Source organism: Dermacentor variabilis, chromosome 9, assembly GCF_050947875.1.
Source record: "Dermacentor variabilis isolate Ectoservices chromosome 9, ASM5094787v1, whole genome shotgun sequence".
Classification (NCBI taxonomy): domain Eukaryota; kingdom Metazoa; phylum Arthropoda; class Arachnida; order Ixodida; family Ixodidae; genus Dermacentor; species Dermacentor variabilis.
Genome location: NC_134576.1, coordinates 66974854 through 67046942, shown reverse-complemented (window position 1 = coordinate 67046942; position 72089 = coordinate 66974854). Strand labels below are relative to the sequence as shown.

The window sequence follows — 72089 nt, the reverse complement described above, 5'->3', positions numbered from 1 at the left end:
TAGCGTCAGTGTGAAGAATCGTAGGGCCGTCTTCATCATAGTGTGCGAGCACGGGAGGCGTCTGCAGCCGTTGCCATAGATCGTGAAATACCTGTTGCTGGTCTTCACCCCACACGAAGGGGACACCTTCTCTGGTGAGATTTATTAAAGGGACACTAAAGTTAATATTAAGTCAACGTGGACTGTCGAAATACCATTCCAGAAACCTCGAAACGCTTGTTTCATGCGAAGAAGAGACTTATTTTAAGAGAAAATTCGTTCTGAAGCGTCCGCGTACCTCGAGCGCAGTTCAAATCGCCCGCCCTCCGATAGAGGATTGGTGAAGTCATGGTCTCATAGTGACGTTGCGCCGTGGGTGAGTAAAGCGACGCCCGCAGACGGCGCTACGGCTTTTCTGCGCAAAAAGCAAACGCGCGTCTAGTAACTGAGCCAAGACAGAGCCGACAGCAGCGCGAAAGCGGAACTGTGGTGGCTAGTGGAAGGGAAAGCACGCGACTGTAAGCTGGTTCTTTATTTTATGACGCCAACTTCGACGCTCATTGCAATGGACGACCCTGAAGACAGGTTGGCTTGCGATGCTGGGCTCGACTTCAGCGATTTAAGCACTGATGAACGTGACCTGCCGCTAAAGGCTCGCGCTGCCGGCGTCGTTGCGTAATACAACGACTGCAACTGTATGTCATGGCTGTACATATTCGCACATTTTAGTTTTTCCTTCGTGAAAACCAAATGCCGCACTCACCGCCTCGTCTTCGACCTGCATTTGTTTTTGCGCTTCGGAGAATGCAGGCAAGACCGACGGAACAGCGGTATGGGAAAGCGTTGCCTTGAAAGGCACTCCACACAACTTCAGTAAGTCAGCATTGAACACGTAATCCCCTGAGAAGAAAGTGCAGCGAGCACACTGTGCTCTTTTCCAACGCGCTGCGGCATATGTACGGCACTTAAGCACTTCGAACGGAGAGGCTCACTCGTTGGCACCCAGTGATAAGTAACGTTGGATTCGCCTCTGCAACTGCCCTTGGCCAAGTTCCGCCGACCGTTCGCGCATCCCACGACGTCACATGGACGTGGCATTCTCGCTGCTTCTTCCAAATGCAAGTTTCGGGAGCCAGCAGAACTAGCGCAGCACGACGCGATAACGAAACAACTGAAACTCCAAAGCGCGGGCGGCGCAGAGTCGAGCGCGCAGAGTTGAGCGAAAACGAAACCTTTCGACCACCCATACTACTCAAGGGGAACGTCAAAATGTTATTTTTTCTTACAATCCAATAGAAGTGGACAAGTAGCTTTTTCTTCCGTCTTATAATCTAATGAAATGATCTTTTTAATACTAGTAGTTGAGTACTAGTGACAAATTATTATGAGGATTGCCTTCGTCATCGGGGTAGTACCGGGATGTCGCGGGGGGGTCTCAAATCTTTTCATGCATTTACCTCAAGTTCTCGGTTACTAAAGCTCTGTTTGCGATTATATTGACGCCTTGGACGTTCTAGAACATTGCTTTATCATTTTAACTTGACTTCATAGTAAGCTTTAGTGTCCCTTTAATGGCCATGCGATTCGCGAAAATTCCGCAATGAACCGTCGTTAGTAGGCGCAAAGGCCCAGAAAACGTCGCACGGTATTTTATTTGATGGCGTTGGGAAATTAGCAACGGCAGAGATTTCTTCAGGGTCAGGTCGGACACCTTCACGACTAACAACGTGACCGAGAAATTGAAGTTCTTGAAAACTAAAATGGCAGTTTTCAGGTTTCAGAGTTACACCAGCTGAGCGTATTACTTCAAAGACCGTCTTTAGTCTCCGTAAGTGCTCCTCGAACGTGACAGAGAAAACAATCACGTCGGCGAGGTACACCAGACATGTTTGCCATTTGAGGCCTGAGAGTACCGTGTTCATTAGTCGTTGAAACGTTGCTGGCGCAGAACACAAACAAAAGAGAAGCTCCTGAAATTCATAAAATCCGTCGGGCGTCACAAAAGCGGTCTTCTCACGGTCTCTCTCATCGACTGCTATTTGCCAGTAACCGCTTTTCAAGTCCATCGACGAAAAGTAACGTTCGTTTCGTACCATGTCCAGTGAATTGTCGATACGCGGTTGCGGATAAACGTCTTTCTTTGTGATCTGGTTGATTTTCGATAGTCGACGCAGAAGCGCAGGCTACCGCCCTTCTTTTCCACCAATACGACAGGCGATACCCAAGGCCTCTAGGCCGAATAACCCCTCTTCAAGCATCGTCTTCACTTGCGTTTCTATTGCCTCGCGGTCTTTCGGCGCTACATGATAAGGATTCCTCCGAATTGGTCTAGCATCGGCTTCGGTGGCAATACGGTGCTTAGTGAACGGCGTCTGGCTAACTCGTGACGTGGATGAGAAAGAGCTCTTAAACTACTGATCGATGAGCTCAAGGCTGTTGCGTTCGACGGGTGATAAGGCTGGACTGATATCGACCACAGGGGCAGGCATAGCCACGGTGGACAACGCGTGCTCCACTGAGAAGCAGTCCTGTAGTGAGGTAAATTCGTCGAAGTAAACAACAGCCGTGCCTTCAACAATGTGTCGATGTTCACTGATAAAATTCGTCAGCAGGAGTTCAGCACGTCCATCGCGTACGTTGATTACGGCCTTGGCGATGGAAACGCCTTGACTCAGTACCAGTGCGTCGATGTGTTCAGCGACGCCAGTCCCAGTCTTCAAGTTGTTGCGGATTACAGGCGCGAGGGAACAGCTTCGCGGCGGAAGCGTGACGTCGTTGTCGGCGATACGGAAGCGGGGTCGCTGGTGTTCCGTGGGGCTGACGTCGTCTGAGCTCGTAGAAAATGTGACGACGAGGGTACGGGCATTAATCACTGCACCGTACTCTCTCAAGAAATCCACCCCTAATAAAACACACTTACAACACTCAAAGAGAATGACGAGGGAGGCGACGAAGGTTGCACCGGCGATTGCTATTGTGGCTGTGCATTTTCCAATCGGCGTCATCAACTGGCCGCCGACAGTTCTGATGTTGGGTCCGGTCCACGGTGTCTTCACTTTTCTCAGCCTGTCGACCAGTATCGACGAGAGCGGCCACTTGGTGGCCGTCAATGCAAACGACAAAATCGGCGCTGACGGCTTCGGTTACAGGGGGTGTGGTTGGAGTCGTCGGAGCTTTAGAGTAGTCGGTCGTCGGTGATGGGGGCTCTTGGAAAGCTACACGGTTTGCAACCTCACCCCCGGAGGTTGCTGCCTCCAGTTTCCCCGGCGCGGGCTAGGAGACCTTGCCCTAGAGGCGTCAGAAAAATTGCGACAAGTTGGTGGGGTGCAACGAGCCGGAGAGGGGGAACTCGATGGAGGCGTCGCTGAACATTCAGGGCGAAAGTTTGTAGAATTTTCGTCGCAGGTACGGGCAACATCAAACACAGGGTAATTGAAGTTGGGAAATCCTGGATACGCGGCTGCGCGGTAGCGGCACGCGCAATAAACATGTCCTGCTTCGCCGCAATGAAAGCATAGCGGCCGGCGGTCAGCGGTGCGCCACAAGTCGGTCTTTCGAAGCGGGTAGCGGGCAGAGGATTCACCGTAAGACCGAGGCGCAGCGATCGGCTGGCGGCGATACGGCATAGCTGACTGCGACTGTGACTGTCGAAAATAGGGCGTTGGGGTTGGCGGTGATGAGTGGTGCGCGCCGGCGCGCACCACTCACGGACCTTGGCGGTAGACGTGGAAGGTACTTTCTGCCGCAGGCGTCACGAGAACGTGATCTTTTTGGGTGAAGGCAACTGGTCAATGAACTCACACATGCTACCTGAAGGCATCAATGTTGCCGGATTCGATACCCTCGTTATGTAATGAACGAGAAGAAAGGGGGCGGTTACCCGAGGGGCCCTAATTTTTTAGTCATTTTATAAGAAGCAAACAACACTGACACTAAGGACAACATAGGGGAAATCACTTCTGCTTTATAAATGAAATGAAGTAACGACAAATAATTGGAAATGAAAGTAGATGAAAAAACAAATTGCCAAGGTTCTACTAGGAAACAAATACCCAAGAAAGTGCGTGGGGCTCTATTGGTAGAGCATCGCACGCGAAATGCGAAGGTTGTGAGATCATTCCCCACCTGCGGCAAGTTGTTTTTCCCCGCACTATCTCTGGTGCGGCCATAATTTGAGGATAATGTCTAGAAACATGATGCTCAGTACGGATGAAAATATGGTCTTCCAGTTCAATGGATATGACACGATGTGCCTATAAGAAAGGGCAACAAGGCTTGTTATGGGAAGCTTACCTACATTTCAATAATAACAGAAAAGTTCACTGCGGCCTGCATATTAGCTTACTAAGAAGCATGATATTATTTTCATTTATGAGGTGCGCAACGGAGTTCATTTTTGACGGACTGGACTAAGGCTGCAGCTTGAAATCTTGCATTTTACATTCTTGAAGGCCTGTAAAAGTTGCAGTTACACCGCAGTTATTACTTTATTAGACCAGCTCTTTCTTGTGCACGACAGACGACTGGTAAGACGGAATTAAAATGACGTTTTATTTTTATACTTTATTTCTACATTAAAAATTATAAAGCGATAAACACACTTTGATCTGCCATGGAGTAGCAAGAACCGCACGTTAGTCTTGTAACCCCCAGAGGAAGGGTGATTTAGCGGTTCATATGACATAACTCGGAAATGCCAACTCATATTAACAAATGCACAGGCATGTCGAGAACAATAAGCGTATGCAAAGCGCCTCTGCACTTGTAATTCCACACAGCAGCCGTTATATTCGACGCCGATACTCGCTGCTTGAAAATTCATCGAGTTCGTAGGCATAAGCACCCTTCCAGATTCGCACCGTGCTCTAAAACCGCGCCAGGAGACATATCAGACATACAATCACACCATTTCAATACATGAGCGAACACAGTTCAGTCTTGGGGCTAAACCACATTAGAGCGAATTGGCGCTTGATGGCGACGAGCAACGGCTTCGAGCGACAAAACGGGCCGTCGCTTGAACAGATCGCTCACTTCTAGAAATCTAGAATTCATCGCTCGTCTCCCGGAAGCTTTATGAGTGACTAGCCAATAGCGCGATGCCGCAACTGGATGTACATCGCTCAACTACTACCTATTGTCGCGCGGAAGGAGCAAACTATGAAATTTTTATACGTGCAAGAATAAGGACCTTAGATTATTTAGAATTGGCTTTAGAACGTATGCGGGAGAAAATGATGTAGAGGAATTATGGAGGTATATTACAGAGGTGGTGACCAGTTCATTATCTCTGTTTGTCCCAAAAAGAGCTAAGCGTTTACATAAAGCAATCCGTGGGTTTCTCGTGAGTTAATACATTTAAAACGTCAGCTACGTCGTGCGAGGAAGCGAAAACCGAAAAATCAAGAGAGAATATCGGCCCTTAGCACTCAAGTTCACCAGAAATTAAAAGCATCTAAAACGTCTTCTTTCACTACAACAATGACCTTAAAACATCACCTCAAAAATTTTGGTGATAGGTTGCCCGATCAAGGCCTTCAATTAATGGAATAGTTGTAAATGATACCATTTGCAACAATCCCCAAATTATTGCCCAAGAATTCAACACTTCTTTTGGTTCCGTATTCAGCCGAAGAGATGAGAGTGCTGCAATAGATTTAGAATGCGAGGACCACACTAATGACAGCATTTTTATCTCTAAAGACGGTACAGAAGACGTGTTGGTAAAATTGGATGTAAAAAAGTCTCCTGGTCCTGACAATACTGAATGAGTATTTAAAGCGATACTGTGAGTGGATTGCATGCTTTTTGGTTAAAATCTTTTCTCTGTTGTGATTAATAGATGGTGCATTACCAAGTCAATGGTTATCTGCCATAATTGTGACTGTTTATAAGGCTGGAGACAGGCTAGACATTGGGAACTACCGTCCGATTTCCATAACTTGTACGGCTTGCAAAATCTTAGAGCATATAATTAGTAAACACTTAGTAGAACATATTGTAAACAATAATATTTTTTACAACAAACAACATGGTTTTGGAAGGTGTCTGAACTGTCACGCAATTATTTGGAACAATACACAGTTTTGCAGAAGCCCTTAATTGTCGTGAACAAGTTGATGTCATCGCTCTGGATTTATCAAAGGCATTTGATAGGGTTAGCCATAGCAAGCTATTTGAAAAACTTTATGGGTATAATGTCAATTCAAACATTATTAAGTAGATTCAGGCTTACTTACATAACAGACAACAGTTTGTTGAAATAGATGGCGAGTGTGCCTCTTTCCGTCCTGTATTATCAGGTGTACCTTTGGGGTCGGTTTTGGGTCCAATTTTGTTCCTGCTGTATATTAATATCGCAACTGATGTACGTCGTATGATTGAAGTGTGGTTGTTTGCCGATGACTGCTTCTTGGTTTGCATCCGTTAAGAGTGTTTCTGATCAACAACGACTAAATGATGCCTTATGTCGAAGTTATAGCTGGTGTGAAGAATGGCATATGCAAATCAATTTTGATAAATCTGTTTGCATGACGGTTACGAATAAGAAAACTCCATTGATGTTTTCGTACGCTGTAAATAATAATGTAATCAAGCGTTCCACAAAGCTGAAATATCTTGGCGTAACAATCACTACTAACCTCAACTGGAATGAACTCGTCGAAAACATATGTGGATCAGCCCAGCGCAAGCTTGGTTTGTTACGGCGTAAAGTGAGAAATGTTGCACGCGATATTAAACTCAAGGCATACACTACCACTGTTAGACCAAATTTAGAGTATGCTTGTATATTTTGGGACCCTCATCAACAATACATAAAAGATAAATTAGAGCGCATTCAGCGAATGGCGGTTAGGTTTATTTTTTCTGATTACGACAAAACTCACTCGGTAACCTCCATGCTCGTCAGGGTTGGTCTCACTACGTTGCCTGTGCGCACGAAAATTGCACGCCTTAAGTTTTTATTTGAACTGTATAACAATAAATTAAACCTGAATTCCACTTTGTATTTGAAGCCTCCGGGAAGTGTCTCACCGCGAACTAACCACAATTACGTTATAACGCCTTATGTGCCAAGAGTCATGTCTTTAAGCACTCTTTCATTGTCAAGACAATTGTTGAGTGGAATAATTGGAATTCTTGTGTTTCCGAGAGATAACACGGTTGACACCTTTGAAGAAAACTTGACTGCGTTCTTTGCGTGAACTTTGTGCTCTGTATTCCCACCCTGTAACAGCCCGGCAGGGCTCACAGTATTGGAAGTAAATAAATAACCTGCGGCAAGACTTTCGGAAATATTTTATGCTACGTTTTACAGTAAAATACATCAACTTAATTTACTAAAGCACGCGCCACGCTAGTTTCGACACGTATTTGCAGCCCTCATACAGACAGGAGACGTCGCTCGAAATCATCGCTCCCACGGTGTACGATTTGTAGGCGACGAGCGAACGCGACAGCCATCTCTGTCGCGCGCAAGATCGCTTATGTGGGTTTTATACTTTATTCGGCAGAAAGCATGGATTCCTCAGGCGTTTTTAGTAAGTTGAAGATAACGCGCACAATTGATCTCTTGCAGTGTGCAGCTGAATGCCTGCGGCAAAATTTCTTACCAGCACTGGCACTGCACGCAACTTCAGTGGTCGCAGATTACCTATGGGCCAGACACAGTCAAGCGCGCGGATTATTTATAGTGAAAGCATGCCGCCAGCAAAATGACGTCTTCTCTTGTGCGACTCTTTGAGACTGAGTGAAACGCTGTTAGCGCGTTCCCGCCTCGCGAACTAATGCTAAAGAACTGATTTTCTATGTACGCAGAGATTTGCCGCGCGTATTTCTGTCGACTTCAAGGCACGAGAGACATAATAGCACCAGTACCCACCTCCGAGCCTTTGCGCAAGCCTAGAAGATCGGCAAACAAGTACGAAGGCTAGCAAGCAGGCGGCATTGTAGCTTGTAATAATCTATCGAGCCTTCAGAGCAGTAATAGTTTGTGTGCTCTGCAGCCTTTGTGGATCAGAGCTGAGAAACACCGCGAATTCACTTGCTAAGGACAGCGCGGATTATTTAGGTTACCGAGAGTTTGCTGGAGGGCGGGATGTTAGCGTTCGATCGTAAACGCGTTATTCAGAACCGTTTGCAACAAGATTATGCAGCAAGTGCTTGACAAATGTTGCGCACCCGATTGCAGCGTACATGATACATTCGTAGTCGTAATGAGACGGCGTCAGTGTTCACTTAGATACTTTTTAAAGGTATTTATTGAAACAAGAAAAAGAAGGCGGCAGTCGCTGGGTTTGTGCAACCCTCCGCATTCAAGTTTTATGCTATGCTCGAAGTTACTTGGAGCTATTAAGGCAACACCAATGCTTAAAGCACGCCACCTTGCTGCGCGTGCATTCACTCTGCGAGAGGTCGCCTGCTACGGTCAAGCAGACGACCAGACGAAGCAAACGATGTAAGCAGCGCCATGGTCGAGCTGGGAGCCTAAAGAGGAGAAACGAGGAGGAGCGACGACGGAGGCGCGAAATGTCGCTACTTTAGGAAGTTTCAGGTGTTTTAGTTCACATGACTGCTGCGTCGTTCGCACGTTCGCAGCCAATAGCAGCGCTGTTGACATGTGCGTCATACCTACGTGATGGACCGGGCGGGGTAGGGCCGGAGACCAAGCGCCTCGCCGCTCCGATCACGCAGATACATTTGTTTTTTTCGCCGATCGAGATGCTCGCCTCTTTCACCGCTGACGGCGGCTCAACAATCGGCTGCAGCTTGCGTCTCACATGAAACCCATAATAGAATAAAGGGGCCTCGAAAATGTGCCTGTGATAAAACATCGCGCGAAACTAAATCGTTGGGTCGACTTCCCCGATGCAAACGTCCGTGCGTTCAGGCTCGCCTGGCTGGCGTTTCCTCATTGCCGTCAACGCCGTCGGGAAAAGGATTTCCCTTGAAAGCAGCATATGTGTGCATACATCGATTGTGTGGACGAATATAGGCGCTTTTCTACGAGCTTCGGGTGAATCACAAGGGCTGTCCGGCCCGAATCCGATGGCCAGTGAGGAAGGCTTATATACTGTGTCCCAGCGATCGCCTGGTCTCCTGGTTACCCCATTTGCTTTTCGCTGCACTCAGCGTTGAGAAAACTAAACGCACTGCAATAGTTGTGCACAAGTTGGGCTGACGAACATAGGCACGTTATTACGAGCTACACATGGTTGTGTCGCAATCGCCTCTGATCCGACGACCGAGCAAGGTATAGACATGCTGGCTCCAAGCCATCGCGTCTGCCATTGCCGAGGGCCTTGTGGAAAATTTGCCGCTCGCGTAGGCACGTTTCAGACAGGCATCATTTGTTTACATCGATAGAGATGTGCAAAAAATATTGCTTTCACATCCTTGGCGAAATTACAAAGTATCCAGAGCATCCACGCATGGAAGGGGATCTAGGTGAAGCTATCCGCCCCTGACTCAATCTTACCATGTGCCCCGAATAGACCTATGCGGCTAGTCTGACTGCCATGCTTCGCACGATGTACCGTGTGGAAGATTGCACCATGTCTCCTGGGCTTACGCTAGCATTTGCAGCGCCTGTGAATTAACAGGAAAACTTGGGCGATTCTTCACCCCAGACTGAGTAGGCAGCAACCATTCTTCTACAGGGAACTACGGACGAGCTTTCGTCAACGTTATCTCACTCAACAGTGTGTACCCTACATGCTAAGATCTCAACTGCAAACATTGCACGGTGCACAACGCCAGGCGCTACATGGTATGGAAGTGCGACGCCACAGAGGAGCCAGAAGCCCAAAACCAACCGAAGAGCAGTGGGACGGCCGGCTGACAGGCTCCGACCCTGAGGACAGGCTCATGCTTGTGTTCAGGGCCCTGTGAACGTGGAGGAAACTCATGGCTTCCTGGACTGTGAACACCACCCACCTAAGGCGAAGAGTTTCGCTGACTCATCTCAAACTTTACCACTTTTACTAGGAGGGGGGACCGAATCAAATAACCGGTCTGGCTTCCTGGAGCTCTTCATAAATTGTATTGGTTTGTTCTCCCGCAGGTTGTTGCAGGGTGGCATCTCGAAAGTCAGTAGCCAACCAAACCACCGTAAAATATCGAAGAGCTCCGCGGTGACAGTCGTTCTGACTTGACGCCCTGCACTTTTGAAACCACGAGGTCTGTTCATAAGGATGAGCGATTGTCATTGCGATTCTAATAGCTTGTTAAAAGAACTAACAAAGCAGCAATTTATGTCAAAGGACATTCATGAAGGGAGGAGGCGCTATGCCCTCAAACGAGAGGGAAGTCTAATGATAGGAAAAACTAAGAGGTAGGCCTCAGAAACTTGTTTCTGGTCTGCGACTCGTCAAGTGGGGTAAAGGGTTAGGGAGAGCATGGGCGAGCCTTTCGATCGTTCGAAGAGCAGAAACGGGCGTGAAAGTCCATCTTCATTTCGACTTGTCTTCAATACAGTAGTTCATTCTCGTCGAGCCTTTTGAACAATCTCGGATGTACGACAGCCGTTGCTTCGCAATTGAGAAGATTTCAGGAGCTGGTGTCATGTGGTCAAGCTCTGGGAAGTATATTTTTTGGTTTCAAATGATGCATCAGACGCGTTGATACAATGTCACTTCCCCGCCTGCTCACAGAGAATAACACGCACGCACGCATGCAGCAAGGAACAATTGCTTGTTTTTATGTCAGGATATGTGTACCTGCGTAGTTTTTCACACACTCCAACTGGCGCAGCACGCGCTACACTACGCAGCATCATCTGTACACTGGGCTAGTAGCGCCAGTCGGCGGTACTAGCCCAGTGTCAGACATAATCTGCGGGAGAAATTAACCCGCAACGAAAATCGTTTTAAAATTTAAATGAATAATCTTTTAGCGAGTTACCCCTTTTCCTTATTCGGGCATGTTTCTATAGCCTTGTACGCGGGCCAGTCTCGAATATAGTGCTTTCTAGAAATTGTGGGCTGGTACGTGCTACTGAGAATATTGTGTATCTCTCTGGGTCCAATGCCACCGCGGCTGAGCAAACAGATTTGAGTAAATGAACAGCGCTGTCCGCGGCCGGCTTCTGGCAAACGTCCTGTAGCAATGAAACCCGATACTGCAACCATTCCACCACGGACGCTCTTACCCCAGTACTCCATCTGCCATAAACACATCGTAGTTTAGCATCTAAATGTCGGCCGATCCAGACGATAGTGCAGTAAAAACGCGAGTCCGATGCTCCTCCTATTTCCTTCACGCAAGGGAGAATTAGGAGGTGCCATGATTAGTGTCTTTGCCTTCAGTAGGTGGGAGTGGTATGTCGGGCTGGCGGCAAGAAAGCTTCCGTACAAATGGGAGAGGCGTGGAATTAAAGCGGTGTTGGCTAGTTGTCTTTGCTTCCTTTTGCATTACGGTAGCGGAACCGAAAGAATTGCTGGTTTATAAGAAGAAACCGAATGGTGCAAACGCGAGCAGACGTCGCTTTGCCTTTAAGAAAGATGCTGAAACAGCACAGGAACGGTTATCTTGACTGCAGGAGGAGGAAATAAACAGGGAAGGTAGGAATCTTAACCCGAAATGCGCCTGGTTGGCTACTCTCTCGGGTGGACCGGCATAGGGAATAGAAAGATAAGATAGCTTAAGGACGCTCAGGGAGCAGGAAGAACTGCCGAGAGTTCGCAAACGCGGGAAAAACGTGAGTTCATCAGAACCGCTAAAGAGGATTGAGTGCGAAGGAACACCAGGGGAACACGAGCTGCGCCTACAATCGCGGAAGAAGCTCTTATCAACAATATCTGCGAACGTGGACGATGCTTCAGGAACAGATTCAAGCGGTGGCACGAGCCTGGAGCGGGACCGGCAGAGCTGCCCTCTCGCCTTAAGGAGCCACGGTCCAGCACTTTGACAAACACTTCACGCAGAACTGCTTCGGGTCTGCGTGTTCCGTATGCGATGCGATTGTTCGCAGACGATGCGAGATACGTGCCTGAGAACCATTCGAACGTACTGATGGCCGAATTTCCCGTAAAGCGAATGAGGGACTTTCAGGCGTGCGCTAGTTTTCGTGCGGCGCCAAAGAGCAACTTGTCCCGATTGTCCTCCCTCGTCTGACCTGGGGGCGGTGAAGGGGGTTATTGGGCAGTTCACTAGGTGAACTCACACATTTCGGCTGCTGCTGATTGGCTAGGGCCGCTCGCCTCCTCTCTTACAGCTGCATCCAATTAACAGCAGCCGAAATGGCCTGGCCAATAGGCGGACTCTTACAGAACACTCCTGATGAGCGAACGCCCAGTGATTCCTAGGATTTGTGCGCCTCCAGTATGGCGGAAGGGTCGGGCAGTTTGCGTGAATTTAAGGGTCAGGTCGTGCGCGTGGAGACGATTATCTGCAGCCTGCGAAGAAGCGGCAGCCAAGACGCTCCGATGTATGCAAACAATAAACTTATTCAGGTGTAGGAAGCAGTGTACGTCGGTGGAGAGAAAACCAAGGGAGACTTCTGCTTTTGGCTGGAAATTAAATAGCCTTTACTGACTAGTCGACTATGCTTCTAGCTTCTCCCGTGGGTCGATCCCAGATATCGCGCAGTCTGAAATGTGCGTGAAGAGCCGAAAGTAAGGAGTAAGAAAGCCCGAGTAAAGAGCCCAAAAATTCATAACAGCCAAAAGTTGCGATCTCGCGGTGCTTGAAGAATTAGATCAGGTACTAGCTGTCCAAGCATGCAAGGGAACGCCTACAGTGAACGGCGCGCGCATGACAGGTGCAGGAACGTGGGTAGAAACTTCGTGGTACAAATGTCGCAGCTATCGTTCCGTACTTACTAACCAGCGTGAAAATAACGGAGGACAGAGGTAGAAGGAAACATTTCCTCTCCATTGCCGCAAAGCCTACGTGGGGCACACGAGCAGCGGCATCAATGAGCACTTGAGCCAGCGAAAGAACACTTCATCTTTCAGCGCATTGCAGGTCACGTGGGTGCACACCTTTAATGTTAAAGGACTGACATTATCGAGCACAAGACAGCTGTTACACAGCGCGTGTCCTGTGTCGTAGCACTCTCCGACGTCTTCGCGCTGATTAAAATGTGCACCTCTTCCAACTTGATCATCTTACTGCTATGATTGCAGTTTGCTTCCTCTAGCTATTGATTGCTAGTAAACCAGACTGAAGAACTTTCTTAAAACCTATATGCAGTGTCATTAATATTGAGAAGGCACAGATGCAGCGACTCAAGAAAGACGCTAAAGAACGCAAAAAGCGCCGAAACATCCAGAACACAGGGATACTTGCACTTCACTTTTATTAGAGCAGCAAGTACAAGTTGCATCTAAATTAGGAGAATTCCTAGGTTTGATTAGGGAAAATAAAAGAAGTATCGGAAAAGAATGGTGAGTTAACGCTAGTAATTTTAACAGCCGGACTACATAGTTTACCGTGACGGACTGCATCAGTTAGGATCATGAACGATAACCTCACAAAAATGCAAAACGTATGACGCCGATAAAAAAGGCCACACATCGACGCCTAAAGCGAGTGTTACGATACATTAAGTCCAGTATTATTAAAGTAACATGGTTCTCATAGGCGCGTTATAACGGCGAAGAGGTGCTTACAAATTCTTATGCACCAGAAGAAGGAAGTTAGCTCTTCAAGAGCACGCGTGGAAGGCTTAAACTGCACTTTCGTCCTGTACCTTGCAGTCGTTATGGAATGGTTTAAAGGGCGACAAAAATGTCGGTAAATGAAGAACTGCTCTTCCAAACAGAGGTACTTGGAGACGAGGAGGCTTTACGCCAAGGCAGAACATATGTCGTGAAAACGCAAGCTGAAGATTCAGTTCATGCGATGCTTGAACGTGATGTACTGTAATGCTTGAATGATCCCAATTCGTTCACATGAATGGGCTAACGGAGTGAAGCGCCAGGGGAGAGCGTCCGAGTCTGGAGCTTTAGTGGCGCCTCACGTCCCTGATGCAGATTAAACTGCAAATGTTCGCGAGAATATTTAAGTAAAGCTCGCTGAACTTGGGCCGACGTGCACGCTCTCTGTAGCAGGTTACTCTCGACCTGACGACGCCTGTCAGTACGAAGAATTCAGCAGCAAGCCGACTACGGGCCTCGGTAACCTTCTCGGCCACAGTTGCGTCGTCGAGGCCGTAGTTATGGGACAGCACGTGCTCTATGGAGTACGTGTGTTTCAGATCTTCGAAGGCAAGGGCGTGGCTGTGTTCACGGGAGCCACTGACGAAGCGGATGGCCTCATGGACTGTCATCTGCGATAACAAAGTGCAGCCACCAATGGTCACCAAGTTAGTGCACGAAGAAGCAAACACTGGAGCTATAAACAGTATTCGAGATGGTTCCTGCACTCAGCGACTGCAGTAAAACGAGAGATGTTTCCTGGTGAAAGAAAGCCTCTGCTGCTTGAATTTACTCAGGCAGGCTAGGGTCTGGAATATCCATGAAGGTATGTCATCGTCCCTTTCCTAACTCACAATGCTGTACGGTGTTCAGGTGTCAATCACTCGCATTGAAGTTACGCTGTGGACAACAGGCTTCTCTTCCATTTATTCTACGTCCCCAATCTTCGCCGTCTTGCTACCTCGATCTGGGGGACCTACTGAAGGGAAGGCACTAATGAAAGAGGGAATGCATGCCATTTCTGGTACCGTACTTGCTATGTTTCATGAGTCAAGAGGGAATCCCTTCGCCAGGAACTTGACCAGCTGGACGAGCAACCACTACCGCAAGAATTTTGCACCATCGACAGAAGCTAAGGTCACAGAAGGCCGTGCAAGCTCTACTGCGCTTCTTGCGATCTACCGGCCTTTGAACGTCTCTAACTGGAACGCCCTTCGTGCGTTTCTCTGTGTGCGCATTTTTAATCCTTTCTTCCTTATGCTCTTTCTAACGCCTATCTCTCAACCCCAGTGTAGGGTAGCAAACAGGAGAGTAATGTCTAGTTAATCTCCCAGCCTTTCCTCTTCGTTCTATATCGCGTTCCCTGTACGGATCGAGATGAAGTTCCATTTAATGGTGGCGCTGTTGAGAATACTCAACGAAAGGCCTATTGACGGGCTTATCACAATGGCTGAATTTGCTGCAAATGTTTCTGCAGCGGGGGTTAACGTCCACTAGCAGCACTTCCAGAGATCACCGTGATGCGGTTATCGTTCAAATTACCTGTTATACCGCAAGTTTCAGTATTTGCCCACTTTCTATAACGAAAGAGCTTTATAAGATTGCACACGTGACAGCGTGCCACGATGTTTAAACAGCGGGCATGCATATTCCACGAGTGCTTTTGCAACGGCAGCATTGAGCACAGTCACTAGTTGTCCGATTACAACCAACGCGCCTAATAAAACCAAGGACGAAGGAAGGAGACACGAGACAAACACGGAGGCGCACTAACTGAGCGTTTTATTTATTGACACAGGAATAAATAGCCGATTTCAAGGGTCAAAACAACAAGAACGAAAAAGACCGTCGCCTTCATCGCACAGCGAAACCGCAATACAGAACTAAGCACCGATATCAAGGTACGCCAGTCCCTTTGTTGAAAGAGAAACTGAGGCTTCACTGATATAATCACCACCACGCTTCTTGATCTCAAGCGCCTTCAATATGTCCCTTGTCAGTTGATCATCAGCTCTGTTCAATACACAGGTGCCATCAAAATCTGGAATGTACTTGTGAGCCTTACAATGCGCACTTATGTGACCGGAGAGCTTATATCGATGCTCATGCAATCTCATTCATAGATCTGCCTCTTTGGCCTACATATGATGAACCACACGACAACGGAACCGAATAAACTACTTTCTTTACACATACAACATGCTTCTGCCCATGTTTTTTGCGCACATTTGTTAATTTTCCTGGTACCATGCGTTCACCTTGGCACAGATCAAACCAAGGCGTTTCGGAGCGGAAAACAAAGCCTTAACAACAGCTTGCTTGCCTACCGTTTTTAGATTGTGAGATATACGGGCCTAAGTTCGCCGTACAACAAAAGGTTCCTGCGGAGCAACTTGCAATGGTCAAGCAAGTTGCCAAGCGAGCCACAACGGAAGAGCAGCAAAGGTGCCGTTCTGAAGGCGTGGGTTTGCTCGTACGTTGCAAAACATCTGTTCGAAAGCTTCCTGTAGCTAAAACAGTTAGATTTTTGAAAGGACAATCACTGTCTCTCTCAGCCTCCGACAAGGAAGGTGGCTTTGTTGTAATGCCGAAAGGATCGTTTGAATCAAGCTTCAGAACCTCTCAGGAGTTTAAGAAGTGCGAGAAGTCTTGTAAAAGTAAAAAGCAACGCCAAAAGGCTGTGTATGAACCTGAATTTAACGAAACTGATGACCGCAATACAATCACAGGAAAAGTTAAGCCTTGATGTATTCTTCGCAGCAAAAACTCGTAAATCTAATTGCCCCTTCCGGGTCATAGTGTCAGAAAATGGGTCATGGAAAAAATAGGTCTTGCTTCTCCAGCAAAATTTCAGTAGACTACCCATTGAAGACTCGTTTCGCGTGAAGAATTCTGAAAGCGTCGTAAAATATCACACAGAAATACAAGGAAATTCCATCCGCCTTCTGTTGACATAAAACTGAATTGAATAAAATTGACCTCAAATTGAATTGATGGAATGAGTCACTGACTGTATCAATAAATTTGGAGCAGTTGCTTTCGAGAACGCCTATGGCGTAGCAGTAGGATTCTTTTTAGAACTGCTGAGTGTGTACCTGAAGTCCACGCACATAAGATGGAATGACGACGTCTTTCTACAGAAAGAGTGTGTGTGTGTATAGCCCCTGTCTTAGGAGACATCTTTCAACCTGTGAAAGTAGCTCTTATCGGGGACAAATGCGATGTAGATCTTTATATTTGTGGATGATTTTATTCTTAGATTGTGACAGTCCAGAATTGGAGACCCAGTCATCATTAGTATTGCCAAATTTAAAACAGCCTTGCATCCTCTAACCTTGATTCACGAGCTTCCGGCCGACAACTGTTTAAGAATCTGAGATTTGGCGATCACTTTCGCGTCGTGTCTTGTGCACAGGCAGTTCAAACCAAAGGCTAGCAAACCATACTCTCCTACATTCGCCATACTCAAAAGTAATAAAGAGAGGCATCATTCAATCATGCCTAACCAACGCACTTAACAAGTCATGTGTGCATCGGCTGCAAAGCAATTTTCACTGTCAGGTCAGTCGCCTCAAAGAGGCAAGTTATCCGCACCATGTGATCATATCTGTTGCAGAAAAAAAAATGCTCAGGCAGCTCAAGGAACCTAACGTTGTAAACCAGGGTCGAACAGGCCCTCCTGAAACCAGGTGTGCTGTCATTCCATATGTTCACGGCATATCTCACAATGTACAAAAAGTAGGCAAACGAACTGTTGTTGAGGTTATATTTTCCGCTCCGAAACGGATTGGTTTGATGTGTGCCAAGGATAACGCAGGACATCGGAAAAATAGAGGCGTGCTCAAAAAAACAAAAACATGGGCAGAAGCATATGGGATGTGTAAAGGTTATCTGTATGCGGTTACCTTGTCATGTTGCTCATCATATGTAGGCGAAACGGGCAGATGTCTGAATGACAGATTGCATGAGCATCGATATACAAGATGGAAAACCAGCTCTATGGTCACATAAATGCGCATTGTAAGGCTCACAAGTGCATTCGAGATGTTCATAGAACCTGTTTTGAACAGAGCTGATGATCAACTGACAAGGCAGATATTGAAAGCGCTTGAGATCAAGAAGCGTGATGATTGTGTCAGCCAAGCCTCAGTTTCTCTTTCGACAAAGGAACTGGCGTGTCTTGGGAGCGGCACTTAGTTATTCTGTATTGTGGTTTTGTTGTGTGATGCAGATGACGGTCCCGTTTCTTGCTTTGATCATTGAAAGCAGCAATTTCCATGTCAAGAAATAAAACGCTCAGTTAGTGCGCCTACATGGTTGTGCCGTGTCTTTCCTTCGTCCGTTGTTTTATTTGGCGCCTTCGTTGTAATCATGTAAAACCAACTCGCCCACCACCACATGCTCAGTCACTAGTTGTCGAATGCGACGGCTTAGACCTTTAGGTAATGAGACTGGGCGACATTCTTCGTTTTCACCTCTTATTAGAAACCTGCATTTGTACGGTCACCAAGTTCTACCCCAGTTCATCGTATCTTCTCGGGACGCTGAAATGGACGTTCAGCGAAACAGCTTTACTTATAATGTGATAAAGGCTCAGGTGGTGGAATTGGCCGACAACGTGTCAGATTGCTCGCAAGTGCGGCCCAATTCACACCATAGCCACAAGAAGGCTTGCGCCGAGGGTATGTTATGCGGCGGTATACTTTAGCAGGGCAAACAACCAAAGACTACAAAATCGGCAAGTGTATTTGACAACCGGCATACTGGTGGAGAAACTTCTCGCGGTTAGGGTGACGATTTTTTGCAGGCCTTTGCGTAAAAGAGAGTATGACGGAAAGAAAATCACTAGAAATATTTAAATGAGCTCGCAACCTGTGCAGCGCATATTCACCATGTTACGACGGAGAGCCTGCTTTACTTCGAAGGATGTTTCCTCGTTGACGTTGCAGAGCATCAGATTCACGGCTATGAGGAAGGGATTGAGAGGAACGGCGTCGTTCATTACGCTGCGGAATATCTTCACTTGGCGCTTCTTGTCTGTGAGATCCTCAATGAAAATGGTGAGGATGTAAATCGTCCGGTTGTGTACGACCAGTTGGCCCATTGCTGTGACGACCGCTTCGTCGAACATGTGCTTTGGGAGTTCCAAAATTCCGATGGTGCGATTGCTTTTGAGTGCGTCAAGCAGCTGGAGCATTACAGGCACTCGTACGTAAGCGTCCAGCGTCAAGTGCCTGCATTGACGCAATAGCCAGCAGTTAATTCACTGGTCAAGTTAAACATTTAGCCTTTCACGGCTGGCCGTCGTATAGGTTTGATAGCGGAATAAAGCAGGGATGTTAAACAGATGAGAATATCCGGTTTTGCGTCTACCCATTGTAAGGTTCATTACAGCACAAGAAACGGACAAAAAGGTAGAAACGACAACAAGACGTTGCCTCAACCGCCTATCGCTCTTCATCACAAGGAACAGCATTACCTTTGTCACTTGATTATGTGTCAGGTCATCACAGTTGCCTTTATGTCTTGATATCCGTCTCACGCATTTCATGTTTTTGAACTGGCACCTACATATGTTAGGCGTATCTTCAATTAAATGTCGTTTGAGTGTCAGCGCCGTGTAGTCTTTACCTACATTTTGTCCATGTCTTGTGTGGCACTAATGTGATGCTACAAATTAATCCTCACAAACACGCACAGCTTGCCACCTTGATACATCACACTGTTTGCTTCCATCTACTGAGGGATGCGGAAAATGCAGGAGCAAACGTAAAAGAACTGAAAGTACACCATGAAGACCAACAGAGCGCAGGCGTGGAAACAAAATTACACTGAAGTTGTTTAGGCTGTAGAAGATAAAGCGCTTCATTCGACAGCTGAATCAAAGTGCGCTTCAGGACATGCGCGTGGCTTATTAGAAAAACTGAAACGAATTGGTTACGTTACAGACACCGGCAAGAAATGTTTGTACACCAAATATTTCGGAGCTATGGGCACAGATTTTTCTGGTTGCAAGGGATGGATGTCCGATATTGTATAGAGAAAGGGCGCGTGTGTGAAAATTTTTCTATGGTGCAGGAATTTTGCAAGTCTAAGCTCTAAACAGAAATTTTGACTGAACTGTGAAAGGATGACAGTGGTGAAGAACGTGACCAACACGTCCTTTTTCATATTTCTGGATATGTATAATTGCATACGTGTTGAATAGGTCAAGAAATAAGTTTTCACGGGCGCCTTAGAACCAATGGACGTCAGCGCTGGTAGACTGAAATAGTCATGCGAGCTCGTTCCTATTGCTTCTCTACCCTACCGTTCACGACCAGTCGATTTCAGTGGTAGTGTGAGTGAAGCGCTACAAGAACATAAGACGACGTAGATGAAGAAATAGCATTGAACTGTTGCATTATTCCGGTAAATTACGTGTTGAAGCTGTGGAGCGATTACGGGCAAAAAATTGAATTAACCGGGCACGTTTCACCGGTCTGCTTGGCGCCGTGGAGCTGTTGGCCTGAAGAAACGCAATTTCTTTGTTTTACATTTCACGTGGTGCAGCGCTCAGCTGCAACAATGTGTTGCAAAGCGGAATTGCAGTGAAGGGGAAGGGTGGATGGATACCTGAGGTACCTGGCCGAGCGGACTGCGTCGACGATAGGTGGAACCAGAATTTCCGGTACGGTAAAAGTGAACTGTATGCTGGCAATCCGGATGTTGCGACTGTTTTTTAGAGTATGCATGAGGGCCCTGACGTCGGGGCGGCTGCGCATGTCCAGAGCGAACTCGCAGGTGCAGAGGTGACACAATGGGACACCGTGCGCCAAATAGCGCCCACGGGGCTTCTCCCAATGGAACTGGAGGCGAGCGGAGACGCCAAGTGCCGTGATGAGGGCGAAGAGGTGGATGAGTTGATCCACGCGTTGCATCCTTAGTATGGTGACCATGAGTTCTTCCAGAGAGTGGTTAACCTGCAGGAACATTCAGCCATGGCGCATGCGGTACACAAAGCAAAGAGCAGCGCAAAAAAGAACACCAAAGTCTCTTCGAAGAAGTAAACGCTCGTAATGCGCGGCTTTGAACCTGCCGTGCATGTGCGGAGCTTGCAACTTGTCATCGTCAGTCTCAGCCAACACTTGTAGTAAACTTGCAATAGCACGTATGAACGCGACACCGATAGAAAAAAAAACAATTTCATTTGCCTCTCCACAGCTTGCGTCGCGGTTTTGCGAGTTTAGTAGGAAGTGCCGGCTCATCCAACTTCACAGACTGATGACAGCCTATTGCAGGACCTGCATGCATAGCCAGTGAAACCAGTGCACCTGCTTCAACACCTACACTCCTCAGTGTTGAAGATGCGACAGTAACAAAGTACTACCGCTCGGGCTTGGTAGTCGAGCGATACATTGGGAGAGCCCTCAAACGATGAGTGTCTAACCACCCTGAACTCTTGAAGCTAGGGAATGAGAACGGCTTGGTGGATAACGACATGTGGCGTGGTCAGCGCACCCCATTTGCTGAAAACTTTACTAATGCATTCAGGATAGCGCAAGGCTTGTTTTAAACATCCGTACACTTCAATTTACCATTCTCTCGAGGGCGTCACTATGTTGACCTGCCGTGAAGAAAAAATCCCAATGATGAACTACTAAACTAACTTGCAGTCCAAGGGGGAAGGGTGTGCGAGTATACGGGAAAAGGGACGAATTTGTCGTTGGATGGACCACCGTATGAAGCAATTTCTCCTGCAATTAGCGGTAGCATGCGGTAATATAGCTTTAGCTTAGCGTTCTCGTCATGGGTATGGGACGCCACCAATGCGCATGCGCAGAGTTCGCCGGAAGGCTGCGGTCGGTCAGTGCGACTGCTCAAGTGGAGTGCACAGGCTGCCCACTTCGATACCGAATCACTCGGGGCCCTTACTCTCCGTCGCCACAGCACGAAATAAGCGAGAAAAAACCAGCCGTAGCTTAGTCTCGCGACGCTGACGACACTTTATAAGCACTACTTTCTCGGCATGAGAACGGATTGTTGTGACGCTGTCAGACCCAGAGCGACGGCGTCGATGCGGAAAGTGTCGATTGGCACCATCTGTTAGGTGACACATAGTACCCCAGCGTAGGGAATACATCTATTGGGTAGAAATAGCCTTCAGCCCGGAATGCCACTCATGTTGTTCTAGGCGTGTCAAATCGAAACCCCTCGGTTTAACAACGCAACGGGGCTTGTACTTAGTTATGAGCGTGAGCCCATATTAATCGTTTAATTAACAATGGTTGCAATTGCGTGCCTTTCGTGGTGGAGAGCAAGTAGCACGAGTTAATTAGGTTCTAATCGGGCAGCCGGGCCAACGTCCTGTTGCGCAGTCACGGTAAAGTACGGGGGCCACCCTGAGAAGCTGTGCGCAATCGGCTGCTATAACGGTAAGCCGGTCGCGGAATGCTAAAACCCATCTTATGTGCATTAGTGTAGCCGAATCATGGTAGAGATAACTGGAGTATAGACGAGTTAAATTTCTTCAGCGAGAAATTGTTTAAAGTGCACAGCCGTGGTGGCTAAGAACGGACGAATTTCGCAGCGGTAAGAATAAAGAAATAGGTCATATTTAATACAAGTGCACGTGTTTAGAAAAACGGTAAGAGGACAGGAAGTTGCAGGCAAGGATGCTTTGCCAGTGCTTACACCGTCAAACAAAAAAAATATAGACGGGGCTTTACGTAAGAAAAAAAGGTTTAACAAAGCAACATGTGCACATCGAAAAGTGTGCAATAATTTTTGGACGAGAATAGATAAGCTACGATATAAGGGTACCGCAACGCGAAATGTATTGGCAAATTCAGTAGAAGACGCCGAGTACTGCTGTGAGAAGACAGCGTAAACAAGCAGCAATCAAGCCGGAAGAACAGGAAATTGACACCCAAGTACAAGCGCAACGCTAATTTTGCATTACATTTGGAATAAGTGTATTCCGTGCTTGAGTGCTATATTTGAGACGAAATAAGGAAGTGGTTGACTGAAAAAGTGAAAGAAACTATTTCGAAATAGCAGTGCCCGATACATGCATCCTAAATTTACGGTGCGTAACAGCCTACCTTGTAAGGGCACTCGTTTAGGCCACCTGGTAACTAACCAACGAAAACCAAATTCTTCCGTTAGTTCGCAAATCCGCGTACAACGCGAATCCGGAACGGTGGCTGACCTGCATGGCTTCGACCATTTTGTAGATCCCGCTAGGCTTGATAAGGTTCTTTGCAACGTTGAGCTTCAGCAGGCGGCCATCTTTTTGGAGTTTCCGGGCCGCAGCCATGCCGAATGTGTCGGTCAGATGGCAATTGAACAACGTGAGACTGAGTAGCACACCTGCACCGGAGCATTGACACGAAACGAGATTAATGCAGCCGATATGTAGAGTGACCCTCCGTTTTAACCACAGCAAAAGTAATAGTATAATAAACTCGCGTATTCTTTAATGTGTGAAGCTAACAAGAGGAGCAGAACGACAAAAAAAATAAAGGACATGGAGGTCATAACACCGTCGCCCGTTTGAACATGTTTTTCCTCTTTGAGAAGCGTTAATTCACGAAACACCAACTCGCCTCAACTGCCACCCTTGGAATAAGAAGAAGATTTAGCGCTTACCGGTGCTTTGTTCTAGGTAAATGTTTTGCTTTTCGCAGGAGGGTGGTAGTTTATAGTCAGTCGGCATAAAGTTTGCTCATATTTTGTAAAAAAAAAAAAGATGCTTTCGCCTGCGACAATAGCAGTCTTGTTAAAAACGTTCCAGACATGTCAATTCTGACGTCTGAAGTACGTAAAACCTTAGCCATTGAGTTGGGTTTTCACTGAGCACTGGGCAGGGAAGGCTTGCGAAGTGGACACCAGGAGGCCTGCGCGAAAGAAATTCCTACTTGTGCAATGACTATGTTGACCGATCCGGCTAATGAAATGGGAACTTTCTCTTTTGCTAAATTACAGCGAGAGGAGGAGCGCCCGAAAATAAATTGAGAAGGTCACTGAAGTTCGAGCGCGACAATTAACTAAGTAGCGTTATACTGCGCTGCGTACTGGCCACGTAGCGCCGAGGCAGCTGCGCTAGTAGTGCTGTTGGGCAGAGCCCTAGAATACTTGTGATCTGCGCTGGAAGTGTCGGCGCGCAGGAATGCGCGATAGGTAGAAGGGGCTCAAAATAACATGAAGTAATAAAGTGCGTGGCTGATGGTGGAATTGCACCTCTCTTACAGGACAGCAGATTGATGCTCCGAATGGAGGCAATGGCGGCGGGCGTCATTCGGACCAAGGTAACTTTTCAGGTGGTTGTCGCGCGCCTGTCGAGTTGGTTTCTGCCATGTTTTTCCCTCGCGACAGCTTTGGGACGCTGCGACTGCACCGCGTTTGGCCCACATATTCGAGTGCTGTCCTCGCAGGTCGCCTGAATTGTCGGTCGAGGTCGAACGAACTTTCATTGCGCTATTGTTGAGTACCACTGCATAGCAGGTAGTGGAACCGGACAATCGGCATGACCAGTGCCGTACGGCCGGAACAGAAGTCATGCCGTTGCCGTCACGTGATCATCGTCACGTGGTAATACACAACCGTTGCGTATTAGCCCCGAGACCAAACTAACGGGGCGCTGCGAGAGCCGCTCGCGTGACGTAAGGGCACGGGCTCGCACCTGTCGTCTGCTGCACTTCGGGCGGTGTCCGGGTGCCTTCTGTTTTCGTTGGTTCGCTCTCGTTCCCTCTGCTTGTATACTTATGGCGGTCGTATCAAAGGCATCTTTACGATGTCTTCGTCGCTAAAATTTATGCAAAGAGCGTATTTGTTAGACGACAATGCAGTTCTCGAAGGCAACGCTACAGTGCCAGCCGAAGGAGTGCAGGCTAGCCCATTGCAGGTTTGTCATGTGCGGATCGACAACCGCAAAAACATAGCATATAAGAAACCAATTTTGATACCATGCCTGTCGCGTTGCAATAGGTATGTCAAACTCTGGCTATGCACAAATTCTACAACAGTAAAGTCTACCAGCATCGCCTGCTTCTTTAACTGCTTTTAAAAATTAGCTGGTTCTTCATGTGTTCATATTAAGTGGTGGTAATTTCAAGTAAATTCAAGCTTACAGCAGTTTCCAGAATACGAAACGGAATTTACAAATGGGTATATTCCCTTTGCCGTGGTGCACGTTCAACTCATTTGAGCAAGTTAGTGGTGTTTGTAGCTTGACGAATATACACGACGAAACTGACACAGGCTGCTCGGCCGAACTTTTTAGTGAAATATACCCTTTGGACCGTGTGGCGGTTGCTAGAAAAAAGGTGAAGCGTCATTGATTAGTTGTATGGGATATATTGAAGATACGATTCCCCGGAGGAGGGTCAAAAATCTAGTGAAATATGCAAGGCTTGTGTTGTCTTCCGTATGAAGGTTTGCGAGGTTAACATTTACGTACTGATGAAGTGAAGTTATCCGCTTGTACAATTAAACGACGCCGAATCGAGACATTGTGAGGCAAAAAGTGCTTGAATTTTGCTTTCATAGGCAGCGTAAGCTACGTTGTAGTACGAGTATGCTTTAGGCATTACAATTGGCGCGGTAGAAATCCTCCTCATGGCTTCAATTCGAAGTTGTAGTGAACCAATTTGTTTCGCAAACAGTGCATGCCTAGACATAACGATAGTCCTTAGAGTCCGTTGCATGAGAGGTCTGAGGGCCACCATGAAACATTTCGTCGCTTGCAATTGCTTGACTCGATCTTAACCACGAAACGTTTTTTTCTGGCAATGGCTAATATGGTATTTGTGAATTAACTTTGCGAATACTATGACGCACCGTCATGTTAGCAGCCATGAGCAATTAGTTTTATGATGGCATTTTCAGAGAGCAGGGAAAGTAGCAGCGAATTTCCAATACGAAATGCCCGCCTAGCTCCACCTTTTACGCATTAAAACGTGACCATATTTGACTAGAACAACTCACCAGAGTAATAAGAATCACGATGACACCTTCGCTGAGTCTTTCTAACACAGCTAACACGTTAGCAACAAATACGAAGATTTTCCTTCATGTAGGATTCAATGTGTCATAGCCAAGTACTAAGAGAATGTTAAGTGTTCAGTCAAGCATCATAAACAAGTGCGGGTGTTGAATTTAGAGAGATTGTTACGCGAAATTGATGAACAGACACGGCGCATGCATGTATTGCTCAAGCAGTAGACCCCTTCAATGCTACATATCTTGCGATATCCAAGCCGCAAATGTTCTCGACTCATGCGCTTTAGATGATAGAACTATGGTTCATGCATTGCAGCAGAAAAAAGGCGGCGTATCCTTCGATAAGTAAGGCTCGAGCCACTCCCACCCCAAGCATACAGGAAAGGAACGAGCGCTTGCGGCAGCTGAGCGAGCGGCGCCCTGGCCATGACGTCACTCTCGAGAAGGCGCCACTCCAAGTTCCCACAGGTAATACCTCCCCAGACCACCTGATACCGCCTTGCGGGACGCGAAGATATGCAGAATAGGCAGCCGCCCTCTAAGCGCTTCCCATAACGCCAATTGCTAGAACACTCGGCACTTGCGACTTGTTTTTACGTCTGCGACGCTTTCTACGAATTCATTTTGCTGTAGAATAAATTTGTTATGACCAATAAAAGAAGTTGGCGTGTTCAGGCTGACTTTTTCGTGTGGTTCCTGAACGCCTGCACAGTGAAAGCCACGACAACATCTCTGTCTGCACAAAGGAATGCAGGAAACCCCGAAAGTTTATGTTGGCTGCAGGCTGAACTCGCTCACATGAATTTATTCTACATATCGTGTATGATAATCGATTAAAAAGTAACGGATGAGAAGGAGGAATCAATTGCTGGAATTCATTGTTACTCGTCAAACATTTAGTTGTGAAAAGGCAGTAATTTATCGCGGCGTATGAGCCCTTCAACGCCTTCGTCCAGCAATAACAGTTTGGGTTGGAAAGAAATTCTCAGCGACAGCCAGAATACAGCTGGGCGGACGAGCTTACGACAAATATATGCATTAAGACATTGTTAGCTGCATTGTATAAAGCGGATGAACCCGCTCTTTACGATGTTGCAAAGTTCGGTATTGAAAATAGCGCGTTCCCGGAAAATTATTCTTCGGATGGACACCTAGCTAAGAGGAGACATTACACTGCGAAATGCAGTTGCACCCAAACAAGGCAATGAACCGTTAACAGAAATATCAAAAAGCTACCGTTGTATAAGGCGCGACATTTTCTTTTTAAAAGCGTTTCCAAATTCGATGAGCGCAACATAGCCGTGTCTGGTGAACTGGATGACCATCTCTCAATCCCCCATACTGGCGTTTTAGTAATGTTTCTTGTGCTTTACGTCAAAAATTATGCCGGCCCCGACGGCCATCCTAGTGCATTTCGAAAGCGTTTCCATAGACTCACGCAATTCTATCCAGAACCTGGCCATATACAGCTGCACTGTTGTAGTCGATAGGAATAACTAGGAGGTCTAAGGTAAGGACAGTTCAGAAGTAGCTAAATGCCAACACCGCATTATCAGCAGCAGCCTATTTTATCTCTAGTGTAAGACAAAAGCCCGCGAACGCCAATTACACCTGTCCAGTTTCTTGCTGCCCTCGTCAGCGCTTCTCGGCACCCATTCTGCGACTCAATTGGTTCACCGGTTTTCTATACTACGCATTACATGGCCAGCCCAGCTCCATTTGTTTCTCTTAACGTCAATTAGAATACAGGCTATCCTCGTTTGCTGTGATCCACACCACTTTCGTCCGGTCTCGTAACGTAACGCCTAATATTCTCCGCTGCTTTGGAAACGTCCAAGTTTCTGCCCCACATGTTAGCACCGATAGAACGCACCAATCGGACAATTTTCTTTTCAATTTATTATGCCAAGCTTCCAGCCAGGATCTGGGGAGATCTGCCGTACGCACACCAACCCATCTTTATTCTGCAAATTTCCTTATGATCGGGGTCCCCTGCAAGTAGTTAATCTAGGTAAACGTCTATCCTTCACAGGATCTAGTGGCTGATTGGCGATCATGAACACTTGTTCCCTTGCCATTTGTTGCAAGTCTTCCCCAATGTTGCTGTGGGCGAGTCACGTCAATGTCATCTGCCAACCGAATGTTCCTTAGATATTCGCTGTTGATCCTCACTCCTAAGCCTCCCCAGTTTAGTAGCTTGCATACTTCCAAGCGTGCAGGACAGAGCATTGGAGAGATTGCGTCCCTTTTCCTGACCACTCTATGCGTATCTTTTTCTTGTGAAGAAAAAAAAATTTGCTGGGGGACTTCTGTAGATATTTCCGAAGTTTGATGTAAGCCTGCTGTACGTAATGCGCTATAACGTAATGCCTCTATGACTGCTGGTTTCTTTGAATCAAATGCGCTTTCGTAACCTATGAAAACTGTATAGAGAGGCTGACTACGCTGCAGATTGATGATATGGATGTGACCCATTTTGGAGTATACTTTCCTGAAGAAAGCATGTTCTCTTGGCTGACTAAAGTCTACTGTTGGCCTTATACTACTAAAAATTATCGTGGCGAATACTTAATACAATACTTGAAGTAAGGTAAAGGGCGTATAATTTTTGAATTCTTAAACGTCTCGCTTTTCGTTGAATAGTGCAATTGACATTACTCCAGTTCGCTAGGACCCTCGAAGTGATGAGACATGTTGTATAGAGGGCCGTGATCAAATCCACTGTTGTCGAACATCTCCTGCCGCTTTCCCCCCGCTTCATGTCTTTCTAGGCCTTTCCAACTTTATCGCTAGTTACAGAAGGAGCCTTTGGAACCTGTTCATTACTACTTCGAATGCAGGTTGCGTGGCTTCTCTGGGTACTGTACAGGTCGGTATCGAATTTGTACCATTTCCATGCTGCGTCCATTTTCACTGCTTCTTCAAGTGATATCTTAGAATATACCTTAGTTTCTCCTTGTTTATTAGTTTTGGCAGTTCCGCGAATTCTATCTGATCTCGCGGGTAGGACACTTCCATTCTTGGTCGTTTCTTTATTGGATCCTTCGTTACTTAGGGGAGCTTACCTATCTGTTGCCTTGGTGCCTTACCTCCCACACTAACTGCTGCTTCTAAAGCCAGTGTAGTCAATACGGTTTTGTTCATGACCTCTAAGTGATCATCTGTTCCAAGGCTGAATATGCGTTTCAAATCACCAGCCCGAATTTGCCTGCTTTTACCCTTACTGCGCCTAGGTTGGCCTGTCTCTGACTAATTTAACTCTGTCTCTTAATAATGAGGTAAATCCTAGGCCTACTTGACCTATGATCACTGCAGTTCATTCTAACGAAGACTTCAACATCCTTCACTATGCTGGGATCGGCAGAAAGTATGAAATCGAATTTCTTGTTTCTCCATAAGGGCTTTTTCAGGTCCACTTTCTCTCGCTACGCTTCCTGAAGGATAACTGCCTCGGCCTAAGTACTACGAAAACCATATGGTCTACATATATGTATGTGTGCCCTTCGTAAATTGTGGTACCTGAAAAGAAACCTAGAAACAGAACCAGCAAGAGCAGCCTTTAAGTAACGGGGATGGAGTAAGCTTTAATACGTTCACTTGAACTCATTATTTGAAAGCAAGGTTGGTTCATCTAGAACTAGCATACAGAAGAATGATACATTTTAATGGAAGCAAATAACGTACAGGGAATGGAACTCGGAAGTTATTAGGCTTGCATATATTTGGTATGTTTGACGAGTTGAAACGACTGCGAGTTGTCCATGAATACCTAAAATCCCTCAAGGAACAAAGAACTGCTCGAAGAGATAGTCAATGCCAATTTCGCAAGATTGAACAGTCATCAGGACAGATTTTCTGCGATGTATTGGCGAGTGGAATTCTTTACCAGTCGATATTTTGGAAGCTAATGACCTGGTCACTGCACTGGAGAGCGATATTTATTCATTTGATTCTTCGTACGTTCCTGATGAAGCGCAACTGTCTTATCATTGAGCAAGTTTAATCCGATGCGATGTAATCCTCGCCTGAAGTATTTGAATAAAAATTCGGAGCTTTCAGGCATGAAAACTCTTATCTATGAAGCGTTTTTTTTTACACAGTATGTTGTCGACGTACGCACCCAACAACTATATTGCGCGAAAGCAGCTGCACTTGAAACGGCGGCCTGACGCCGTCGGCGAGGTTGCCTTTTTTTTTTTTTGCTTAAGGCATTCAATGCCACCAACAGCGATCGCGACGTCGGGCACCACGTCCGGTTACGTTGACTGCACCAGCGAGTCGAACGTTGTGCTCGCCAGCGTGACTTAGCGTGCTCTCACCCTGCGTCGGAATACACGCCCCTTTAGGCTTCCGTCCCGACTTCGAGTGTGGGCGACCCTCGCCACAGAGCGAAGGATCGAAGAGCGAAGGCGGAGCGGGTAATCAAAGACTGCGATACAGAAGAGAGCTAGAGGAGGAAAGAGGAAAAGAAGGGCAAGGCAGAAGCGTGAGAGCTGTAGTACGGCGCGAGACTGGTTCTGCAGCGCCAATGGACACGAGATGGCGCCAGAGTATCGTGCGTCGTCGGTATGGAAACAAAGCACTGTATGAGCGGAGGCCTGTCTGCGGTGGCTGCGGCGAATCGCACCCACGCGGTGGGCCCCAAAAAAGTCGCGCGACAGTGCGCGACGTTTGTAGCAGAACGCATAATTGCACGACACACTGCCCAAGCCAGACACTAACACGCAATGAGAATACTTCTAGAGCAGGGTTAAAATTGAGAATTAGGCAATATCGTAATCGTCCGTGAGAATGTTTTCTCGCAGAATGTTGATGGTGAACAAGTTGCTGGGTCGTAATTAAAAAGAACGGCAAGGCGCAAACTAGGAAAGGGGCAAACTACGACTGTCGTTCGCCCTGTCGTGGTTTATCTTCGTCTAGTCTGCACTGCAAAGTCCTTAGAATGACGACCCTCTTCCTTGCAACGTTTAGGTGTCTTGGTTATCTGCTAAGTGCGAGAGTTGGATGCAGTACTCGCCTCCGATGAGGGAGGCGTAGGCACGTTCCAAATCAGCGTCGCACTTGGCGAAGTTGAAGAATCCCAGGCTGTGCAGGCGGCTAGTCGGTGTAAGTGGTTCTGACGATGTGCCCTCGAAACTTGACGGAGAAAGCGGTCGTCGAGTTAGGGCAACGGCCAGCTCATTGATGTCTGCCACGCTGGCCTGGCAAGAGTAGATGTTCAGGCACCTCAGACTTCCACTCTGCACTGCTCCTCTCAGCAGGGCCGACGGGGAAGTCAGTCCCGACCCGCGAACCTGCGGCAAGCGAAGAAAACTTCAGGAGTCATGGTTCGGGAAACCCGAACAAGCCGCCGTGCGCACACACACATCGAGAGGGTGGAGTTCAAACCCATGTGATCGCACAAGAGACCGCTATGAAAAATGGATTTATTCCCGAGTTTGGTGCTGAACTGCTCAATGAAAAGAAGTTTACGGCAGAGAAGGGTCCCTGAAGAACGCAGTTCAGCTTTCCGATGCGGATGTCCAAATTAGAGATGCGGTGAACGACGACGGTTGATGTATGAAAGGTAGGTTCACATGGTACAAGAGATGCCATTGAGTATTTGCTCAGGACATCGACCACCGAGAAAATCTCACTGGAAGAAAACGCCACATAGCAGCATTTGTGCAGCCATCAGAACACGCGCCCTGTGGGAAGCTCTCGCGGTCGGCTCGACGCGAGGTCTCAGCTCTCGCGGTCAGCAGGGCTACACTGCTGCGAAGCCTCCATTATGTGCTTATTCCGAGAGAGTACTTCGCCGTCTTCACGGGTGTGCTTCGCGAGGCATATTTTCCGGTGCTTTATAGTATGCTATTTGAACAAGCAGCTAAATTAAACACAGGCAGGTGGAGTCTTCAGCACGCCAAATGTTTATTGTGGAAATTTGTGGATAGTGGCAGGTATGGGGCACGCCCATATCAAGTTGAAATGGAAACATTTTAGATTATCATCAAGTATGATTTGAAACCGAAGCGCCTTAACAAACTTCGGCTCGTGGTCTCTTTGTCAATACCGCTTAAGCTTGCGCTTCTAGGTTACAGCGCAATGTAAAGGTAAACTGCCATAGCTACCTTCTGCTCATTTACCTGCGAGGTCAGTTTTGGAGAAAAAAATATAGGGAAAGAGGGAGTCTGAGTAGGTTAAAAAATCAACGAAATATAAATTCTGGGGTTTCGCGTGGCGAAACCGCGATTTCATTATGAGACACGCATTAGCGAGACACTCCCGAATAATTCTGACCACCCGGGGTTCTTTCGCGTGCACCCAATGGGCGTGACCCGAGCGCTTTCGCATTTCATCCCCATCGATATGTGGACACCGGCGCCTGGATAGGATCCCGCACTCTCGGGGTTAATAGCGCAACACCATAGGCACTACGCCACCATGGCGGGTCCCGAGAAGATCAATCGGTGGGTCGCCTCTATGCCTAACGAGCATTGCCACCCAAGTAGAAAAGCAAGGTCTTAAGGGCTGAACTTGTGCCTTTCGAGCAGCCAATAGTACGTAATAATGCCTTTCTTCGAGAAATGGTAAAGGTAGATACACGGGTTGAAGCAGAGCTCGTAGACCTGTCAAGTCCGGGCGGCCACACAGCTAGTTTCCGAATTTCGGCGCACGTTAGCTAGTTTTTTGGCGAGGGACAGAGCCGGACAACCTACTGTGTAGTAGTTTGTCCGGCTTCGTACGACAGCGCTTGTGCCACAGCGGTGGTTCCTGAAATACAGGCCGAAAGGACATGCTAATTTGTAGGTGGCGAATCGGTGCAGTAAGAGGTTAGAAGACCACACTAGGCTACATTAGGAAGACAAGTTCAATAGAGACCACAAATTGCCCGTACAGAACATAACCGAGGTAGCTATAGAAGAGACGATTTGCTTATTTACCGAAAAGTTCGGTCACCCTGCAGTCACGTGAAATTCCTGTGCGCCAACGATTTTATGTTATCAGGAACCACAAATGGTCACTGAATGCAGCTTTATCGCATCGTGTGTTTAATGTGTGGGACATGTAGCATTGTTTAACAGAGGTCTGCCTGACGAACTTATGTTAGTGTCAAAAGTACCTTCGCATGTCTAATCTTCGGAGATATATTAGAGTTCAACTCCTACAAAAAAGATAGCCCTTCTTGCATTAAGCGGCGGCGTCCGCTAGGCGTGACCACGTGACTGCGCTCGTGCCACTGATCGCGCGTTCGTCGTCTTGCACAGCTTGCACCCATACCGTTCACCATGCTAGCGTTCCCATACTGCCCCTTCCTCGGCGAAGGCGCAGAGTGCACTGGCTTATTCCCAATCGGTGCGGCAATTTCGGTCTCGAATTGTTTCTGTCAATATATCGCGAATTGAAGCCGTATCGAGCGGCGCTCAAATTGAGCATTAGCGATTGTCATAATGAATGTAGCTTTTTTTTTTTTCGCACTGGGCTGCAGCCCCTGCCACCACCAGTATGGAGATTAAATATACCATTGCGGCCGCGAAGAACGTGAAAATGCCTGTAAATCGGCAATGTTGTGCACTTGGAGATTCTTCGACTACTAGGAGAAATCAGGAAGCACAACGGTGCAGTAGGAATTGGGAGCGAAATGCGTTTTATTTGGAGATGGCACCCATACAATTTTGAATACGAGAAGGGCAAAAGACGCTGCGTAAATAAGACCGAGCGCTTTCCGTGTGGTTAAACGTTTCCATTCTCCTCGTTAGTGGCGCTGTGTCAGTGGACAGTAGTTCCTATGTGTTCTGATGCGAGAAGCACACTGGCACGTGAGCGTCATGTGGTCTCGACGGGGCTCTTTTCGCGTTTCTGATTTCACGCGAGAGGTCACTCACTATAACAAGTAATGCGAAATTCTTGAGCGTAACAGATTACAAAACAGCGTAGTAGGCGCGCCAAGAGACAAGTGTGGGACGTTCTGGAATTTGCCGCGAACACAGCACGACGATTCGAGGACAAAGCGCCTGAAGGCAGGTAACAGTCCTTTCAAGGCGACTATCCTTGACCGCACTCGTCGAGCTCTGCGAAAGACTGAAAAGCGAGAAAGCGCAAAACATCGACTGTGGTAATACCGGTCTAAGCGAAGTATTGAAGAGCCGCAAAGGCGAAAGAGCACTATTCATGAACTGAAACCTGCGCATTTCGGCGAGGAACACATCTTGCTGAGGGGGATAAGCAGCCGTGGAGTACGTTACAAAGTGCAGCGAACCTACCGGGGTTTCGCCTCGTTCGGGAAATTTATGGTTGTCAGATGGGAGCCCTCCAATGTCGCCATCTTGTGTTTGGCGGGCCTAAAAATTGTGCTCCGATTACATTCGGTTAGTTTGTGATTTGACCCTGTTGACAGGGGAAACACCCCGATGTTGTACAAATTACATACGTTGATGGTTTTTACCACGCTTTAATGGTATAAATACTTTGGTATAAACTTTTGTATTGCCAATGAAATCCCTCTGCTGCAATGCCTTATTGGTGATGCAGGTACCGAGTAAATGACAAAAATGAAGCTGCAATTATCAGCAATGAGGTGCGTTCGGAGAGTCACTGCCGCGAGTATTTAAAAGGAAAGTATACATTCCTCTTGAATTGATGACAATAGAGGCAAATAAAGAATAGAAAAAGGAACTAGCATGAAAGTCAGAAAAACTCGTCATTCCTCATGATGTCTGGGTATGAAGCCGGAACACTTAGTGATTGTGGAAATCAATAAACAAATAACGACTTGTCTGTCCGTTTGCGCTGCCACCTTGTCAAATATTGGGGAATGTATGCATTCTTGGACTGGGAATAACCGATATACTTGCAGCTGCAGGGGAGTAGAACGTGGGGCAGCCGCCCCCGTGCAATTTAGGTAGGAAACAATAAACGGAAGAGGCGCTTAGCGCCAGGGAAAACGCGGCGCCGCCTCCGGCATGATGGAAATGGCACGGATCGAATGGCACGGCGCAGTGGTAGGGCGGAGCGTCCGCAGTAATGCGGATGCAATTGCTGGATTCCATGGCTTTCGAGAGGGGCTCTTTATTAGAAAAACATAATTTTGCCGGCGCGTATATAACCGCTGGCACGCTACTCTGTATAGGGATGGGATTGAAAGATTCCAGAGGAGAGTGGGAGAAAAAGAATTTAATATGAAATATCCAAGTGGACCTAACACTAATATTTACAGGTGGCATGGCGGGTAAATTTAGGCCATTGTACATGATACGAAGTGTGCTTGCAAATGCTAACCACGTTCAGGGACAGAAGTGGTATATAGGGCAACACGTGGCTTAACTCAGATGTTGCTGATCACGAAGTTTCATTTGGCACTGAGGATTACATCACTCATCGGAATGATTGGACCAATAGAAGGGGTGGTGGCGTCCTAGTCGCCATAAAGAACAGATCGAACCTTCTCATGTTAATGTTCCCTCCCCACTGGAAATCTTGTGGGTTTCTATTGATTCACAAGCACACAAGTGCCTACTTGGTCTATGTTACAAAGTACCAGATCATACGAGCTCGTTCATTTCAGACTTGACCGATAGGCTTAGTGCAATTAAACGGAAATTCCAAACAGCTCATTTTCCTTTTGGGCGACTTAAACTATCCTGACATCGACTGGAAAAACCCCAACATCGCGTTCTACCGACTCTAATGAAGTCAGAGTTTAGTCTAGATTTCTCATTTGCCCAGATAATAAATCAACCCACCCGCGGTGCTAGCATCTTGGATTTGATCCTTACGACAGCTCCCGATTTTATCAGCGCAGTGTCTTTTAGTGAAGGATTTAGTGACCATCTGCTTCTCGAATACACAATTACTACGTCTTTTTATCAGCGTACCACATGGCCCAAACAAATCTTGGATTATAAAAAAGGAGACTACGGTGCCATCGCCCTCGGTTTAGAAAACTTTTGCCGCACATATATTCCTACTTTTTCTAGCAGGCCGGTCAACGAAAACTGGACTTTGAACAAGCCCAGTTAATTTTTCTTTACTCTTGCATGCCGCGAATTTCCTTCCGAGTTCAAAGCCTTCGTTTCACAGGTCTTTGCGCACACTAAAAAACAAAAAGAAACGTTTATTTAGGAAAGCCAAACAATTAAGAACCCAACAATCACGGCTTACCACGAAGCAGCCGATCAAAAATACTGTCAAGCTGTAGGCAAAGCTAAACACGTTCTATGCATGTGATCTTCCATCTCTTACCAAGAATAACCCGTCTAAATTCTGTAACACCATATCAACGAAAGACAAGGATGCTCATATATTACTTCAAGACGACATCGGGGTGCCCATAAGTAAACAAGAGTGCCCATTTATTTTTAACACTTTCTTTAGATCCGTCTTCACTCAAGAAGACCATTCCAGTATCCCACAGCTAACCGATGTCCACTATCAGTACGTGGAACCTATAAACGTAACTGCTACTGCATCTTTAATTAATAATCTCAAGATATCAACTTGCTGTGGTATTGACGGCAGAAATGCTAAAATCCTTAACACCGTAAATCATTCCAGCGTTATCCTCTGTAACATATTCGAGCAATCATTGTCTGTCGGGGAAATACCTGATGATTGGAAAATCGCTAAAGTTATTCCCATTGTTAAAGCTGGTGATAGAAATTATGTCAGTAACTATCGCCCGATATCTAACCTGTATCGCATGCAAATTTCTTGAGCACATCGTCGCATCAGGCATCGCGCATTACCTTGAACGCAATAACTTCTTTTTCCCCATACCAGCATGGATTTAGGAAGGGATATTCGTGTGGCACGCAGTTAATAGAATTCACCAGCGAACTTTTTTCTAACGTGGATGAAGGTTTCCAGACTGACTGGATTTTTCTTGAATCCTCCGAAGCCCTTCATCGTGTTCCACACTCCCGCTTAATAGCTAAACTATCGTCGTTACGCTCTCTATGGTGCACACCAAGCAGCCAGACCAACCGCAGCAATCATCAACACGACCTGCCCTCATTGATGCATCTGTGTATGCCAACTGGACTCCGCCGAAGTGAGGCCACCCTGCGTTATCGCTTATGGCTAGGGGTGGCCTTCACGAAATCCTACTCGTTTCTCATTGGAATGACCGACAACGCTCTCTGCAATGCCTGTCTTTGCGAGGAGACGCTGGAACACATTCTGTGCGACTTTCCTGAATATAATGTTCAGAGACAGTCCATGGCGTCCGTTCTAGCGCACCTGGACAATAGACCATTGTCAGTTGCAACCATTTTCACATATCGCCGACAGAAGACATCGCAGCTGAAGGCGACGCAGGGACTACTTCGGTTTATGAAGGATACGGGCTTGGACAAGCGGCTGTGACAGTGATGTCGCGTACCGCGCAAGAGTGACGGACTATAACTGACGATGTGTTTGCTGTGTTATGTGCTCTCTCTCTCTCTCTCTCCTCCCATCTTTCATCCCCCCATCCCGCTCCCATGTGTAGGGTAGCAAACCGGTAACGCTACACTGGTTAACCTCCCTGCCTTCCTTCTCCACTTTTTCCTTCCTTGCACTTACATTCTTGAACGATCTCATGGTTGCGTAATTTCCTCTAATTTCGTAAGCAGTTCACCGTCGTCAACGGATATGAATCCGATTTAACTGATGTTTCCTCCGGTGTTATGCAGGGCAGCGTCTTGGGTCCATTACTATTTTCAATCTACATCAATGACCTGCCATCTAACATTACTTCAAACTTTTCGCAGACGACTGCATAATGTGTCGGAAAATTATCTCACCCTCTGAACACCTTGAACTTCAGAAAGACAGATCAAATCACTAACTGGTGCACATCGTGGCAAATGACGCCGAATCCTGGCAAATGCAGAACCGACTTACCCGCAAAAAGACTGCTTCAGTCTTCCCATACTCACTAAATTCTAACCCTTCTGCGCATGCGACTTCATACAAGTACCTTTGCGTATATCTCACTGTCAATCTTTGCTGGAAGACTCAAATGAGTAACATGACCGCCAAAGCATCGCGTGCTCTTGGCTATCTGAGACGTAATCTTCGAGATTCCCCTTTAACCACTCGAAAACTAGCCTATCAGAATTTTGTTCGTCCTCAACTTGAATTCTCCTCGCCCATATGGTCACCGCATCAGGCCTATGTAATACAATCACTTGAACGAATTCAGAACCGCGCGGTACGTCTTATAACCAGGAAATAAGACCGATAGACTAGCCTTACTAACCTGAAGTTGTCGCTATCACTCCCAAGACTAGAGCTGCGAAGGAAGGTAGCTTTGCTCTGTCTCTTCCACAAAATAATTCATAGTCAGCATTCTACTACCCTTCCCCTTACCGAACCACATCGTACATCCCGTAGTCTTTGTAATACCCATAGCTTTAGGCGCATATTTGGCCGAACCACGGCTTTTAATTCATCAGCGCTTGCGCGGGCCATAAGCTACTGGAACGATCTTCCTGATCGCATCATTGCCTTTCATGGCTCTGCAGCCTTCAAAGACCATGTACTGCTCTGGTGTTCTTAACCGTTTTATTCACTGCCTTGTACTTCGTTAGTCACCCTTTTAGCCGCCATTGCAAGGTTACTTCATAGATTGCATATACTGTGACATTTGTCTGGCCTTATATTTGTAACTTTAGACTTCTCTTTATTCTCTGCGCCTGTGAAACTGTTACCCATTGTATAATGATGCATGAACTGTTTTGTGTATCCTTCATTTTCTGTACATGCCCCCTCCCCCCTCACAATACTCCAATTTGGAATCTGAGTATTTTGAATAAATGAATAGATAAACACTACCGTGGAGGCTGCAGGGAAGTCGGCTAAACATCCCGTTACTGGACTGCGCACTAATCGCTGGAAAAGCATGCGGCGTCACGACGCGGCGTGTTCTCGCGGTATTCCGGGTAAAGTAGTACCCGTGGCTCGAGTGCTCAAAGCTACTCGACGATACAGAATACAGGGCAAGTAGGAGAGTGGCTCGCAATGAAATAACAAATAGTAAAAAAAAGAAACGTCCTGTTTTAATATCTGAAATGAAAGGTTACCATGTAGCGAGCAGACGACCCAGCCTATACCGAGGCAATGGGGTGCAACTGACAGAAATGTATAAAATTGAACGCTGTCAACTAGTCAGATTCGTACCAAACGCCTGTCGATGGCGTTAGGGTGCCAAGCATTACGAGGGAAGGCTGCCTGCGAAAAGCAGGTTTTTGGAGAAGGGTGTATTTTAGTCGTTAAAGTGCAGCACTGTAACTATGGATATGTTACGACTCAGGGAAAACGCCCTTTCTGACCGGTTGTGCCTAGCCTTCCACGAAGTTGCTTTGGGAACACTTCATCCCTTGCGGAATTTCAGAGGCGGAGGCACGGCGTTTGCTTCTACGCGTACCGATACATTGGCATGTGGGCTCTGAAGGATAACTAGCACGCCGTGAACGTTGGCGGAGAACCTCGTGCTACCGTGCCAGTCACGAGATGCACCTCTTTGATAGAAGTTTAGTTGAGCTAACTCAAAAAGTGCGCCCACGATTGCCGAGGACTAAAACTCCGCGCGCAAAGCACCAGTGGATACATGTCGTCAGCCGCCCACGTAACGTATGACGAGTCTCTGTAGCGAGTCGAGAGTGTGTCGGTCCTCGCAACGTGCAGATGCAGCATCGTGTGTTTTTCGCGAGGCTGAAGGCGAGCTTTTGAAGACACCAGTGTTATGCATCGCGGAGGCACGGCTGCGCTTGCACGCTAAGCTTGAGATCCTACGATGCCGCAGTCACACATAAGGTGTCCCTTCGTAGTGCACTTGAAGCATTGATCATTATCATCAGTAGTAAGACAAGTTATACGAGACATTTCACTTGCACCTATTGTTAGGATTAGCATATTTAAATAGACGTCAGCAGGAGGGTGCCGGCAGGAGTGTTACAAAACTACGCGCGTCATGCAAGTCGGGCAAGTGAGATGTTTCGAATCGTGTAACATGCAACGTCACACTAAATGTTTGGCTTTCTCCAACACGTTGGAACACTGCCCCGATCTGTGGACATGCCTTACCTCAAGTTCTTCGAGGGCTTCGTGGTTTCGAACGGCATCCGCGAGGAGTTCGCCGCTTTGAGCACTTAAGAAGGCCGCAGGCAGGCAGAGTTTCTTGATCGACGTGTTGTGTGCGAAGTGTATGAGGAAGTGGGAGACTTCTGCCGCCTCAGCCTGCGAATGAATACAGAGTACACGTAACGGCACCATGCTATCCATAGGAAGGCCATGTGTGGGCAATAGTTGCTCCAGATCACCTTTTCATTGCATGGTATTTAAGAGATGTCGCCTTTAAGTGAAGCCGGGTATTCCCGTTCAGATAGGGACTTAAAAGAAAGAATAAATCGAAACAGTGAAATGATAACCCAAGTTTTGGTGACAAAAGTACACTAATGCCACACGGTAACCAAGTCCAAACCATAACAGAAAGTCAACTGAGTAAGTCCAATCACACATGTTCATTAAAGTGAGCGCAAGGTCCGGTCACTTAGCAAGACTAACGTAAGGGCACCTAAGAAGTAACGGAATTATGAGGTCACAAGAAAACCCAGGCATTGGATTAGCCAAAGTCGTGTCAAAGAAGAAGAGAATGCGCTATCCCACTTAACCACTCCATTCAATACTTTCCGAGAACATTGCTCGGTTCTAGATATCTTTGAAGGGCCAGTAACGTTAGTCTTTGTACGAGTATGTTGGCCAAGGACCGAAGATCTTCCCGAGGCTGAGGGGCCTGCGATCTAATGCCAGTAAATCGAGTGCTAAGCGTTGTCCGTGCGTGCCGTGTACATTCTAGCAGAAGGTGCTGTACATCATAAGCGTGGTTGCAAGTGCATTCCGCACTATCATCTCTTGAAATTTTATGTAGAAAGTGTTTTGTGTACGCGGTACCGAGCTGCAGACTGAATCAGCGTTGCAAAGGATCAGGTTGTATTTAATGACGGGATTTTAAAATTGAAGTAATGGGTCAATCTGAAATAAATCTGATGTTTTCGATCAAACCATGTCACTTTGCACATCAAACCATGTCACTTTGCAATCAAGGGCCGATATCCGTCTTAGAATGCGGCGCAATTCGCCTTGAGTTAGATGGAGAACTTGTGTGGTGTTACTAACATGGGCGTGTCCAGCTGCATTATCTGCTCCAATATTCCCAGAGATATTGCAGTGGCTAGGTGTCCAGTGGAACGTTACTGTGTGATTTTCTGCACGTGCGAGTTCCTGAAATATCTCGTTACGTGACGCCTTCCTTTATTGGGATTTTGTTGCTTTCTTTAGTCCTCCATAAAGCAAGCAACAAAATCCCAATAAAGAAAGGCGTCAGGCAGGGAGATACGATATCTCCAATGCTATTCACAGCGTGTTTACAGGAGGTATTCAGAGACCTGGATTGGGAAGAATTGGGGATAAAAGTTAATGGAGAATACCTTAGTAACTTGCGATTCGCTGATGATATTGCCTTGCTTAGTAACTCAGGGGACCAATTGCAATGCATGCTCACAGACCTGGAGAGGCAAAGCAGAAATGTTTGTCTAAAATTTAACCTGCAGAAAACTAATGTTTAACAGTCCCAGAAAAGAACAGCAGCTAACGACAGGTAGCGAGGCACTGGAAGTAGTAAGGGAATACATCTACTTAGGGCAGGTAGTGATGGCGGATCCGGATCATGAGACGGAAATAATCAGAAGGAATAAAAATGGGCTGGAGTGCGTTTGGCAGGCATTCCCAAATCATGAACAGCAGGCTGCCGTTATCCCTCAAGAGAAAAGTATATAATAGCTGTGTCTTACCAGTACTCACCTACGGGGCAGAAACCTGGAGGCTTACGAAAAGGGTTCTACTCAAATTGAGGACGACACAACGAGCTATGGAGAGAAGAATGATAGGTGTAACGTTAAGGGATAAGAAAAGAGCAGATTGGGTGAGGGAACAAACGCGAGTTAATGACATCTTAGTTGAAATCAAGAAAAAGAAATGGGCATGGGCAGGGCATGTAATGAGGAGGGAAGATAACCGATGGTCATTAAGGGTTACGGAGTGGATTCCAAGGGAAGGGAAGCGTAACAGGGGACGGCAGAAAGTTAGGTGGGCGGATGAGATTAAGAAGTTTACAGCGATGACATGACCACAATTAGTACATGACCGGGGTAGTTGGAGAAGTATGGGAGAGGCCTTTGCCCTGCAGTGGGCGTAACCAGGCTGATGATAAAGTATCTCGTTATCTAACGCCATGTTTTGCGAATTGATGACGGCGCGATGAAGTTGCGACAAGGTTGCCTGCGAGTCACAAAGGATGGAGCATTGTTGCCCTTTTTGGAATGAATTTATGTAGCCCGGCAAAAACAATATTGGATAAAGCTCTCCTGTTTACGTTGTGCAAGGTAGTTGAAACATCTGTATTTGGTTCTATCCTGAAATGCAGCTGTAGAATAATTTGTTTGGCAATAACTATATATGCGCTTAAATATAGCCAGGGCAGCTGTAGTATATTTGGTATAACGCTAGTTGTGCCGCTAGCATAAACATCTCGCTTGGGAATAATTTCTTCAACGGAAAGTTCCATTTATGGAGGGACGAGTCGCCGTGGACGGTAGGAGATATCCGATAACCGAAATTCGTTATGTGGTAGTAGATTTTTGTGCACCTGAAGACTTTAATTAATGTTGGCGCTGTCCCAATAAGTACACTTGCTAGTGGGTGCCTATGTGCTGCACTGCAACACGAAACTAGTATCGACAGATTTCAATCGTCCTCCTAATAGGAAAGTGAGGATGACTTGCCTCTAATTACTGAGGCACTTGAGCTTGCTCGAGGAACGCCTAAGCACACTCTAAGGCTCTTAACTAATAAACGGAGTCGTCAGATGAATGGGATATTCCATGCAGAACACCAGAAGAATATGTTATCGTTTGCTTTATAAGTGCATTATGTGCTTTCAGTTAGGATGAATCCCACCGTCCCCATGCCGTGCCTGCTACGCGGAGAGGAACATTTATTAAGTCTATTGGAATTCTATTAAAACCATCGAAGAACAAATAAAGTTGCCCCTCTAGTATAACCCCCAAAGATTTGTGTTGTTTCACTATGTCTAAAGGTTGGCCCTAAAGGCACAGCTGAAAATTCTTTTGATATGCTGTGGTGAATGACAACAAGCGCTTTACTCTCAGACAGTTCAATCCCTCTTTTGTGCAATAATTTGTCGACAATGTGGAGGCCTTCCTCCGCCATGACACAATTAAACCGCAACGGACCTAAGACACTGCCTTGTGGGAATCCTTGAAACGCAAGAGGAACTTTTTCCTTCGCTTGTTTGAATAAATACTGACCTGCGATTCAAGAAGTAGGATATCCACTAGCGCCCTTCCAGAGACTCGCATTTCTAGCAGGTCACACAGTATATGAGCATGGCCGACTATGTCGAGGGTTCACTTAAAGTTGGAAAATAAAAAACGCTGTTGTGACATTTTGCCTAGCTCGTTCGTGTTCAACGTACGTAAAGATATACAACATCGCGTCCGTGGTGCATTGGCGCCGTCGAAATCCTCTACTTTGTTACCACTTTACCTCCCCTCTCTCCCCAGTGTAGGGTAGCCAACCGGATCTTTTTCTCTCGTTAACCTCCTTGCCTTTCCCCTTTCCTTCCTCTCTCTCTCTCTCTCATGTGATCGGGAAGTGCTTCTGTTTTCTCCCACCACTACTGCAGCCTAGTCTCAGTCATTTCCTCCATGACCTTGCGTTAACAGGTCGTCAAGCTCACAGGATTAAAAGATTCAAGAGAAAAGTGTTTTTCCATGCTTCAATATAGGTTTCACACGTGCTGTTTTCCCGAGAGTCGGGGGCGCGCTCTTTTTTCCCACGAGTAATTGGGAAATTCCAGAAAGGCCAATCGACCATTAGGTCCCATGTTGCGCAACATACCGCATGTAATGAAATCTAGCTGCAACAGTCTGTCCTAAGACACATGCGCACATTGTAGCGCCATCATAGAGAATTCGTAGCGTAATTGTACATTTGCAGTGGCCACTGTGGTTGAATGCCTAGAGAAGTCGGTTTGGAGGGGCACGGACGTGATTACAGAAATCAGTAATAGCAAAAAAAAAAAAAACAAACGAAAGTAGTGGCTATTCCGTGCATTCATTCAGTGCCACACAAGCTTTAAAAAGTTGCAAGTAGATACGACGTTAATATTGCTTTCACTGCTCCGAATAAGTTATGCAAGACACGCGCTGCAGTACACAGGAGAAAGAAGCAGGTAAAAGGCAAAAAAAGAACAGATATTTGTCCAGTGAAGCACAACAGCAACAACAGTGTTACCGACTGTCGTATGGGTGTGGTTAATAAGATTCCCCTTAGCTGTGACCAGTTCTACGTAGGGCAAACAGCACGCTATATCAATCAGAGGCTAATGGAACGCAAAAGGTTGTTAGCCGGTGGATCGCCTTGTAATCTTTCCCTACATTACGAAGATTGTAATTGCACGGGAAAGTTAGATGAATACGCGATATTCTACAGGCATAAGTATGAAGATAAGCATCTTATGGTAGAGGCATGACATATCTATAATGGTGTACGTGCATGCGTGAATCAGCCTTCGATTACTTTACACAAGGAAGAGATTAAGTGCCTTAACAGTTATCTCGCGTAGACCGGCACATGTACCCGACTGAAACGTGGTGATACCATTCCCGAGCTTGCGCAGATGAGTTTTGTGTCTTCTTTCTTTTTTCGCCTCAGTGCTCCCTTCAGTTGATAGTCGGCGTTCATGTTGTCCACTTCTCTACTCTTGTGTCCTGTCTGCACGCTTCACCTCTTTGTTGCATAACTAATTGTACAAGCATGCAACACGCAAGATCATTGATTTGCCATTTCAACGGAACATTGAAACTCCGCACCAGGAAGCAATAAATTATTCTAGTTCTATCTTCACAGGATTCCTCAGCAATCACTAATTGTAATGTATCCTTCGCTATTGCGAGTACGAAATGGTTGTGGTTAAATAACAGGGCTGCTTAGTGCACGAGCAGTTATTAATCGTGGAACTGGTGTCAGGGGAGACGACGTACGGCAAAGTTCACGCCATGTTATTTTCCCTTAATTTTGGAAGTCTCTGCGCGACCGAATGGATTTGCTGTTAATATCTATATTTCCACTCCGGCCATAAGCTCTTCCTGCTCTTCTTACAGCTCTCAAATGTTCATATCCTTCATCAGTGAATGCGTATTCGTCAGGAATGGGAGCTTGTTTCGTTCACGTTTTCATTGTTTCTTGTATCACTGATGCGAGTTTTCTACGTCAGCATCACAATCCAGTCGACTCGCCTACTGTCAAAGAAAGAGCTGCCATTTTGTTATAACCGAGTATTTTCGTTTCGCAGTACTTTTTAAACGTGTATGTGATATAAGAATTGGGAAGTGATCGCTTCCACTCGTTTCCGAATCTGTTGTCCACCCACGTCGGTAACAAGATCATTAGAGCGCAGTGGTACGTCTATGCTACTTGCGTAGCGATATCCCCGCATAAATGTGACATCAATTATTCAATACTGACAGACTGCATCTTTCTGCGGCGCATCAAACAATATTCTCAGGGGCAGCACCGTGATTACTCCACATATTACGTTGTGTACGTTAAGGTTCCCACATATGATAACGTCTGATCCTGTTGTGCTAAAAATATTTGCCCAATTATCAATCGTAACATGTCTGAATGCTTGCAGGTTGCTCAAGACTGACACATAGGTTTGCGAGACATACTTTTTAGGCTACATATTCAGGAAAAGCTGAATTGCTTGAGTGACTTGACAGGCCAAATCTTCTCGAATGCTGAGCATTGTTCTACTGTTTCCGTCTAGAGGAAAGGATTTGTGTATTATGTAATTAGCAAGACGGAAGCTTGCGAAAATCAGATTCGCATCGAAAGCTATCAGCGTTACACCGAGATTCTGCGACATTTTCGCAACGACAATTCAGAATTTTCATCCGGTTGCACTGATGTGGACCGCTGGCTCATTAATGGCTTCATAGGCAACAGTGCCTTTACCTCTTGAAGCTTGTTCGCTGTGACAATTGCTCGAAGTGCAGCAAATAGCACGCGTAGAATCGCGTGTCGAACACTGAGTGGCGCAGTGTTATCCTGGAATGCCGATGTCCCAGTCGCCATCTGAAGCGATCGCCGAGGGGTGTTCTGAAAAGATCGCTGTGGTTTGTAACCTAGCCGAAGAATAGCCGATGCCTAGCCGAAGTGCTGCGCAAGTTGTCCCTCATTTCGTACACTACATCTTTGGCCCCTAGAAGGGCGAAAGGAAAAAAGGCGCGACAAAAATGCGGCTATTAAACGCGTAGCGTTGTAGTTGCAAAGATAGGCCATTTACTGGCGTTATCTGCAAAGGTAACGGACCATTCGTCATGCAGACAGTCTTCTTAAAGACAATGTAGAACTTCTCCGAGCCCGGAAGAAAATGACGACATGAAAGATGACGTCATGGTTCATTAGCAGTCTAGTACTCGCACAAAAGCATTTTACATAATGATGCAAGTAGGTTGCTAAGTAATCAGCTTTGCAAAAGAATCCTGTAAATCACGGTAACTACCAGCAACCATCCCATCATTTTTTAAAGTGGCTCAGGTTAGCTGAAACCCGGTTCATCATTCATCCGCTCGGCCGGCTCCAAAAATTCACCGCTTTATGGTATACAAGCATGCAAGGAGTTTCCAATTTCCGCACCGAGGATTTGCGTACGCAATAGATTTTCAAAGATAAGGTGACATAAGGAAAAACATGCGTGAACCATATTAATTGGTTCTAATGGCGGCGTTTTGTTTTTATCGTGTCTGACATTGGTTTCCCCATAACTGCAGACAAGTGGGGCGTAGGGCTAGCTTCGAATGTTTTGTTCTTTTTGAATTGTTGTCAGAAGGACATGACGTCTCTGCGTGCCACCGCCCTGTATAAACTTTTCTGTGCTAACAATGACTGCATACGTTCGCTTTATAATGCCATGGAAGGCTTGCTAGTGATGTCAACCGATCTGTGCAAAGAAACAAACGCGCAAGACAGCAGTTACTCATGAGGACAGCAATTTGTTACAAAATGTCCTCGTAGATTCCGATAACCATGCAATGAGCACAACACATCAAGCACAGTTGAGATAGAATTATATAGTTTGGAAAGCCAGCAAAATACTAACCGTAATGTCAGTCAACGACAGACTGACCAGTGCAGTAGTCTTCATGTACCGGGCCAGTGCGGCGGAGACTGCTTCGTTGAAAAGTACGCGGCTGAGCTTCAAGGACACAAGTCTCCACATGATAGAAACCGAGGAAGCCCATGCAACATGATTCTCTACCTGCGAGGATATGTGCAAGCTAGCGTACAGTTGTTGTCTTATTGAGCTCGCAGTGTCATAACCGCAAGCAAAGACCTTACAACTATGCCGAAAGCTTGCTCTGGACAGGTTAAGTACGGCGAAGGCTAGGTGCAGTCGTAAAAGCGTCCTAGTAAAGCAGAACTGGTCATACAATTTTTCGCGGGTGTTGGCAAGCTTTAATAATGGCACGGACGGGGGGACTGGTTTATAATAGGAGGTTGTGGTCTGATATGCATCGATGTCACAGTAAGGAACGTGTAGCGATGTAATTGCTTAGTACGGTTCTCAATACACTTCTAGCAGAGTACAGCTTTGGCTATAGTGATTGGAAAGTGCGCTGCAAGATGGCACTTGCAAGACTAGTTGGAGACTAATGAGAACGTGAGTGTTGTGCCAAAAATGCCGGTTTCACTATACATTGAGTCCTAAACTATGAAAAATGTTAGCTGATGTGTATTAAGAGGTGATGCCCCACTAGAAAAAAGAAAGATGCAAGAAGGCGGCTCTGTACAACGCGAGTTGCAGGCGTGACCAGGTCCGGCAGCCTAGGCTAAAGAGAGCCACAGTATATACAAGGAAGGGTCGTCGTAGGACACGAAATTGTAAAAATTTAATTTCAACGTAATGAACTTTTGTAACGACCATATTGAAAAACAAGTAAAAAAAAAACGAAGTACAAATGAAAAGTCAACGGAAAGAATATAACAAGGACAACCTAAAATGAAATGCATGAAGCAGATTAAAGATTCGGGCGTAGAGACACTGTCGCCATGAATCACCACACATAGTTAACGAGCTAGCGACTGTAAAACTCCACTTAATATTCGCGGGTATTCGCATTCCTTTCGGAATAGTCCATTAGGAAAAGAGTGGTTTCCATGTATACATTGCTGAATAGATTGGCACCTGAAATTAGGCAACAGCGTTGTGAAAGCCTTAATTGCATAGCATAATATGCTGTGGGCAAAAGCAGTCACTACAGAAGTGAATTGCATGGCGTGAAAAGTTTGATACAGAAAAGCAACCAAGCGAGACTCTCCAGTTTACGGCAAGCGTATGTCAGATGATGCCACGACATGCTACTATCAAAAGTAAGCTGATGCTGCACAGTCATATTGTAGTGAATCTGTCATTCAGGTACTACGCCCAGGAGTAACTGACGGAGCTGAGGCTCAGCTACACAAGCGAAAAATAAGAACAGTAGAGGGCAGGCAAACTATGAATAAAAAGAACTGCGAGACTATACGCCATCTCAATGCGACTACAAAAAATAAAAACCGCCGTATCTCCTGAAATGCGAAGCGTACATCGCAACAGCAAATCATTAGACAGCCATGCACAGAAAGGTTAGTTGTTTTATTAGCTCTATAAACCTGTGATTACTAACTAAATTAACAAACATGGTGTCCCGCGCGCGCAGGCAAACGACAACACATCTCACTCAATGGCCGCGGACGCTCCCTATCTAGATGCTGGCGTGACGAGCGGCAGCAGCGGCGCGCGAAGTCTCCTTCGTGCTGCATTACGCTTCAGCGCGCACTAGGCCCACGAGAATACGGCGCACGCGAAGCCATCAACTAGCTCGGGTCGGCACGCTTCGAACCCACTGCAGGTTGCTTACAAGACAGGAACCGGGCCATGCGCCGCCGGAGTAGAAGCGAAGTAGCGCGCTTACCTGCCACCCTCCTTCCTGGTGCGTACGCGTCTCCGCGCTACCCCTCGTACAGGCGAAAAGTCGGCGCACCCCCTCCCACCGGCTCCGTTCGTGCGAGAAGCCACCGCCCTTCACCTCGCGCCTACACCTGAAGGCGCGCGGGAGCACGGCCCATGCACTTTATGCGGAATAGCACGGCGATGCCGACGACGCAAATTCGCTTGGGTGGTTCATAAAATGGCTGTCGCAATAAGCAGGGTTCGCCGAAGAAGGCGAAGAACCGATGACTGCCGCATACCATCTGAAAGGCCAAAGAAAGGCCATTTTTATCGGCTGTATACTCGATTGCAGTTTACATGTCCTTCTGTGACCTCCAACACTAGGCACTCGAGAACACAGTAAATACGAAGCCTGAAGTCACCTCTGGTACTGTAGCCGTTGTACTACAACGCAGGGTACATTCAATATAGTGCGCGCTTACCTGCTCATCAGAAATGAAAAAAAGAAATTGGAATTAGGATGCCTAATGTCAATACGACATTTGGTTGGGCCGGAGGAGTCAGTTTAATGTAGGAATTTTCGCGCATGTGATAGCGGCGCACTCACGGGGCCTTCGCCGTTGTAGATGTCAGCCCTGAAGTCGAGGAACCCTACGTCACCGGCGCTTTCAGCCATGGCGTGCCAGAACAATCGGCGCTCTAGCTTTGCTTCTGTCACGTCGACAAGAACGCGCGTCACGCAACTGGAAAATGAAGAAAGGTCCTGCGTTATATGCGACAGAAACGCAACAGCTACAGAAACGCAACAAGCACGAACATAACACCGTAGAACAGAACACCGCAGAACAGAACACCATGAGCGAACATCCGTGTACTTTCATCACTGTAAGTAATGAAGATTATCCTTTCTTCGAAAAGCATGTATCGCTGTGAAACTTGCGCCTCTGTTCCTGATATGAAAAGTGTCGAATAGTTCACGCGCACAGTACTTTCCTTGCTTCTGCTTCAAATCTCATCAAATTGAGGCAGACTTCCGCAACCCACGCAATGTCAAAGCAGATACGTGTGACCCAGATCTTTAGTTACAAGATCATGCGCCCATACTAGGCTGCGAATGCCCCGTCCAGTTGGACCCATTAATGGATTTGATACTTTGGATGGTAGATACTCCAAGCATATGAGACGATTCCCTAAGCGACTTGACTGTTTAATGAGACCGTAAACTTCATTTTCAAAGCAATAAGATTTGAATGCGGCGTCTATTTAGTGGGTCTGAGCACCCACCGCGGACGCGGTTCCGAGACCGCGTCTCGAAGCGGCTTCCTCGGCTCGCTGGACGGCCCAGAGTTGTGCTGTCATGCTCGAGCAGAGCATTGCGGTCTTCCAGCGCGAGCGGAAGCTGGCGGTGAAACAGACTGAGCGATCGGCACTGCCCGACTTGTTTGTTAAGTGTTGACACTCCCATAACATGTGATTAAGTGTGGCAACCCCGCTACACGATGTGCATCTGTGTGTAGTGTAAATGTCTGGATATATGGCGTGCATGAGTCTGGGGTTTCTGTAAGAATCTAATTGCCTGAAGTGTACTGCTTGCATTCTGTCTAACCTAGCGTGAGGGAATGGGTATACGCGCCTTTGTAACTGGTAATGTGTCGTGGAACCTGGTCAAACGACCCTCCCACGCCCAGACGTGGGCATTACCCCGCGGGGGCTCTTCCTCCGATGATGCTCGGCGAGTGAGGCCTCGAGCAACTCGGTGAGCCACTTCGTTGGGGGCGTTCGATCCAGTGTGTGCCGGGATCCATAGTAAGTGACTTCGATTGTCGAAGTCGGCCTCTCCCCGGTGTATGAGATGTCGCTGGAGTATGTAATACGCCTCTTGCGAGATGCAGCCATTTGCAAAATGGCAAATTGCCGCTTGCGAATCGCAGATCACGTATGTCACTTTGGTTTGTGTGAGGGCCAGTGCTATGGCCGCTTTGTCTGCCGCTTCGGCATGTGCCGTGTTCACGGTGACGCTCGTGAGGTGGTTGCCGCGGTGGCTAGTAATTGCGGCCACGAAACTCTGCCTGTCTCGATAAAGGGCTGCGTCGGTGAAGACCGCCTCCTTGTTGGTGGAGAAACTTGGGTTCTTGTGTTGTGCCCTGGCTTTACGTTTACCCCGGTGGTGTGTGGGGGGAGGGGGGGTGCATGATGCTAGGCAATGGGGGTACGTATAATTGCTCGCGTATGGATCTAGGAATTTCTATTCTGATGCTGTGCTGCGTGTGAAAAATCAGCATTTTGTTGGGGTGTTTAACTTGCATGCATGCGCATTTACTCGACGTTTCTTTTCGTATTTTTAGGGACAATGCAGCCACTTGGGTGTGGCATTACACTCTTTGCGTTGGTTTTGCTTCCGCTTCACAATAGCCGCAGAAAGTGGCAGCCTAATTCTACATGGACGATTTAATGAAAAATGGAAATGGTGATCAAGTGGCTGACCTGTGCCGCTGGAGCAGTACGACGATGAGCAGCGCAGTCTTAAAGACGTCGTAGTTACTCGGCTTGTCGAAGAGGGAACACCTGAATCCCACGAGCTCCAACTCGTAACCCTTGTGCGTAAGCAGCTCGAAGCAGCCCTTGGCGAGCAGGGAATTCCACCGTTCGTGCTCGTCGAAAAGCCAGCAAGGGCAATCGCGCCGCCGGGTGCACGGACGGGAGTAGGCATTGTTGGAAGAGACGGAGTTTCCGCCAAGCAGACGGCGAAGACCTGGGACAGATGGACGGCGGCAAAAAAAAAATTAGGACAGGACACTGCGGACTTCTGCCGGAACGGCTGATCTCTCGTTGCTGACCGTGATTACTGCTGCTCTGGCAACAAGATTTCGCCACTGTAGGGAATTTTGCAAAGGAGAACACCTTTTATGCCATTCATGCCATGCACACCACGAGTATGTTACGTTCGTACGTTTCGGAGGTAATACAGTTAAAGAAATGAGCACGACGTCAATACGACGGTTAGGGCATGACATACATGAAAGTGGCGTCATGATTCATTGAAGTCATGGAATGCATGCTGTAGCTTCGACGGGGCGGCCGGACGAAAGGTTTACGGCATGAGGCCTAAACGGCCGGGGCGCGCGCTGCCGCAAGAAAGAGCCGGACTGCTTCAGTCGGGGACCAGACAAAGAATGCTTTTATTTCTCCGAGGGGAAGCAGGATGCAACTTACAGCGTTTGGCGCTGAGTGGCGCCCTAACGTAAACGACCCAAAACCGAAACCAGAAGCTAACACAGGATACTACAATGCACACATATCATGGGTAGCCTGATCAAATCATTTGAAGGTTCATCGAATTGAAGCAATGAACACGTCTGCGTAACAGGCCAGAGAGATTGGAAAGGTAAGGACGCGAAAAGTTAGCAAAATACAGGAATGCGTTTCGCAGTGCAACGACCTACGAGCCGACTGCGTTTATACTAGCTGGAGTATCCCACAGCATAGTTCACTGTACCCATGTAATCTGAATATTGCTAGGGACTGCAGTACTGCCGACTCCTCCTGAAGCGGTCGGGAGGGGGACGAGTAGCACTGATACTATCTGAAGACAGGAGCACTTTTCAGTTCTCGCGGAACCTAACTATACGCGACATCAAAGAATTGACCAAGTGATTGAAAGATACGGGCAAGCTCTAGGTCAAATGAAACAACGCCTGCATTGCTGTAATTTGTGTTGCGTTAGGTTGTGCCAATGTATCGAGTTTTGCAAATTAGCATTATCCTAAACGCGACATATCCATCGTGATTGCATGTCGTAACGTTGAAAGCGGAAACCAGAAGGAACAATTTTTCTTTTATTGCATTGTCGACGTCGGCAAAAGCCGGTGTCGTCAAGAACAATGCTACGCTCAATAACACTCGAGCCAGATCTCGGCTCTGACGCCTGAAGTGAGTAGGAATCGTGAAAAGCGGCCGACGTCCACTCGGGGAGTAAAGCCGTGAGACAGTTCTTTGTCGGACGCCAATAACCTACCACGACTGGCAGGAGAGCATTGCAATGCCTAACGTAAAACATTGATTCTCATCAATGTCGGTCGGTTGAAGTGATGAAAGCGCGGGCGGCTAGTTAGAAGCGAGGGCGCTGAAAACAAATATTTGATGGCAAAATAAATCTGCAATGAGACGTGTGCGTCACGCTGCGTCTCATGACTCAAAAGCCAATAAACAGCGAACGGGAAGAAACTAAACATATCTGGAACAGCTGCACTTGTGTTGCTCGAGTTGCTCTGCGCGAGGTCAGGTTTGTATTGATAAACTTGAGGTCAAAGCACGACAACATGCGGTATGCCGTGTGCCAACTACCACGCACCAAGATCTAAAAATGTGCAAATGCCACGTAGATGAACAGAATCAAGGTAATGTGTGCCGTCGCATGGAGATACTCGGTTACTTAAATGATATTGCGCGACAAAAAGGAACGACACGGACGTGAGAAGACGACACACCAAGAGCAATCTTTCAACTAATTTTATTGTGCCACTGCGTCGATTTTCTACATGGGATCCAGTGTATACCGCGTACGCACTTACAAGAAACTAAAGTGGGAATTCATGTAACGTAGTTACGAGTCATGTGATGCCGCGTCCAAGAAGCTCAATTCTTTTTCTGCGAGAGCCAGAGACGGGAAGCTAACACACTTATCACCCAATTTCGCGATCTGCGCTTCAGATATTTCACGGATGAGCTGCGTGCTGCAACGGGAAACAATCGTGCATTGATCCTCAAGAGGTTTGCATCCATGATCGCGACAGTGGATCGCCAAGAAACTACCAGAGCCGTTTTTTGGTGTGTCGTCTTCTCTCACGTCCGTCTCGTTTTTTTTTTGTCGCGCAATATCATTTAAGTAATGGATTACCAACTAGCCCGGAATGCTCCTCTCATTGAGATACTCCGATTTTTGTATGTCGCCTAATTATGTAAGCAGTCATCATTGAAGAAACTTCGCAGATATTAGAATTAAATAAAAAGTGTCAATGAGAAATGAGTAGAGCGACATTAAAGACCCTAGACGCAGCTTTGTGTTGACTAGTACGTGCTGCGCGAAAGTTTTTCTGCGCATGAAGAAAGCCTCTGAATAAACGCAGAATTGGGGCGCTACTGGCCGGTTGAGGCACGTTGTCGCGTAATGAACGCGACACGTAGGCTAGGTGTTGCGCTACTGAGGCGTTCAGCCATTTTTGACAATTGAGAGGTGCAGCTACGGTTGCTTGTCACAGTTCGAATACTTTCACTCAACGCTTCACAATCTTGGGTTTTGGACACCTAACGCAATGAACCGTTCGCAGAGTTGTCCAGTACTGAAAAGACTAAAGGACATTTGCCTAGCGAAATGGAAATTTTAAAAAGACAAGACAGTAGTTACTGAATGCGACGGGTCGAGCCCCGGAAGAAGTCCTGGGTCTTCTTGTCAGAGCACTGGGAAAGAAGAGGTCGTAAAGTAGGCGAATTTGGTTCCGCCTCGGACGGTACCGCTCGCATTTTTCGCTCAGCGTATCGATGTATACAGGAGTGAAAACGGTGCCTGTGCCCGTTGCCCACGGTGACGGCGGGGCCATTTTCTGCAATTGAAGAGAACAAAAAAAAATAAGAACGCCGCGTAAACGTGCTTTGCAATTGCTGCAGGGGACTGCCAGCTACTGCTGTGAAGGACTACCGGTGGTTATGCTGCAAGCATTCACACAGGATAGTAACACGCCCTATTGCACAAGACGCGGTTATTTAGAGCCTACAGGGGTAATTTTCAACATCTGCAGATTCGAACATCTGCTATATAATACTGTCCCCGGTATCGGCTTACATTGTAATGAACACTGGCCTAATTCGGCCATGAGCATGACGAATGTATGGCAACGACGTAGGGACGACACGAACGAATGCCGAAGGCATACCGAGATAACGATTATGAAATTAGGATAGTTTAACGACGACTAGAACTGGCAGAACTTTCCAAGTTAATCAACAAGCGTAAGACAGCGGACATCAGGAACTATATTTTGGATAGAATTGAACAGGCTCTCAGGAACGGAGGAAGCCTGAAAACAGTGAAGAAGAAACTAGGAATAGGCAAGAATCAGATGTGTGCGTTAAGAGACAAAGCCGGCAATATCGTTACTAATATGGATGAGATAGTTCAAGTGGCTGAGGAGTTCTATAGAGATTTATACAGTACCAGTGGCACCCACGACGATAGTGGAAGAGAGAATAGCCTAGAGGAATTCGAAATCCCATAGGTAACGCCAGAAGTAAAGAAAGCCTTAGGAGCTATGCAAAGGGGGAATGCAGCTGGGGAGGATCAGGTAACAGCAGATTTGTTGAAGGATGGTGGTCAGATTGTTCTAGAGAAACTGGCCACCCTGTATACGCAATGCCTCATAACCTCAAGCGTACCGGAATCTTAGAAGAACGCTAACATAATCCTAATCCATAAGTAAGGGGACGCCAAAGACTTGGAAAAATTATAGACCGATCAGCTTACTGTCCGTTGCCTACAAAGTATTTACTAAGGTAATCGCAAATAGAATCAGGAACACCTTAGACTTCTGTCAAGCAAAGGAACAGGCAGGATTCCGTAAAGGCTACTCAACAATAGACCATATTCACACTGTCAATCAAGTGATAGAGAAATGTGCAGAATATAACCAACCGTTATATATAGCTTTCATTGATTACGAGAAAGCGTTTGATTCAGTCGAAACCTCAGCAGTCATGGAGGCATTACGGAATCAGGGTGTAGATGAGCCATATGTAAAGATACTGGAAGATATCTATAGCGGCTCCACAGCCACCGTAGTCCTCCACAAAGAAAGCAACAAAATCCCTATAAAGAAAGGCGTCAGACAGGGAGATACGATATCTCCAATGCTATTCACAGCATGTTTACAGGAGGTATTCAGAGGCCGGGAGTGGGAAGAATTGGGGATAAAGGTTGATGGAGAATACCTTAGCAACTTGCGATTCACTGATGATATTGCCTTGCTTAGTAACTCAGGAGACCAATTGCAATGCGTGCTCACTGACCTGGAGAGGCAAAGCAGAAGGGTGGGTCTGAAAATTAATCTGCAGAAAACTAAAGTATTGTTTAACAGTCTCGGAAGAGAACAGCAGTTTACGATAGGTAGCGAAGCACTGGAAGTGGTAAGGGAATACATCTACTTAGGGCAGGTAGTGACCACGGATCCGGATCATGAGACTGAAATAACCAGCAGAATAAGAATGGGCTGGGGTGCGTTTGGCAGGCATTCTCAAATCATGAACAGCAGGTTGCCACTATCCCTCAAAAGGAAAGTGTATAACAGCTGTGTGTTACCAGTACTCACAAATGGGGCAGAAACCTGGAGGCTTACGAAAAGGGTTCTGCTGAGGACGACGCAACGAGCTATGGAAAGAAGAATGATGGGTGTGACGTTAAAGGATAAGAAAAGAGCAGATTGGGTGAGGCAACAAACGCGGGTAAACGACATCTTAGTTGAAATCAAGAAAAAGAAATTGGCATGGGCCGGACATGTAATGAGGAGGGAAGACAACCGATGGTCACTAAGGGTTACGGACTGGATTCCAAGGGAAGGGATGCGTAGCAGGGGGCGGCAGAAAGTTAGGTGGGCGGATGACATTAAGACGTTTGCAGGGACAACGTGGCCACAATTAGTACATGACCTGGGTAGTTGGAGAAGTATGGGAGAGGCCTTTGCCCTGCAGTGGGCGTAACTAGGCTGATGATGATGAACGACGACGTGCGAATGACTACTTCGGAGAAAAACCAATGCCTGACAGCGTACGCTGGCAGTTGGAAGATTTCATACCAAATGACGATAGAACTGCAACGTCCGTATGAAAAAGAATGCATGACGATGATGGCGTAATCGAAACAGAATGGCGACAGCCTTATTAGGACAGTATGTCGAAGGAACGAGGAAAGCAATTTGACGAAGATGGCATGATGACAGTGGTATGAAGGCGATGACACGGCGAGGATCGGAAGACGACACTGGAATAGTGACCGTGTAGGAACAACCATGAGAAGACATTCGGCGGAGCAAGGTAGTAAACAATATGGGTAACTGGTAAATATGGTACGGTAAAGATGGATTGATGCGTAAAGAATGCCGATAATTAGAAACAGGTTTGATGATCCACCAAGCTGTTACATTGCACGTAAATGTGGATACGAAATCCATGATGTCATGAGAAACATGAAACTTGCGTATTTTAGTGGCACTCGCAGATCTGCTTTGGTGTTTCTTAGCTTAACTTTATGCAAACGCAACGCAGGAACCGAAGACGGAGGCAACTCTTCCAACAATTAGCCGGTGAAATATGCCACCTTCTGCGAGACTTCAATAGTGAGGTCATTCATATGTCTACGTCAGGGTGTCCAAGGATTTCGCGAAATTTGTCCTGATGTGGCGGATTTAAAGTCAACGATTCAGCGTGGTATGCAGGGATTTCCAATTGTAATTATTCTAGACACTTCAATACCTGAACCTGTAACTTATGCTTTGACCCGTTAATAATGAAAGCCACGAATTTTTACTGGACTAAATTCACTTTTTTTCTGATTTTGAATTTTGTCCCCCATAGCCGCAGGAGATGAACCGGAAGTGCTGTGTAAAAAAAAAAAAAAAGAGTGACTGGATGCAACTGACACTAAAAACAAAAATCGATAATACCACTTCATGTAACCGCGCGAGACTTCGCCTGTTAGTTTATGTTTCAACAACAGACCACTAGGCGCGCCGGTATAAATGTGAGTATCTAGTTTTGCTGGGCCCAAATTGCGTCAATGAATGAAACATTTAACCGATGATTGAGACAGATTCTTCACCGCCACGACGTGGCGACATTCTCGTTTCTTTATTGCAATAAAGATTCCAATGCTGCATGCACCTTCTGGCACCAAGGTCCGGGTGGTCTTACGCCAGCTGTTGCCACTGCACGTGTCGCTAGGCATGCAGTGCTCGAAATCGTGACCATAACCTAAATCAGTTGCACACCCGTCAGAATATTGATTGCTAAACATACGATAGAACGCGACCACTTTCAAAGGATTGCCGTAAGAATGTGTACTTCGGTAAGTTAAGAGAAGGCGTGGGTTTGCTCAGCGCGCTCATTTTATAGCGAAGCTTTGTATTGCTAGGCGAAACGAAAATCCGTCTGTCCGCGCCCCCACAGCAGTACGCATCGAAGATTTGGGACCGACGCAGTACAAAGATGGAATGGTTTAACAAATTCTTGTCCTTGTGGTCGCGGAAAAAAAAAATATTGGTCGATTCAGGCCCGCCGAACACTTCAGAAGAAGCTTTAGCTCGGGTGCTTCTGTCTAGATACACGCAAAAGGAGAATGTTTTTCTCAGCAACCACTGCACGAAATTTGACGAGGTGTGCGGCATTTGAACGAAAAATTTAGGATCTAGTGAGTGGTTGTTTCGAATTCTTGATGCAAGTCGTAAATTGTTTATTAACAAGCGCCAGATATCGAAACTTTTCAGAAAACGAGACTAATTTTTACAATTCGCAAGTGAGACATGACATATCACAATTATGTGAATTGCATCTAATAGCGCATGTAAAGCGGACAAAATTGATATGAGACTCATGAATTTAAAATAAATTAGTAATATGGAAATACAGGTTATGCACTAGCCTTGCAAACAAGGTCTCAAATTCACGTAAGATATAAAATGACATCGAATTCGTTCGCTTTCAGTTATCTAACGGATGCCGCTTACATAACCGCAATAGCTTCTTGATTCATAGCTATAAGTTGTAAAATTCGGGCTTTTGTATTCAGCAAAGCGTCGAATTTGTCAATTTTCAGCAAGCTTCAGGCCCCAAATCCAAATTCCGCTTCCAATTACAACTAGAATTTTACTTTCTCAAATGGAACGAATCTAATAAAAATCTGTGCAGGCGCTCTCAAAAATACGTTTTTGCGTTTTACGTGTATTTGAGTAGGCGACGTCGCAGTTGGGCCCAAGCTAAAGCTTCCTCTTAAGGTTTTTGCCTCGTCGTAGCTGCTCATATTGTGCGCTTAGAACTCATGAATAGTGGTTTATGTGCTTTCCCCGAAATACTTGCGAGCCGCTCGAATAGTCACACCCGCGCGGGAGACAGAACTACCAGAGAGAGCCCCCCCATTATATATCGTAACATGCGTATCCATGATTGCGTGACGCGATAGAACACGTCTCTCCTCAGCTATAAGATGCACGTGCTCCTTTTTCCATAAGTAAATGAGGTCGCCCATGCATTAGGGGAAATCCTTGAGGGTACTTTAGTCCTTTCAGGCATGGGTCCGCGGTTTAAAGCTTCAAGTATGCCGGGCTTGCTTTTGTTGTGTGTAAGAAAGTTGGCGCCCACGTGATAGTTCGATTGCTGGCGAAGGATTTACTATTACGTAGCCGAGGTCCTGGCAGGGGAGACTTGACGCTTGACCTTGAACAAGGTGCCGCCGTCGCTCAAGAGCTGTGCCGAGTGGCGACGCGGTGAAATTGGACGCGAGTAGCCTGTGGGGTTGAAACCCCGCAATGAAAAAGATCAGTGAGAAAGAGTACAATAGCACACATAATGTACCGATTGAAATCATCCAGAATGGCTGGGAAAGCCACTGTTATGAAGGATGCCATAGCAGAGGCTATGAATTCATATTGAGGAGCTGCGTTTCTGGATTGTAAGCCTCTCTGCATACTAGGTGGTGCATTCCGCCTATTCGGAATGCGGCTGCGAAGCAAGGAAACAACCCTCGACCTCGTCTACTGCAGCGCCATAGCCACTGCGCTAACGGCGCGAAAATTACAAGCTGGAAAAAACTGCGAAATGCCAATGCTCTGACGCGAAAACATGCAGAAGTGAAACGTGCATACATGCGTCGTCTTGAAACGTTGCATAAAACTGGGCGAGCACAGAGCTGTGAAGCACTCGCATCAGCTATACTTTGAATACGAATGCGGGCATGAGTGTCTGTTGCACGTCGGTACGAGTTATAAAATTATAAAGAAGCTTGCAATGATAGCTTCTATACGATACGAAAAATCCGAGTGCATGTGTAAGCTGCTGGAAGGGCTACAAAATGGTTGCAAACCGTTACGAGGTTAAGGCCGTCTTGGTATGGGTGAAGGAACTCTCCAGCATGTGCTAAGCTGTGCTTAGTTGCACGTGTAGACAGCAAGCTGTGTTGGGCATAGCATTTGCCAGATCAAACATGGGGAAAAATTCGTGCGGGGCAGAGACCATCTTATATTCCGCTGTCATTCGGAGCAGGTTGTATCGCCTATATGTACGGTCCGATGTATGGTTTGAACATTGCGCCGTTTTGAAGACCACAGGAAAGTCACATTTGGCATCGCATTGATCAGCATGTGGTTGTAAGCTTCAATTTGATTCTACGCACATGCTTTGGAAGAACAAAAAAGCTCATCGCACATTCGGAGGCACACCACATTCAAAATGTTGCGACAATGTATTCACTGAAGTTTGCTAGCGCTCCAAAGAAAAACAATTACAGTGATCTGTACATTGATTGAATCCTTGCAATGCTTTCTCGGGTAGGTTTTCATTAGGTGTTTTTCGGGAGTCCGGTGAGGGTTTATGATGAAGTTGATACACTTATCAGCAATAAGCCTTCATGCGTGAGTCATGGTTCGTGCTGTGTCATGCTTCCTTCATCTGGGCTATTGTTGGTATTGCTAGCAAAAGTAGGCTTGTTCTGCGAAATATTGGGAAAATGTTGGGCAAAGAATGGCAGAGCAAAGTTCAACGGGGTACATTCATTTAAATGACCATCGTGGTAGTGAATGACGGAAAATGCCGTTAGCACCGAAGGCAGAAAGTCTGGTGCTGAACAAACTCCTTTCGTGACCGCTCCCTAGAAAACGGCGCGGTAAATATTGCGGGGAACAAGAGAGTAACTGGTACCGGGCCAACAAAAATTGCGGTGCGACTAGTACATCACTCGTTTACCGCTAATGCTGAGACGGCTGTACTGCAGCGAAGACTGCTACAAGATATTGCATAGAGCCTGCGCAAGTGAAAAATTATTAGGGAAGGTACATGTTCTTCCAATCAATATAGGGAAGGCTACGAGGGATAGAGACCTTTGTGAAGGCTGAAAGACGCGGCGCAAGCTGGTTTGTCATACATGAAAGAAACATTGGGTACGCTCTCTTTTGGCAACAAATCTCCTTTCACGTCGTTTTGTATGAAGTATCTATCGTTCGTATCTATCGTTCGAGACCTTGTCTCGAAACGGCTTCCTCGGCTCGCTGGACGGCCCAGAATTGTGCTGTCTGGTTAGAGCTGAGCAGTGCGGTCTTGCAGCGCGAGCGGAGGCTGGCGGTAGAAGAGACGTGAAGAAGTGTATATGTCTGCATACATGGCGTGCATGAGTCTGGAGTTTCTGTAAGAATCCGTTCGCGATTCTCTGAAGTGTACTGCTTGCGTCCTGTCCAACCTAGCGTGAGGGAATGGGCATACGCGTCTTTGTAACTGATAGTATGTCGTGAAACCTTGTCATACGATGCTCCCATACCCAGACGTTTGCCGTACCCCGCGGGGGCTCTTCCTCCGAAGATGCTCGGTGAATAAGGCCTCAAGCAACGCGGTGAGCCGCTTCGTTGGGGGTGCTCAATCAAGTGTGCACCGGGAGCCATAGCAAATCCCTTCGGTTATCGAAGTCTGCGTCTGCCTGGTGTATGGGATGTCGCTGGAGTATGCGATGCGCCCCGTGCGAGATGCGCCAATTTGTAAAATTGCGAATTGCCGTTTGCAAATCGCAGATTACGTAAGTCGCTTTGGTTTGTGTGAGGGGCAAGTGCTATGGCCGCTTCCTCGGCTGCTGCGGCATGTGCCGTGTTCACGGTGACGCTCTTGAGGTGGTTGCGTCGGTGGCTAGTAACTACCGCCATGAAACTCTTCCCATCTCGATAACGGGCTGCGTCGGTGAAGACCGCCGCCTTATTGTGGGAGTAACTTTAGTTACTATGTTGTGCCCTGGCTTTACGTCTCCCCGTGCGGTGTTGGGGGTGCATGTTGCGAGGTAAAGGGGGTACGTATAGATTCTCCCCCCCCCCCCCGTATGGGGCTTGCTATTTCTACTTTGATGCCGTGCTGCGTGTGGCATGTGATATCGAGCTTTTCGAGCAGGTGTCTGTCCGGGCGTGTCTTGGGCAGGCGCTCGATTTTGTACACTTGCTGCGCCTACACGAGTTCCTCGAGCATATTGTGCAAGCCTACGGGCGGCAGTCCCAACGCACATTTGTAGGCCTTGCGTATGAGGGAGTTGAGCTTGTTTCTTTCCGCTACCGTCCAATTGTGAAACGGTGCCGTGTACTTTATTTGAGAAATGACGAAGTCTTGCATGAGACGCATGACGCTGCCTTCGCGCATGCCCGCGTGTTTGTTGGTGATGCGTCGAATGAGCTGCATCGTGCTGGTGGCCTTCGCCATTGCCGCCCTTGTGTTCGATTATCATTCCTAATACACGTAAGTCATCTACCATCGGGATGGGTACGCCGTTTGATGCCGTTAACTGGAGCTCTTCCTTTTCCGGGGGGGTTGTAGCCTTTAGGCGGGCGCCCCTTTCTGACCGGTCTATACAGAAGCACTGCGTATTTTTCGGCTGAGCAGGCGAGTCCCGGACCCACGACGTAGTTTTCCACGCATTGGATGGCCTGCTCGATCGTTCCGTCGCTGCCCGTTGTCGTCGAGATCGTATTATCCGCGTACAGCGTGCGATGTAGTCCTTTGATTTGAAGCAATCTGTCGGGTAACCCCAGCAGGACGAGATTGAAGAGCAACGGCGAGATCAACGAGCCCACTGGCAGTACTTGAGTAGGTAGGCCGAATAAATCGCGTGGCAGGGCTCTGTTAGTTCAACAGCCTGCGATAGGACTATATGATCGGGGTGCTGAACTCTGCATGCATGTTCTAGTTTGGGCCGTATTAGAGCTTAACAGAATAAGTTGTATAGTCACGGTGGCAGACGAAATAATGAAGGAATCCAAGCATGCGATTAGTTATTAGATAAAGTCGTCAGTGGCTGCACTAGCGGCATAGTCTGCAGGCAGTGTAGGCTGCACGCGAGAGAGACTTTCGCAGCCGAGCAACCTTCTTCGGCGGGTTTGAAAAAAAATATTTCGCGATCAGAGAACTAGCCGCAGTGTTCATTAGCATGACTGCTAGCCCGAGGCAGGATACGGTGGAAGCGTGAACTGCCCCGTACAGTACCTTACAGTAATTGCATTACCTGTCAACGATGATTGCCAGTGTCAGAATACCGGGAACGAAGAAGTGTACCACTATCCGAATAAGCCAGTCGTCAACCGCGTTGCACCAGGCTGAACTTATTTTTCGAACGATTGCTACTGAGACACGCGCTAATGCTTGTCGATATGCCCTTGCGCTTTCACATGAAGTTGCATGACATGCGCTCGAAAGAGCATGTGATCCAGTGGCGTGTTTTGAGGAAGAAATGGGTGGTAGCAGCGTTGGTGGGCCTTTAAAGCTGACAGTGTCTGGAACATGTTAGACCAACTCATCCAAAACGCAGCAATTCCGGAGAGAGCGAAAGCTAAAGAGAAAGCTAGAGGGCACGTGAAAGAACGAGTGCGGCCGAGTCTGGCCACTGACCAATCATGAATACGACAGTGCGAGCAGAAGAAACATTGTAGAGCGAGTGCTGCTGTTTACCGCCCTCGCAGAAACAGTTCCTGGATAACAAGACGATGAACATGAAAATTGCAAGCTACTTAAGTGTTTGTACACCCGCGTGTAGTTCACTTATTAAGAACCTGCCGTAGGGGCTCTGAAGTCACAGCATGCCAAAAGGCTTGTCCCGACAGACCAGAAGCAAACGCGAGAATTAACGGCGCGTCGTTGAAATGCTAAGTTGTACGGTGAAGCATCGACTGACGTTGAAGGGCGATGCAGATTGTAGCCTTATGTGATGAGTTCGAATAGAAAACGTCTGGTCAGTAAGAGTGCGTGAAACACAAAGGGTTCTGCTCTCAGAATATAAGTGAAGTGACGTTCCGGACCCAATGCGAGTGTGGCCGACAATGGCAGAATGGTTAGACTGCCAGCAAGGGGCGTGTAATGTTAAGAAACGCCAATTGTATTGACTTGGTAAGTGAGCAGAAGCCGTGGTATAACAAATTGGGACAACACCGATAAGAAAGACACAATACCTTTCTTTTGTTTTTGTTTTTTGCTGCAGTACTAGCGGTGTCAAGTAAACGTCAGTCGTAGAGTTTCGAGTTAGTTACGCAAGTTGGAAGCGTAAGCGTGCAAGGCGTCCTAAGGGATGCATGATGAGCGGCAAGCAGTGCATCCAGGTGGGTGCTGAAGGGTGGGGATGGATGTAACATGCACTTCCTCGTTTTAAATTGTAGCTGTGCTGAGAGAATAACAAAGCGTATGGCGCGAGCGAGAAAGAGCGTCAAGCTTCTGCAACATGAGAAACTGAGTCGTTAAGAGGTTATGGGCATCGGAGGGGGCATGTGTGCTTCCAAGATTGAAACGAAATGTGCGGCCCAAATGTGCCGTGGGAAATGGCAGGGAACTATAAATAACAGAAATGCACTACTACCACGACAAGAGAAAACCATTGCAGATGCCTACAAAAGGAATGTAAAAAGGAGCGTGGAATGGAGAGAATTTCTTTGTATCTTAACTAAAGAAGCAGCCACGCGAAATGCATTTGCCGTCACAAAACCCGTTAAGGTCTGCGTGCTGCAAAAAAGAATGCATCGAAAAATTAATTTTCAGGCTAGAATATGTCGATCCTGTGCCTGCTGTGTGTAAAAAAACATTTCAAGCCGCCAAGCGAATCAGGATTAGCGACTAAAGAAGTGCCGTGAGAAATAGAAAGGAAGTATGAAAGAATGGCTGAGTGGCATGGCCTGTTGAAATGACCAACTCTGACGCAACATGCACTGGCAGGAAACACCGCTTAGGGAACCCGACCCAACCGAGACAAGTGCTTGGAGGATAGCGACAAAAACGTCCATGCGAATAAATAAGCCTAAGTAGAAGCAGAAACAAAGGTATGCAAGCAGTAAGGGAAATATGATGTTGGCCATTGGGAAGCGACGCTTGAAGATTACTGCTGGTCGTGAGCATCAGAGCGTGAAAGGAGAGTATGAACGGGCGATCGAAGTATTGATATGTGCCACAGGCAAGTTTTTGCCGATAGGTATGCTACGATTATTTTGGCGTTGTTGCGAAGTGGCGCTAGTAATCGCCATTGGGAAGTACACAAACCAAAATAAGTTCCTCACCTCAAGGTTTCAGCACCACTAGGGCCATGCAGGAAAGCAGAAGAAAGTTCGCGCAAAAGGATAAGATACACTAAACAGCTCTTGTTAGAAATCGAATATTATTCCTGTGAATATCAGGAATTTTTTACAGCATCTGATTACTAGCAAAATGCTGTGGGAAGCGAAACATGGACCTCAGGCAGAGCCGCATGTAGGATCCAAGTTAACGGGCCGAAAAATCTAAGTATAGTAATATTGTTTCAACAACTTCCAAATGCGACCTGTGCAGTTTAGAGCTATGCTTTGTTTTATTCTGTAAACCTTTTTATCGCCGTTTCACACGCTTTCTTGCACATTCTCAGTGAACCCCGAGGCGAAGGTCAGCTAAGGTTCTCCAACGAGTTAAGCAGTTAGGGCGATCAATTCTAGATAACTTGACTGCGTTCTGAACTTGACCCGACACTCAGCGTCGGCTACAGGCTAGATTGCGTGAAGCAAGGAACGGCACAGATTCAGTTGTGTACAGGAGTTGGAATACACCTATTTGTGGTACTGAACGTTCACACCCGGTGCTCAATTATCTGAACCCGAACGCTGTTACGAAAAAACAGTGACTGCTATTGTGCAGCCTACTACCATATCATGGTCTTATTGAAAGGAAGTAGGCGTCATGGTTGTCCGGAACGAATATAGAGGCTATTTAGGAAAGTGCAATTTTCTTACACAGGAAAAAAAAAAGAACAAGAAAACTTCTACATAAAGTGCTGGAACCTGCACCACAGGAGTAGTCAGCGTGCCGTTCGCGTTACCTTTGCGGTCTAGTACACGTGCTTTTTATTCATGCTCAAATCCAACCCGGATCAAGTCAAAACAATAAGATGGAGTACTATATACTCTGACATATTGCTAAACTGCCGCTACTTCCTTTCGCGTATGGTCATGAAAACCATGCTCACCTGCAAAAGGCGTGGGGTGCCTAGATCCGCTGCGACGGGGCTCCGTAAATGTCCGAGCGAAGGACGCACACTCCGAATGTGTAGAGACGGTGCCTGATGCTGCAAAACTAACGCGTGGCTACCGGCAGTGGCAGAATATATGGGATGGAACAAAGGGGGCGTAACTACTGACGTCACGAGAGCTTGCAGGTAAGCGGACGTCACTACCCATGGTGCCTGCATCGATACGATATCTTGAGGCTGTGCGACAAAGGGGGCAAGTGGATCGAAAACTACGACATTGTTACGCATCTGCAGCGATTGTCATTCTTACGCAACGTGGCGAACTCTCCAGTTGATGTGTCCTTGTCTGTTTAATCGTTTTCCCCGACTGTAAAATTAAAAAAAAAGTCAATTATTCTTTTTCTGTTCGGGTTAAAATCCAACTTTCCTCAAGCACAGCAACCTCACGCTTTTGTTCGCTGTCCACAAATACCCGCGGATGACGCATTACTGGCATATTTCCTTACCGAGTAGTTGCGAACGCTCTCCACAGGCGCGTGGCTGGCTGATAAAACGGAGAACGGCTGTGCTTGAAGTTGTCAGTGGATGCGAAATTTCCACCTTTGATAGACGCGTATGCAATCGAGCCTTTGTTCATTCGAAGTCAGATAAACTGAACTTTAATTGAATAGTGTCGTGGAAACGAAATGAGGTACGCTTAATTGGGAACCCGCGTTTAGTGATAGTGTCTTTGTAGGGTCTCAAGGTGAAGACGCCGTGGTCAGTGGTAGCGTGGCAGCGCGTCCGTGTAGTAATACCAATCATTTTATTAAGCCTGTTTCCAATGCAAGCCATAATGACCTAAAAGCGCCGCGAGATTAGAGCATTCCAGAAGTCCGGGATGTCTCGAAAGCCCGGGCCCGGAGACGGGCCGGACTCGGGCCGGGATCGGCCAATGAGCTTCGTGTTCGGGCAGGGCCCGGGCCTTATACCCCTGTCAGACGGGCACTCGAAAGTCTTTTGAGCAAAAGGACTTCTCCCAAAAACAGCTTTGTTCGCAGACACACGACAGGGAACGCTTTCTTTTCCACATGTGGTCTTTTCTGGAAGCGTAGTTCATCGATCTCTTTTACGGATGAAAAGGAGTAGCGTAGAAAGCAGTGGGACCCATCGATTATCATATATAAAAAATAAGCAAATGCGTATTTGTCTGTCGCCTAGGCTCATCTCAAAAAATAATTTTGTGTCTCGCAGAAGGTGTAGTTTATACATCCGGTAATGCTCAATATCTTGTGCACCCTCGTGAGCAAGTCGAATGGGTCTCGAAAGCAGGTCCAACGCTGTATTTTAACTACTACAACAAATATTTAAATTAACATCTCTTAATCTGGTGTTATTAAATTTATATAAACACCGTGTAATAAAATAAGTTTTAACTTTACATTTTGACAAACATTAGTTTATTTTGGCAGATTTCATTTCGAACACGCTTTCCGTAAAGCATGTCCAGAAGGAAGCACTAAAAAGAGATTGTCGGTGTGGTGTGTCTGCCGCGTTACATCGCTTCAATAAAAATACTTTCAACTTGGTAAAAGATCGCATACAGAAAAGCGTTTCCGCGTGCTCGTGTGACAGAGGCATTAGTCAAGCGCAGGTTAGGCCCGAACATGCTATATGCAGTGAATCCCAGGAACGGAAGAATTCTTCCTCAACTGCTCAGCTTTCTCTCACAGAAAGCCGCGCGACTTTTTTTTTTTCTAGCTCCGCACTACCTTCGAGCGGATGACAATTATTCCTTTCATAAACGTTCTTCCACCTCGTTAAATTCTGCAGAAATGATTTGCTATACTCAGTGCGCCAATGCTACGAGTTATCGATTGATTCGCCCTCGCACTGCCATCCACAAGCCTAATGGTTAGCTCCGATGGTAGTGCGAGCAGCTCGTAAGGCGGTGGTCCCGGGTTCAAATCCCGAGCCAGGACAAATTTTTCGTCAACTGCGAAACATGCTTGCAGGGCAACCCGTAGGGGTTTCCTTTGCAGCTTCGTGCTACATAAAAGAGGGATGGTAGTTATCCCTCTCATGTTCTTAGAGTATTGAAATGAAGTGGCATGAAGCATTTCTGGAATATTCGTCAACAAATTAACTTTTCTGGTAAGGATAGGGCTAATCGTTACTCGTTACCATTATTTTTCTTCCCTATTTGTTCAACGCAGTTGAATACTCTGTCGTAGTTTATGGAACAATTAGTCGAACTAATTAAAGTTACACTTCACATGTCCATTGTTTTTACATAAGCAATTTAAATCTGCACAGATGCAGCAAGATTTGGAAACATTGGTGAAAGGTACGTGAATAAGAAAACATAACGCCGGAAATTTTACTCACAGAGTGCGTTGTTAAAATTATTTCACACGTTAAGTGCCTAAGTCCCCGTGGTCACAGCCTTGCATACGTTTTTGTAGCACTTGATGGGTTATAACAGTTATATTCAAATATTACAGTTATATTCAAATATATTGAAAAATGGCTACATTGCATACGCCGTACATGGACTGTGCTTAACACCCTACGTTATGTTACTACACTAGACATAGTCCAACTTACCATAGATTGGGAAACAGGGATGCCGCAATTGTGGGCGGAAAAACATGACGCCATTATAATGAGGCCCAATAAAGGAATCAAAATGGCATGTTATGTGCGCCGTATTACTGGACATGAGCATTACCCATGCGCCTCACTAATTTCTGTTCAATTAGAAAGGTTCTAGTGGCGGTGTAATGTGGGATTTTTGAAAGTTATTGGACGAACGTATATAAATTTACGTTCGAGCCACATTTATTGGATTCAGTTACATAATTGTACATTGCAATGATTACATGACATTCCAAAGTAGGATGAAATGGCTATCGGTGGTACGGGAGTGTTCACCTATTGCTTTGCTATATTTGTCGCACAACTAGTGGGAAAGCCTAGTACTATTGTTCAAATCACGCTTCAAAGCACGAGCATGGTTATCAAAGAATTTACATTTCTTTTCTTTAGCAGCAACTTTGGAACTTGATGCATTGAAATCTGCCTTTCGCAAACATTGTTAAACTTCTTTTAATAAATCGTCATTGCTGAAGAAGTAGCAGCGGTTGGGCTACTTTCTGTGGCGTTTATTGCGGGGATCCCTCCCTATTTTCCTCACTGTCCATTCTATGTGTGTACTTGAACAGGGAGTAGTAATTTTCGCTGGTTTGGCTAGTAATGAACTGCTTATTTCCCTCTCAACGTTACGGAGTAGCCAGGAAGAGGGGACTGAGGGCAAAAAAGCTTCTTTGTTTTTCTCTCTGTCCTCTTTCTATCCCCTATCTCCCATCCCCAGTGTAGGGTAGCAAACCGGAGACTAATATCTGGTTAATCTCCCTGCCTTTCCTCTTTATCTCTCTCACTCTTGATGCAGCTAAAGATCGCCCGCCACCGGTTCATTACATGACTCGCAATAAGCGGGAACTCGACCTAGCTTCGTGTAGGCGCATGGGCTAATGAGTCATGCCTGGACCTTTCGGGCTCGGGCCGAGTATGGGGCTGAAAAAAAAACTGCCCGCAGATGCTTTAGAAATTGTACGAAAATGTTTCTGCGATATTTGCGAATCGTAGATTGTTTGCAAGTCCGGCAAAATGGTATTGTGCGCCCTTTCGTAACAAGATCTTCCGTTTCGAGCTCTTCAGTCGGCTTGTGTAAAATTATGTGATAGAACGACGGCCGTCAAGCTTGGCTACCACTGGCTGCCCTTATTGTCGCCTTCTCGAGAGATATTGCCGGCACACGCATCCCGAAGATAATTCTTCTGACTGCAGATCGCAAAAAAAAATTGAAAATTATTCGAACAAGGATTTCAGAAAAGCGCACAGACACTCTATGTACGCCTTGTGACACAACCAAGCAACCTACACAACTAAAAGAACGGAAGATTAAGGGAGGGAATACATGCTTTAGTGAGAGGGTTAGAAAGTGCAAAAAAAGTGTGTGAGAGAGTGCGAGGGTGTCTGTGTGGGAGAGGAGCATGAAAGTGTGCGTGGTAGAGAGAGTGTGAGCAAGACAACGAGTGATGGACTGTTAGAGAACCAGTAAGAAAGCATGCGTGAGAGAGAAACTGTTTCAGAACGAGTGTGCGTTACGCACCCGATGTTTCAATTTGCTTGAGCAAAAGTTTTCAAACGAGCTGTGAACCGCAGTAGATCGAAACCAGCAGCATATTGTTTGGCGTCTTGTGGCACTCCTTAAGATACTTTTTTCATGTTCCGCCTGATCAGTTAATTAACTGATCCTTCAGCAACGATACAGAAATTCTCCGCAGTCATTAGCCTTCTTTCTGCCGTGAATGATGTTAGCCTCAGGCACACATGTCTGCAGCATTAAAATGTAAAAGAAAGACACGGGCTATTTGATGACCTCTCATGCCCCGTCACTTGTGGGCCCTAATTCCTTTTCGTCACCATATCAAATTTCCCCGGCTGTTAAAAAAAAATGTCTCTTGTGCAGCGCGAAATCCGTTAACATTATAGGATTACTTTAAAGCGAAGCCTTCGTTGCCTGTTCCTTCGACTTTTCCACTTTCGCTGCTACTCCTGCTACTGTCGCTCTTATGCACACCACGTGAAAAAGTGATCAGGAGGCTGTAAATACATGGAAGGTGCACGCTAATGAGGAAAGTCGACGAGAGAAACTTTCGTCGTCTCCATCACGTCATCACAAGGGCCGCAGGAACTCCCTCTTGACTGCTGTAAGTACCCGTGACCTCCGCAAATGCACTGTGGAGGCTGAAAGGCGAAAGCTGCAGTGCTTACTTTTGTACTAACGTGTAACTGTCGAGACGGGAGGTAGACGAAACCGTAGAGACCAGGTAGGTAGACACGGCAGATAAGGGGTACATTTCTGCTGTCACCCCAAAAATGAATATCGTGCAAATCTGTAAAGCAGACATCTTACGCAGGGCGTGCAAACGCACAGCCCCATTAAAGCTCTTGTCCGCCTGGCAATGCCAAATGAACATTTCTGTGCTCACCGCATGAGCTTTGGCACATTGGCGGTTCTTGAGGTCGAGGATTTGATCCCCAGCGTAGCGTCCGCATTTCGACCGGTGCAAAATGAATTTAAAAAAAAAAATGCTCGTGTACTTAGATTTAGGTACACATTAGAGATCCCTAGATGCCCACCACTATGTCCACCACTACGGCGTGCTTGATAATCCAAATGTGGGTTTGGCACGTAAAGCCGCACAAGTAAATTAAACTTTAACACTTATGATACGATGTGATGTGCCGTGTGAGGCAATGTCGATGCTAACATTGTAGGATGTATTGAAAAACGGCGCTTAACAAATCCTCAAGCATAAGCATCGCATTGTGTGTTCGGTGTACTTCCCAGACAAGCAGCAGTGGTACTCGCAAGGTAACGTTCAACATCAGCTCACCATTCTTGTATTGTACTAAAGGCTGAAAAAATGGAACTTTGGCGTGCACATCACCGATACTTATCGCAAGTCAAATCAAACACAGAGACCTTCGCTTACATCGATTCCCACAGTGCGTGTTTCACTCGAGCGCTCTTCCCTGTTGGAGCACAAGTACGGCGGCGGTTGTCCCAGGTTGACCCAGGTTGTCGGGAATACTGCTAGATGCATACTTACAAGCATTCTAAGCCCTGGTAACATGCGTGAAGTACTCTAAGATTGCTAGCTCAGTAACGGGCCTTCCTAATTTGGTTCTTGGCAATTTATTTTAGTTTTTGGCCACTCCAAGCCTGAAAAATTTAATTGACTGAAGCATGATCTGAACATAGGATATTCACCTCAGGAGCCCCATACTTTGCCTTTACTCCTCGCCACCGCCTAAAACCAAGATATTTGCCCTTCAGTCACGGAGTCCACAATTTGTGGACGCCGCCTATTTTTTCCATTTCTATGCAGTGGTAGGAAGGTATAGAGCACAAAGATTAGGCTTAAGGTAAATTTAACATCCTGCTAACTTAAGTTGCTCACATTATATCGTTATGCATTATGTATCGTTGCACAGTATCGCTTCGGTGAAGGCCCTACCCCCGACGATTTTCAGTAAAGATGTAACAACCACCACTGTGTTTTACGTGACATTTGCCGTGGGGCATGTCGGTAGCAATCTCGAAACATTTTTCTTTGTTTCTTGAAGTGCTTGCGGCTACTAAATA

General features: G+C 46.7%; 2 protein-coding genes across 2 annotated transcripts; both read right to left on the bottom strand.

Moving 5' to 3' along the window:
• Positions 1-13507: 13507 nt before the first annotated feature.
• On the bottom strand, positions 13508-18577 carry LOC142558046 (uncharacterized). The gene is made up of 2 exons (XM_075670210.1): positions 18511-18577; positions 13508-14251 (listed from the first exon to the last, which is right to left on the bottom strand). Exons 1-2 carry the CDS (start codon positions 18571-18573, stop codon positions 13928-13930), a joined length of 387 nt encoding a protein of 128 aa, XP_075526325.1. The 5' UTR covers positions 18574-18577; the 3' UTR covers positions 13508-13927.
• Positions 18578-20158: 1581 nt separating this feature from the next.
• LOC142558391 (uncharacterized) lies at positions 20159-65984 on the bottom strand. The gene is made up of 9 exons (XM_075670532.1): positions 65891-65984; positions 54047-54242; positions 51127-51394; positions 49250-49385; positions 46810-46968; positions 39648-39800; positions 30619-30895; positions 22810-22970; positions 20159-20581 (listed from the first exon to the last, which is right to left on the bottom strand). Exons 2-9 carry the CDS (start codon positions 54237-54239, stop codon positions 20159-20161), a joined length of 1770 nt encoding a protein of 589 aa, XP_075526647.1. The 5' UTR covers positions 54240-54242; positions 65891-65984.
• Between the last annotated feature and the right edge of the window lie 6105 nt (positions 65985-72089).

What these genes read in the sequence shown, in the direction of transcription:
- LOC142558046 (XM_075670210.1), bottom strand. Translation starts at nt 18,573, where the DNA reads ATGCTCTGCAACGTCAACGAGGAAACATCCTTCGAAGTAAAGCAGGCT. An exon ending in AGGCTCTCCGTCGTAACATG is followed by an intron (nt 14,252 to 18,510) that starts GTGAATATGCGC and finishes TTGTTATCGCAG; the next exon opens with ATGACAGTCCATGAGGCCAT.
- LOC142558391 (XM_075670532.1), bottom strand. Translation starts at nt 54,239, where the DNA reads ATGGCCCCGCCGTCACCGTGGGCAACGGGCACAGGCACCGTTTTCACT. An exon ending in GGCTCGACCCGTCGCATTCA is followed by an intron (nt 51,395 to 54,046) that starts GTAACTACTGTC and finishes CATCTGTCCCAG; the next exon opens with GTCTTCGCCGTCTGCTTGGC. An exon ending in CTACGCCTCCCTCATCGGAG is followed by an intron (nt 22,971 to 30,618) that starts GCGAGTACTGCA and finishes GCTCCGGTGCAG; the next exon opens with GTGTGCTACTCAGTCTCACG.